We start from the raw sequence: 64,483 nt of genomic DNA, 5'->3' as shown, positions 1-64,483 counted from the left end.
CCCTTCCGTAGGGTTAACTACTGTCTCTTCTTCACTGTGTCACCGCACCCTAATAATAACGAGGGCAGGCCACTTTGTCTCCCAAAGAGGAGTAAGAGAGCAGCGTTAAAGGGATGTGCAGGACAAGGTCGTGCATTTAAGATAATGTCCTGTGCTGTTGGCTTGGTTGCCCCAAAGACCTGAGGGTCATTTCCTCCCCCTTCTGGGTATGATGGAGTCATGGGCTGCCTCATCCATTAGGATGCCATAGTTCGGTTCTCCGCATGTGCCAGGCCCTTCTGTGGCTGCATCTGGAGGATGATCTGGACGGGACTCTGCTTCATCCCCTCTCCTCCTCCATATGTCCTGGCTGCTTACCGGTGGGTGAAGGGGACAGTCCTTGCACACGTACCCCGAGCACGGTGCTTGTTACTGTGTAAAACACGTGAGATCCCTGCAGGCTTCTTTTGGAAGCCCAGCTCGTGACATTCTAAGTCAGTGATTATTGACCCTTTTCAAATCACTTTATGGCCTTCCTTACAGCTGACAACTTCTCCCTGTTTGGTGGTATGGAAGGGGATGGAGGACCAAACCCCAGGCCAGGAATCCCCACTCTCAGTTGCTATCAAAAGCACAAAGGCTATAGGTGAAAGGTGGCCCTTAAAAAATCAACAGCTATGCTAGCAGGTTCTGGTAGAGCTAAGCTGCTTTTCTGTCCTTTTTGCTTTGTATTTCCCATAGTTCTTATAGCAAATATGTTGAATATCAATGGTAGAGCCTTCTACCTACAAATTCTTGGATAAGACTGGACAGTAGTTCTCTCGGTGAAGAGCTCTGAATTCAGGGCCCTTATGAGATGTTGGTAACCACCTCCTGGCAAAGAAAGCTCCCAGCACGGTGCCGCGTTACCCAAGCGGATGGGGTTTTCTAAGAGTTGCAAAAATTGTACGGGCTGACACTGGTTTGCTCAATGAAACTTTCTCATTGCTCCAACTGAACAACTTCCAATAATATAAATAATAGTAATTAAAAAGGGAGTAGAGGAGAGAGAAGATGTCTGGGACAGAGGGGAAAAAAGCATCCCAGCTGCCTCAAGGGAAGTGGGGAGAAATGTAAACCAACCGTGGCCTATATATATCTCCTGGTTGTGACAATTTTTGTAGGGCATTAAAAGAGAAAAGATTCCTGCAATACCATTGCTTTGTTATCAGATACAGAGCTGAGTTACACTATTCAAAGTTTATTTGAAATAATTACTGTAATCATCCATATATTGTCACAGTGTAAGGAACCAGAAAATTGTGTTGCATAATTCCCTTGCAGTTGTCTGAGAAATCTCCCGTCTGCTTTGCTAACACAGCACAGATATTTGATGAAATCCTTGCGTTCATGCAAAGGGGCTGCCGCGCTTTCAAGTTTACGAAGCGCGATAGCTAATATAGTTATATTTTATCTGCTGCGCTTAACAATTGAATGAAAGAAAAGTGTTAGCAGAGGTCAAGCATTGTTTCAGTGTGTTGCAAATGGTTTCCCAGGGAAACAGCAAATCAGTACTCGTAGCCTACTGCAGCATCTCCAGAACAACATCTAGCCACCAGCCATAGCCGAGTGTTTACTATAGTACTCGGGACCAAAAGCGATGCAGACTAAAGACGAAGTGAGCGTGTGAGTAGGAGAGCAATTTCAAAGGATGAAGAAACGGTCGGCAAGAGTGGCACCATTACCGTCTTTCAATGTTTCTGCATTAAATTCGCATGTGCCAGACGGTAAAAGCTTTTTTTTCTGTATATCTAACGCTAGGCAGGAATTTACTTTGCATGCTCCTCCTGCTCTGTTCCATGCAAAGTCACATGAATGTGTGTGTGCGTGCATGCATATGTGCTTTTTAAAGTAAATAGCATTTTTTGCACTTTAATATCATCTAGGATAAGTGCAGTTAAATTTCTATTGCTTGTGTTCAACTGCTGGGTGAATGATTTCTGATGAATAAACTCATGTTGAAATGTGAACAACTGATAAAGTTGTTGTACTTCAATTCTGGCTTTCAAAATGATGTGAAATTAGGACTGTATAATGTTATCAAATTTTCTGTAGTATTTTAATCTTTGCTTTAAAGGCAGAGGCACCAACTTTTTTTGTGCTTGCTGTGTCTCAGCTTGAGATAGCAATAGTTCACCTAAACTGCTTTTTCCCCCCTTATTTTCAGAAGTGTCAGCTCTGAAGCAATTCCTTAATACAAAAACCACAAGATAGAAATTGTGAAATCTGTTGTGTGCTCTCGATCAGACATGACAGCCTCATTCCTTGCAGAGTGCATACCAACTTCTCATCACACTTTTGTGTCAGCTGGAAACGTGGTGCTGTTGTCCAGCATGAGATATGACTGCGCTGATAGTTGCCATGCACCTATAAAGCTCGGCAGGATGAAAATATACAGCGGGTATATGTGCGGTATAAATCAAAGGTTGAAAGCAAAGCTTTTCTAAAAATATTCCTAATGTTCGGGTTCAATTTTTTGTTTTCAATGTCTGTAGAAATCTCAGGCTTTAACTGCACTGTTGCAAGTTTATTATATTCAGTGTCAGGTGTTTTAAAGAGCTGAGTGGTACTTTCTGAAGTCGCTTGCTCTGCCAGAAATGAACTCTTTTTCCCACCAGGTGTGGTATGTTGTTAAGAACACCCGAGCAGTACAATTGCAAGGTGTGTTCTGTCTCTGGTTTGAGCTTTGCTACGCCAGCCAGCAGTGAAAATGTGATGCCTTTTGGCGAGTTAAACTCAGCGCTACAGCCAGGATAAAAACAAAGCAAGAGACACGGTCCAGTGCTTGTCAGCAGAGCGTGACTTCCAGTTGTTCAATCTACCTGGGTCGGACTGGCTTAAATTACACATGGGGCCGGGTTTTGATACAGCAGGCAATAGTTTGTGTCATTTTTCTTGGGAGTGTAGGTGTGATAATGAGTATTCTGCAGGCTTGGTGATTACCTGGTGTTTCTTTCTTGAGGGAAAAATGCCTTAAAGTTGAAAGAGCTGATAGACCTGGCTGCTTGTGTCGGTCCATTGCTGTTGTACAGCACCAGATTTTAGGATGTGTGAAATTGTGTAATTCGTACACCTGCCTACATTTAAAGGAGCCACGTCGCGGCAGGGTGAGCTGGCTTGCGGTGCTGGTTAAGGGGGTGATGTGCTGCTTCTTACTCCCTGAGAGCTCCCAGCACAGACTGGGCTCATGTCATGCCAGGCAGCGAATGCAGAAGATTAATGACTGTCCCGACCCACAAAGGTCTAAGGCGACTGGCAAGCTGTGGTTGCCTCCAACTTAACCAGTCCAACTGCTGTAAGGTCCAGTCTTAACCTTCTCCCCACGTTGAGCTGCAACACCAGGGTCAGATATTGCACTGCCTGTTTCCTCAGGGAGGGAAAATCCAGTCGTCGTAGGAAGAAAGGGCAATAGGCTGGAAGTGACTACATGACAGCATTTGTCAGATCCGACAGGCTGAAAAAGGAAAGGTTCTTGCTGGGGATGAAGCGATGAAGCTGGCCACGCTGAACTAATACGGGACCCATACATTAAATGTGAGCGTGTGCAGCCAGTTTTACAGATCAGCAAAGGTTTTATAAGGGATTCCCAAAGAATCCTAATGGGGTAGGGCAGCCAGCTTCCCAAGAGCACTGTGCCTGTCCCTCCTTTCCTTCCCAGGCATGGGGAGGGCTGGTGGAAGAGATGCCACAGCAACCTGGGCTCTGGACCCGTGTGCTGGGATGGGAGGAGAGCGGGGGAGCAGCAGTAGTTTTCAAGCAGTTGAGGTTTGTGGCTTCCTAGTTATCTTCTGGTAGAACCGCAGAAAGTGCTGACTCCTGGATAGTGGAGTGAAATCCAGGCAAGAAGATTCCCTCAGTAGTGAAGAGGCACCCAGATGTTTGCGGATCACTGGGGAGAAAATGCTGCTCACATGGAAAGAAATGTAGCAGAGACGGCTGCCGAGAAGGGTTGGCACATGGGCTGGGTGGTACTGGAGGATGTGAGGTGTTTATCAAGCTGAGACCCACAAACATGTTTTCTTTCGAGAACATGTCTTTCCTCTCGGTCTGGCCAGCCCTCGCTTCCCAGCACGGCATCCGCTACAGCGAGAGGACTGTATGTACCCAGGCGCCTGAGCCAGGTGGGCTGTAGGGACACTGCGTGGAGGAGACTTATCCCAAATGTGCCTTCATAGAAAGGCAGGGGTGAGACCCGATGGAGGTATAACCCCAAGGGCAGTGGAGAAAACAGTCGGAAGTATCTCTAGGGGTTACAAAATGCAACATGACAGTGATAACTACTCACTTTTGCCCCAGCTGCTTACCTGTAAAGTGTTCTTTTACCCAACCCTTCCTCAAATGTGCTTCATTAGGCTCTAAGGCAAAGAAATTGAAGCGTGGTACCACAGCGTTGCCATGGACTGAGCCCGAGACAGTCAGATTTGGACTCATCCAGATGCATCTAAATGTAAGCCTGGGTAAGTACTAAGAAAGTTGTCAGGGCGTCCTGGAGTCAGCAGGAGAGCCGGACACCTCTGCGAGGTGATTCATCTTCTCAGATTGGTATCAGAGGGAGCTGGAATGAATCACTCTCTGGAGGCACCCATCAAACGGGAGAGGCAACAGTTTGTGTAGGAGATAAATACAAGCAATTTGATATTGAGTCGTGTGTCAGTGTGCCGACGGCTTTTACGCTCGGATCTTAGGAGACCCATGAACCAGCCTGGATTTATTGCAGTGTTTCTTGAAAGTAGAAGCTGTATCGTAATTATTTAATAATGAGATGCATATGAGTGATTTCTGCAGTGTCCTGGGTCTAAAGTCATTTCACGACAACTTTATGTCAAAGCAGCCTCACGGCTTTCATTGAAGCTACTCTTGACTTACTGCAGTGAAAGTAAAAATGAGAGTGTAACTCAGAATGTCTATTTCTTTCTGGAAATGTCACTAAATTTTAGCAGTGACAAGATTCATTTTCAAAATGTTTTTTTATCGATATTCATAACCTTTTATTTTGGAGAAAAGTGTATAAATTGTGAAACTATTGGAGGCACATCTGGTATAATTTATTATAAAGTTTATAGCAGAGGTTTTCTTTGATGGCATGGTGTGCAGCTTTGAATCAAATGATTTGTGTTTATCTGTTGCTCGGTCGCTGCTGAAGTGGTGAAAAGCTGGTCTGCTCCCAGGCCAATGAATCCTGCGATTGGCTTGAGTTGGTGTTGGGTCAAGCGTATCTGGGGAGAAGAACATCACGTAGATCTGTTGCAGTGAAGAATATCCTTCTTTGAATGTATGTTCAAGAGACTCAGTCAGAAGTTACTGTTGAGGTTATCTCATAGGGACTGTTTATGTAAGCAAAACCTTAAAATGAAGTCCTTGCTCTGGAGCCCCAATGAGGGGACGAAGGCTTGTAAGTCCCCTTGGGGTTGCTCCCTCAGACAGGTACGTGTTGGCTTCACCTGAATAAAAACAGCTGATGGTCCAGCTCCCTCCTCCTCCCACAGTAGTCTGGTGTGGAAGTACCCCCGTCGTCCTCCTCGGAGGCTGAGCCAAAGCCCACTAAAATCAGCCGGTCTTCCCAGGAACTGCAGCGGGGATGGGATCAGTCCCCATGATCTGGAGTTGTTTGCTGGCACAGGCGTAGCTTGGCTGGACATGGGGGTGCAGACGTACTTCTAGATGCCTCTACACTGCCGCCTTCTTCCTCTGCAGCACCGGGGCGGCTCGGCTTGGCTTTCCCCTGCAGCACTGAGCCAGAAAGTTGCTCTCTGAGATGTTCACGGTCTGGAGGGGTCTGACAGTCTTTCACGCCACTTCTTTGCAAGTTGCGTAGGTAGTGGAGTGAGAGTATTTGCGTGCCTGCTCCTGCCCTTCTCGGGCTTCTCTCTGGATACGGTGTCCAGATGGGTAAGGAAGGAGCAATAAACAGGGGCTCTTTGCATGGGAAATGTTCTGTGCTGAAGGAGGAGATGTTCGTACCCTTACTGGAGGTCAGTGTTCTCTGGAGTTGTCACAGCTAAGTATGAGATTTTGACACAGCATTTGTTTTTCAAGGTGAATGGCGATGCCAGCAATGTTTATTGACAGCAGAATTCAGTCCAAAGTATTCCACTCCAAATGGAGATTTTAAATCTTTTTTTGTGGATGAACATAGATAATTTTGTATAGAAGTTGTAGAAGTTTTGATTTCAACATATGAAAGTCCTTTTTCATTTAGAGCACTTTCTTCTACACTCCTTCAAACTCTAAATATGTTATATCACACCCAGTGACTTCAAAATTTGCATAACCAGTATGTATCAAAATACATCAACACTCTCCAGCTGCAAGTTCCACTACAGATGTTCTCAATTAAACTTTTTTTCCAAGGTTGGTTCTGACACCCCTACGCTGGTGCTGGTGTATTATTTTTGGTGTGAAATCAATGGGATTCCTTGGCAGTGCTTAAAGAGAGGCAGCGATACTTGTTTGAGTAATATTGAAATGAAAATGGGGAAGAAAGTCTTCTTGGCTTAAAGTGAGTAAGGAGGGAAATAAAACAAGGAAAAATATTTCCATGCTTTAAACTATATTTTCAGTAAAATGTAGAAGGATGAACAAGAGGAACAAAGAGAGATTTGGGGCTTTTTAATAATTGTCTTCTTGTGTTTTGAGGAAGGGTGTCGATTCAGACCAACACAAAGAGGAGCTATTTACTTCAGTAAGAAAGAGGTTGAGAAGTCCTCCAGAGATAGCTGGCCAATTACAGTCATGCATCAGGGCTCCCAAAAAGGAGGTCTGCAGTTTGCTTACAGCCAGCAAAGCCTTTATATGCTTCCTGCAAAGGTTTGGGGGCTTTTTTTCCCTGTTTTTCAATGGTTGCAGCTATTGAACATAACAGATGTTGCAGCCTGGATTCATTTTGTGCTGCAGTCCCCAGCTGGAGTTTTCAGGACACAGCACTGGATGCAGACCATGCATATCATGCTCTCCTGTTTGCCCAGAAAGGATGCAGCTCAGAGCAAGTTCTTCTTGAAAAGAACCCGTGTAGCTGATGTACAGAAAGATGGATGTACAGACTTGCAAGTGTTTTTCAAGTTTGCATGCAGAAGCCGAGGCATCAAGCGTATGGCAATTAATGGGAACCCCAGTCTAAGTGATCAGCGCCAGCTGTGGGGATGTGGGGAGATGAGAAGCAACCACTGCATGAGCAGATGCCTTTGTGCAACTTATTTAGCAACTATTTGCGACTGTCCTTACCTGCAAAATGTGACTAATCATATATACATCTACCCATATGACCTGGCTGTATCGAGCATAAGTGGAAGCTCCTTGACTCTTCAATGTATGCATGTTAAATCTCAGTATCGTTGCTACTGCTTCTAGCAATAATCTGGTTCATTTGCATGTACTTTGTGTACAGATCTCACCATCTTTCCATTCCAAGCACAGCCAGTGTGTGCAAATGCTATACCTTGTCTTGCTGCGGCCTTTCACAGAGCTTGAACTTTAGATGAACAGATGTCGCTGATGATGTGACTGCAGATTTCATCTAACATCATGTCAGGCATGGGGACAATCGCATGATGCTTTGATATGACAGTGCAGTCCAAAACCAGCTTCTGTGGCAACCAAAGAAGCTGGGAGCAAATACATGCTGCAGGTGCCAGGACCAGGTGGAATCCCAGGTTGTTTCATAACTGAGGTGGCCATGTACAGATGGTCCTGCCCGATACCGGTTGTTTTAATTTAATTCTGAATTCCTGAAGTTTCCAGATCTCATAGTGTTAGATGCAGATGTACTCAACTGCTTCTCATTAGCTTTTTATATTTCTTTTGCTCAAAACTGACTTATGGTATTACAGTTGGCAGAGTTGGGCGCATCTTTTCTCTTTGATTTATTGATGCATGCTTAGTCTCTCCAGTTATTTTCAGGTGTTCTTGCCGTTCATATATTAGTTTCGGTTGTTGTACTTCTCTTCCAGATCTTAGTTATAAGTGGAATCAAGGTCCATGGCCTTATTATTCAGCTGTCTGGATCTTAAATCAGAAGTTAGCAGCTTGGGACTAGGTCCCATACCGTGACCATCACAAAGCCAAGGAGATGCAGGGCTGGAAGGTGACTTCAGGAAGTTAATTGTGTCATCTAAGGCAGAGTCAGATACACCTTGACCATCCCCGACCGGTATCTCTGTCATTTGTCTCTGCTCTGAAACCATTTTTCAGGCACTTAATGATAACTGTAGTCAGAGCTTTCCTTCTCCCCGGGTGTGATGTGGGACTTGAGGGTGGCCTTTCCCCAGGCGTTGGATGATGCAACAGGGAGAGACCGTGGCACTGCCATTGCAGTGTTGGTTCCGATCCGGAGCGGAGTGCGTTGGCGGGAGTCAGAGCAGTGGGAGGTGGGAAACTGTGTGGGTGAGATTTGGTACCAAAGCACAAGACATGACTGGTGTGTACAGGGGGAATTTTTTTTGACTGTCTAACCTGGATTTCGTCCCCTGACAATTAGGCTCATCTTGAAGGGTAATTAGGTGCAAGGGTGTAGAGTGACACATCCTTGATCAGGCACTAAGTTAGTTACAGGATGTGAAATTTAAGTTATTTACTCCCTCTGCTGCCTCTTTGTTCACTTTATAGCAAGGATAGGAGGGCACATGGAAGTTGTTGAGATTTCTAATTGCGAGTGAAGTTGCTGTCTGCTGATTTAGAGTGAACGGCTGTGTACAGACACTGAAAGGATAATTGGCAGAAATTGCTGATGGATGTCACTCGTAAACTACAACAAAAATATCTGCTTTTTTGCTTCCTGCTCTTGACACTGGTTAATCATAGTACAAAAGAAATGTTGTACACTATCACTGAGTCATTTGTTTTTCATTAAAATCTGAAAATCTTGTTTTCCTCTAGGACAAAAAGAAAAATTGTTGTAACCTTCTCGTCCCCTTCAAACATAAAAACTTCCAGAACAAGCAAATAGTAAATGAACAAGGCATTACTCTGAACAAAAATACATGTAGAACTCTAATACACAGTGACCACTGCCGTGTCTCAGAAGGTTGTATTTAAATGGAGAACATAATTTCTACACGTTTCACATGGTGAAATGATTTTTCTTCACTGAACAAGAGATGCTTCTCAAACCTGTGGAGTAGACTGTCTGCAAAGACAGCCTCCCCAATGTTTGTTTGCTTGATTTTAGCAAATGTAATTACGGCTTCATGTCCTGAGTCAAACTGCTGGTTCTGAACTCGTTAAAAGTTGGGGAGAGTTTTCCCTTGAATTTTAACTTCCCGGTTTAGCTATTATCTTCAGGTACTTCAGTGTATGCCCAGAACAGCTTTGCTGATTGTACTGAGTTGCTGTGGGTTTACGCCAGCATAAGGAAGGGCAGGATTTGATTTTACAGGCAGTCCCTTTGGCTGAAATGAAATAAGCTATGGACCTAACTTGCCATTGGATTGATGGTGTTGGATAGCCCTGCCCCCAGTTGTGCGCTAACAGTAGCAAACAATCCAATTAAACCCATGGCTAATCCAACCTAATGAGGTTCTGTTGTTGTAAAATGGACAGAATAAGCTCTCTTCACCTCTACCAATAGCAGCGCAACTCAGTCCCCTTTCCTGTAGGGCCACGTGCATCCGATATTTCCCTGGCCGCAAAATTCACATCGACTTCTCCTTACTGCGCAGCATTAAGACCAGGATTTGATTGCAAAAGTCTCCAGCCCTCACGATCGTGAACTGAGTGTTGTCAACGTGAGCGTGTTCACAGGCTGCTGGAAACAATAGGCTTGTGATGTGTGAGCGTGTCCGTCATCGCTGCGGATGCTCACTCTTAACAGGTAACACGGCAGTGTAAAGGAAATGTTGTCAATTCTTTCACTGGGGCCCAATTTAGCAGGAACATTCAATTGACGTACTTTCCACATAACACCAGACTGGCTTCTACCTCCATCCATCTGTCAAAACCCAGCAATTGTTTCGGTGGCAGTGGTATGAAGACATCATTTTGTCAATGCGAAAACAATGACATATTAGGAGCTGAGATTTCGAGGACATGGTAGAACAAGCATATTTTAATACTGAATGAGGAAAAAGTAGATTTTAGATGCCTTGACTGACTTTTTGGAAAAGCTGGTCTCTCTCCTGACTACAGTGGTAGCCGCAGGTGACCACTGCTCTGTGGGGCTTTGGGAACATAATGCGAAGAAACTATCCAGCTCATTTCCATCACCTATTTAGCCATCGATTTAGTTGTGTAATCAAAAAAAGAGGATGTATTTTAGCGCATACCAGCAAGCCAGCTGTTGCTGTCTGTAAATAAACCAACACTTTATGTTGGTAATCCAGTGTCCTCAATGCATGGATGGCTTTCAGAAGGGAATCAAGTTAGCTGTTTGAGACCTTCTAAATTTCCATGAGGGCAGTTGGTTAAAAAAGAAAGGAAAAAGAAAAAATCAATTCTGTGATGACCTGGCTGTAAAAATTACTTCCAGGGCTGCATTTTTATGTTGCATTGCTTATTTTACTGGCAGTCCATTTGATCCGTTTTCAGTAAAAACTTTGGACCAGAAAAGCTGTCTCAGATGAAATGGCATGGGTGGGGTTTTTTTTGTGTTCCAAGCAGTGCTGTCGCATGCTAAGTACATCATCAACATGAAGATAATATGAAAAGAATTGTTCTTGAGCCTCAAAGCATAATCCTTTCTCTCCAAGCCCCCTGCAAAATACCGGGGGGGGGGGGGAGGCATCTTTTCTGACTGTGTCAGCTGCACATGGAAATCTGTATATGAATGAAAAGCCACGAGTCATGTGTCGCATCTTTGCAGGGGTCAAGGGACCTGCACATAGTTTACAGACGGATGGTGAAAAGGTTGTCAGGACAAGGCATGTGCTGCTGGTTCCTGGTTTGAATGGACACAGCAGCAGCAGCAGCGCACGGTGATCACCTGCTCCCGCAGAGAGCACTCAGAACGGTGTTCAAGAACGTGAAAAGGCATGGACTTCAGTGATATTAATCATGTCGTTTAGGGTAGTCACAAGCATAATTACCTTGCTAAATTGAAGTACACTGGGATAAGTATATAATAATTAATGCAAGACAAGGACAGATTTTGTTAGAAGCATGTGGAAAGCCACAGGTTCCCCTTGCTGGTTTCGCGTTGGTCTCCACATGCATAGAAATGGCCTTACTTCTTTACTATAAAGCATCAATATTTGCAGGGCAAGAAAAAAAAATTGCTGAAACACAATAATGGAAAATGGGAAAGAGCATGGGTTTGTTTTTACCCAATAATGAAAAGTTATCCAGATGGATTTGACTCATTAAGATGTGCTTGACGCAATCATGTGCGGACCTTTCCAGTTCTCCCTTTCCTCCTTTGTCAATCCCATGGGTCAAGTGTTGCTTTGACACTTGATTATAACCCTAAGTAATGAAGGAACACTTCTAGTAGCAAGATCTGGCAGTCTGGCAAGGTTTTTCCTATTTGTTAGTTTTTTCTCAGTCTCCTCCGTAGCATTCCCTTAAAATATCAAATGATGCCCAAAACGTAGAGTCATTCTCAGCCTGTGATTCATCTCTGCGAAAGCCACGAACTGCGTTCATGCTCAGAATTGACTGTGTCAGTCTACAGAAACTGGATGAGGCTTCTGTGCCCAGTGAGTTACAGATATCTGTGCAACCTCTTACATCGAGGAGTCAGGTTAAAAGAAGGTCAGGTAAAAAGTCACACCCAGCGTAAACATCTCTGCTCAGGATGGTTGTCCAAGGTCAGTTTGGACGGGGCTCTGAGCAACCTGATTATACAATCATAGAATGGTTTAGGTTTGAAGGGACCTTAAAGATCAACTAGTTCCAACCCCGCTGCCATGGGCAGGGACACCTCCCACTAGACCAGGTTGCTCAAAGCCCCATCCAACCTGGCCTTGAACATTTCCAGGGAATTGTCCTCTGCAGCTTCCCTGGACAACTTGTTCCGGTGCCTCACCACCCTTATAGTGAAAAATTTCTTCCTAATATCTCATCCAAATCTCCCCTCTTCCAGTTTGAAGCCATTCATCCTCATCCTATCACTACATACCCTTGTAAAAAGTCCCTCTCCAACTTTCTTGTAGGCCCCCTTCAGATACTGGAAGGCTGCTATAAGGTCTCCTTGGAGAAGGATCTAGTTGAAGATGTCCCTGCTCATTGCAGGAAGGTTGGACTAGATGACCTTTAAAGATCCCTTCCAACCCAAACCATTCTATGATTGTGTTATTCCATGTATAGTTACAGGGAGATGCAGGTAGTCCCAGGGCACTATTTTTCTCATCCTAAGGTTGACATCTAAAATAAGTCAAATGAATCCCACCCAAGCAGTGTCACTCCTTTGCTCTGAAGGAGGTGTATTATGGTACCTTTTTAGTACATAGTTGCTTCTCCATTTGGATGAGGCAAGTTAGGGCAGCACCCTGCTGTTGTCCTCTCTGGGGAGGACATGGTCTCACTGCCTAAAACTATGAGGCCTCCATAAGCGCGTGGGTTTTATAAATGTATACAGAAGTTCCATGGAAAATGCTGCTCTTGATCCCTCTAAACGGGTCTTAGTGGATCCCTGCTTGATAGCTGATAATTGCTGTGTGAGACTAAGAACCGGAGTTACATGAGTTCTGCCTTCCCTTCCTCTCATCTGGGGTAACTTTGCACCCACGCGAGGTTTCATTGCTGCCCTGTATAACTGGTGATTTGTTGTCCTTGCTGCTGATAGCAGGTTTGGATAAGTTAGCCCAGCATATATCTATTCACCTTCCCTTTCAAAGTATAGCCTTAAAATATGTTCAGATTCAGTAGCATTAGATGGCCCAGGCTTTCTAGCTGTACCAATGAAATACTGATAAATTGCCGTGCTATCCGATCGCTTTCAGGCATAAGGGAAGAGGAATTCAGTAAATCATGCAGTGACTTTCGATTAAATGCAATCTCTTGAATTGCAGTTTTGGTCTCAACTGCCGAGTTTCTCAATGTATGGGAAAAGATTGATGCTGCTTTGTTGTACCAGATATAAATAACTCAGAGCTCTTTTTACGTGTGAGGAAAAATAGGTTCCTTGAAATTTTGGTTGTGGCTCATCTGCTAGACTTCTGCTGAGTGTAATGTGATTCTCGGTCTTGTTCTAAATTATATCTGAATTGAGATGTAGCATGTGTCTTTCAACTTAATGAAATCTCTTTAAATGATGCATATCAAAGCGAGTAGTGATTTGGGTCGAGGCACCTTGGTGGCTGATTCTCTCGGGACAGGCAGTCAGCGAATGCTTTCTGAAAATAAAACTTCTTTAAGTTGGGGACCTGAAAATTCCTAAGTGCCTTTTTGAATATTTAGCCCAAAAAGTACTGATTGTCTTAATGTCGTGAAGGCTGGAACTAACTTTCTGCTGTCAAAGGAGTTATGCTGCTTCTGGTGGGGTGAATGGTCCAGGGCTGCCATTTCTCATGTACTTTTCAACCTCAGAGTGCCTTGCAGGATGTTTACAAAGTAGGTAATATTATCCTTGTTTGTTACAAGTAGGAGGAGTAAGGCTCGGAGTTATAAAAGGAATAGAGGGGGTAGTAGTGTGGCTGTTAGATCATTATTTTCTCCAATGAAAAGAAAATACATGAAGGTGAATAGCTTTTTAAAGGTCTGAAAATATCCAGTAGGTTCTAAAAAGCTCTGCAGAGAGTGATGCTTATAAAAAAATGAAGAGAGATGATACAGTGCTTAGACATCATATAGGTCTTAATCCTTCAAAGTCGACTTTTGTGGGTCTAGTGTCATTGACCGTGGCTTGTATGCAGCATTGGTTGAATTTGTAGAACTATGTGGGAAGGTGGGACCTGGACTTGGGCATCCTCCTTGTGTCAGCGTTCTCTCATACTGAACAGAGGAGAAAGGGAAGAGCATCTTTGAGAAAGGTATCTCTAAGGGGTTAGCTGCCGGTTCGGTCACTTGTCTACATGGTGGGTAAAAACTGACCTTGGAGGCTCTAAAAATGGTGAGAGAGGATTTGTCTGTATAATACCATATTCTATACGTGTCTTCCTTTGCAATCTTTGTAATTAGGCCTGGTGAATCAAACATAGCTCATGGTTCATTGACAGTTATACAAACCCTCTGAACTTCCTCTGGCAAAAGAATGTTGATTTATGCAGTCACTTGAATCTTCAATACAGTCCTTGCTTTAGAGTATGCTTTTATGTTGTTGTTTGGCATGGATTTATTTGCACAAAGCGCACTGGAATGGTACATCTTGCAATGAAGAATGTTGCCCTCTGGGATGTCTGCCACATTGGGCACCTTATACATGGGGTTGGTGTCTATTTTTGTATTCTTTACAATGTGAAATAGGTGTGATTGTCAAATTAAATCCTTCCAAATCATGGCAAGGTCAGTGGCTGCTCTGGGTATGTGCATCTTCTGTAAGATGAGGGAAGATGGTCACCAGTTGAAGTAGCAGCTGCAAAACAAGCAGTGGGTGATCTTGACTGACCGTGAACACATATTTATACTTCCCAAAATGGCCTGTCATCTTGACTTTCTGAGAAGAGGACTCTCTTGTGCTGCTCATGTGTTGACCTCCTACGCAGATACCCTTCAGTAAATTCAGGAGTACACGCAAGATCTCCAGGCTCGCTCTGCCAGATTCCAGCACTGCATTCTTCTGTTTGCTGGTTCTTAATCCATTCCTTCAAGCTCTTACTTGTAAAATGTGGTGTCCTTCTCACTGGCAAACTTTTCATCTGGTACCACTGGTATTTCTGGGACCTGGGTCTTGTCTGCTGCCTTGTGCCTCTATACAGCCTCTGTGTGAAATGCAGCATTTCGGTGTTGCCTGCACCTAGCCGAAGAAGAAAAAGCAACTTCTCTGAAGATGTGGAGATTCTGATTTGGTGCACGTAAAGGCTTAAAACTTGCGTCTTCAATGGCTTAACAGAAGTCTTCATCCAAAAGACCTGTCAGTGGCCGTGGCTTCATCCCATACAAGAGTCTCAAGGATCATTCTGGAGGATGGAAAGGGGGAGCTCTCCTCTGGAGACACTGTCACCACTGACTCCAGGAGGCAGTGGTTCCTCAGCCCTGCTTTCCACCCTAAGGGAGAATGGTGACCTCTCCTTTTACCTGATTCAGTGTCAGTGCTCAGGAAGGGGCCCACGTGAGTACAAATTCCTTTGCCTGTTCAGACCCTATGGATGGAGCCGTGGGGATAAGAATTTACTGCAGCAGAGGGCTCTCGTTTCTTCAGGGGAAAGACTGGTTTTCATACAGCACTTTTTTTTTCTGTAAGGGGGGAGAGAGTTAAGTATTTATTTACTTACTTATTTACTTTATTCTGACCAGAGCTGAAACCTTGATTTTTGCAGTGTGCTTCCTTTCTCCCGCTGAATCGTTTGTATGCATTTCACTGACAGAGTGTTTGAAAGCCCCGCTTTCCTCCAGGGAGTTTACAGCCAAACTGATGCGAACTCTTTCTTCTCAGGTGCCTCACGATCATCTGTCATCCAATGCAAGCCAGGAGGCAACTGCCCCAGCAGACACAGAGGCATGACTAGGCAGCTCTCCCCTCTATCTGTTGCTGAAGATTCTGCTGCTCCCATTCTTGAGCTGCAGAATCGAAGTCCCTCGGGAATCTGTCGGCACAGCAGAGTCGAGAGGCAGAGCAGATCAGGTAGGCATAACAGCCGCATTCCCGGCGTCACAGCATGCCTGCGAGAGGCCTCTTTCGTCTGTCTTTTGAAAGATGGTGCAGAGTCCGAGCATGTTGACGTTGGTTTACGGTGCTGCGAACAGCACAGCCACATGAAAGTCCTTCCTGTGCCTGTGTGCAAACCGGGGTTAGCGGGAAGGAAGCAAGGATGGGAGGAAAAAGCCTGGGCCTCAGTAGGTACGCGTAACATGTTAGATAACTGAGAAACCATAAGGCCAGTAGGCATAGAAGGTCTTGAAAGGATGATTAACTTTAGCACACAAGTTAGTTTTTACAAAGTGGTTATGTTTCCTCAGCTTCAGCCTGGCCAGAGACCAGGACCCTTAAGAGCCAGCCGTGTTCCTTCTCAAAGACAATGTCAATCTCAGCTCATACCATGGATGGTCTGATGAAGAGGAAGAGAAGGAGCAACAGGTGGAAGGATATCTAGGGAAGACCGCCACAGTTCAGATCATCGATCAGCTGCACATCAGGGCCTCTGTCAGGAATGTGTCACCCACTTTACTGCAGAGGTTTAGCTCAAATGAACCTGTAGGTATGGTGAACACAGACTTCTTTACCATGATGTCCATCCGTCACCAGCAGGGATGGGATGGGAGCAATTACAATATGCAGCCACAGGCCTTTGAGTCTGCTGAATTGTACTGTTGAGGAGGAGAAAGCCGTTAAATGACTGAAATAATTTAACTGTCCAAGTTCTTTGGAAGACTGTCTGTGTAGATACTGTGAGCAAAAAGGGAGGAAGAACAGGTTGCATCTCCCTTGCTCACTGGAACTGTGAGAGATGAGCCTTTCTCTTATCGCCTCACCATTGGTGGCAGCAAGAGCCAACCATTTTCTTCTTGTTTTGGAAAACGGAGGGATCTCGTACTCCAGAAGTATTCTCTTGATGGAAACCCTCAGAAAAATATTGTATGCAATTATTGCTGCAAGGAGCGGATGATAAAGCATTTTGCAGTAAAGGTCATACCTAAGATACCAAAAAAACAATGTATTTGCAGTTTTGCAGATATCAGGCTGAAATAACTCTGTGCATGCTGGCACTAGGGTACATTCAAAATCAGAAACCATCTTCTCTAAGAAAGGACTTCAGTCCCCTTGAGAAAAGAGTAGTGCCTTGACATCATACTCTTCTAAACATTCGTTTTGCATTTTTTAATTTCCCCTTTTTATCCTGATCTTCCCTTCCTCATCAGTGAGGTCTAAGTAGGACTGACCTGACAAGTAGGTAAGCAAATATAAAGAATATTATTTTTGAGGTTGTAGTTCCTAAATAGTCAAAAGAGTTCAGGAGAGAAGCGGTAGGTTTTGGTTTTCCTCATCTCACTTGTCTGAAAACATGAAAGCAAAAGGCTTTTCTGTTACCATCTTGTGGCATAGACATCACAAGCGAGAATTATATTATAGACAAAAGGACCGTGTAGGGGTATTTCTGTCAGCTGCCTTTCAACACCGTTTGCCATTGACCAGTGTCATCTTCATGTGTCACCTGCAGTGGCATCTGCATTCTTTCCCTGTCGTTTCATCCTTGTTGAGTTCTCAAATTGTTTCTGTGCTCTTGACAGGGTAAATCTGTTGGGTTGTTTCAGACTGAACTAAATGCAAACACCAAGGATTTCTACTACCTTGCTAGTTGTAAAATGCTATCTACCAACCACTTTGGCTGATCAATTTGTTTTCTCCTCATTAGCATATCATTCAGTATCTGAACACGAGTGCTACATTCTAGCTCAGTCCAGCCCCAGCTTCACGCTTAGAAATCCTGAAACCTATTAAGTATAAATTGTGTGCCTGCTTGCTGTGTGTCGTTGAGTTCAAGCCCTGTAATTCCTTTTAAAGATATTTCTTACCCTTTTGATTCCTTGGCCAAGATTTAGGTGTGCACATCCCATGGATTTTGAAAGCAACTGTCAAGCCACTGTGTCACCTGGGCTGGGGATCCATCTCAATTTCACTTAAATGTAAATATCTAGTCTAGGGAGAGATAAGTGCCTCTGGTGGACTTAGATATATGTGAGGATGAAATCAGCTACCTTCTCACCATGCCTGTCCTTTATCATTAAATACAAAGGGGCCCTAGACAACACGTTTAGCCTGAATACACGATTATTTGCTAACTACATTACATGGGATGAATCCTGCCGATTAAGCACTTACACAAACTCCCCACTGTGCATTTAATCAGGCTAAAACTTACACAGGTCTTTAAATCCAAGGTAGGACTTGCAACAAGTGTGTATTTCTGTGCCTTTCCCTAACAGTCAAACCTGGGACTATAAAAATCCAAGTCAAATGCTAATGGTAGTGTCACGCATAGTAACAGCAATTACGTATTTATTTGGTAATTGAAAGACAGAAAGCATGGATAAAGGTGCTTTAGTCCGCTATCGTCGTGTGATTATTTTAACTGTTAGCTGAAGAAGGTAGCAGGAAAAACTGCAAGTGGATGTTACATAATGTATTCTTTTTAAGCCATTCTAACTTGCAAATTTACCATTTAATAGAAGATGTCAGTCATTATTAACACCATAAAAATACCTATTTTCTCTCAGCAGCCAAAGAGAATGCTAAAATGATGCTTGCATTTGCAGAGCTGTGTCTGATTATCCTCTGCATGTTTTTAATAAAACTGTAATTTTATTTAAATTCTTGATTCGCCACTAAACAATGGAGCCACTGAATACTGAAAAATGGTACAGCATACAATGAAATTACAAAAAGCTCTGTGTCCTGGTTAGGAAAATTCTTGATTGCAAATGTGCTCCCTGCTATGATGAATCGGTTTTTAGGTGTAATGTTGGTCTAACGTAATAACTTGGATCCTGTGTTTGACATTCCCTTATGGCTGTAGCAGAAACAGTAATATAAAAGGAAATTCAAACCTGAGTCTGAAAGGGTATCTTTTTCACATTTAAGTTGAATGTAGGACAGTGTATGCTCTCACTGCAGTGGATCTATACCTCCTCTTAACATCGACAATTATATTGTTTCTTATCGTATATCATGTCATGTGTTGATGTCAGTGATAACTGATAGTAATAGTTAAGAACAGCTGCAGGTCATGATTTTCAGAAGGAACTCCTGTTTCTTCTCTCAAACTGACGTGGTGTGGTCTCATGGGGTAAATGGCTGAAGCTCATTGATGCCACATGAGCTCACGGGGCAACGGTGTTAGTGCTCCTCAGCATCCAACGCAGTTCAAGCCGTTGTTTTCAGCTGGGATCTGTGAAATTAAAATAGGGTTCGTGGGTTGCATCCCTGGAAGCTGTGTCTGGAGAGCAAGTCACCAGTCAGCAAGATTAAATTCTCTACACTTCTGTAAGGAAACCTGCAGTGATCTGCAGATTAGACCTGAAAAGTACGGTACTAAAGTGGGAAATGACTACTTTCTGATTCCTCCTTGTTTATGTGTAGAGGTTTATTTCTAGGCATGCCAAGCTTCAGTTTTGTCCATGTACCTTTTTTAACTTCAAAAATGTAAATCCACTGACTTGACTGAAAAAATCCTTTCTCTGCTTGGGTATATAAAACCACCAACCTATTTCTTTTTCCCCTCCCAGCTTACAAATAAAAGTTATTATTGAGTTAAAATCTTGAATAATAAGAACTTGTTCCTGGCTTCAGATGTACAGGCTCAGATAGCTTTTATGTTGCACACATGCACAGTAATTGACTTTATAATGTAGTTGGTTCCAAGGGATGTAGCTCTATTCTAGAGATTTGGCTGACAGAAGGAAAGAAGGGCTGGTAAAGCAAACAGTGGCAACAGCTTAACTGTAACGCTGTTACCTCAGGCCTGATACTGTGTTTGTATTTTGTACCTATCCCCTTGAAATGACAGAGACGGTATTACTGAAGTATTTCATGCAGGATTTCAAAGTTTGTGGGACATAGAGGAATTATAGGGAGGAGGCAAGGGATGGATTGCGTCTGGATCAGAGGGGGAGATTTTGCCAAGAATTGTTTTGAATGCATTCATTATGTGTGCAACTCTTCTCTTTTTCTATTTTTTTTTTTTCTTTCAGGAGAAGAAGGAACACAAACGCACACAGAGACCAGCAGCCAAGAAGCTGAAGGACAGACACGATGCCAGTCTTGCACATCCACATTTCTCAAACTTATCTGGAGATTTCTGATCATTTTGTCCGTCTTTTCCTCCTGGGTTGGGACCACACAGTTTGTCAAAATCACGTATGAGACCTTTGACTGTCCTTTTTTCATGACTTGGTTCTCAACAAACTGGAACATTATGGTTTTTCCCATTTATTATTCTGGGCACCTTGCAACTGCGCAGGAAAAGCAGTCTCCAATCAAAAAATTCAGGTAGGCTTTGTTGTGGCAATATCCCTTTAAACATCCTGATTTCTGTGGACTGAGATCACTGCTCTTCTCGGTTTGACCCATGGTGTCAGAAGGCAGAGTAAAGGTCATGCTGCAGAAAATCTCATTCATAAATAGCTTACAGAAGGCTAACAGATGAGTGATATGTGCTTGAATAAATGGATAATTGATTGTAAGAGCGTTTTTTTACTGAGTTGCAAAGGTCAGTCATTTGCTTATAATCTTGCTATTATGTTATCTAATATCTCTATCTTTTGTGTTCTTGTCTGGATTGGGCCATTAATTAATCCATTCTGGTCCATTTATGATAGAACAGTAGTGTAAAGTGCAACCAAAACAACTCATAGTTGAGAATAAAGATGCTCAAAGCTGAGGAGGTGGTTTCCACGGGGAAGACCATGGCTTGCTCTCTGTGCTCAGTACGTATAGCAGGAGAAAAACTGCCCTTTCCTCCTCCTGCTGGATCATAGCATGGAGGAAGAGCATCCTATTACTCTCCTTTTATGTGTGGTAGGAATTTAAGCAGGTTGCAGACTCGTGGCTCTCCTCCCCCTGTAACTCTGAGGGGTAAGTTGGCATAGCTGAGTGGCTGTCATCCTGAGGAAATGATGGGAAGGCTTCCTTCCATCTTCCGTCAGGCTCCACATGGAAATACCTCTTCCTCTGTGTTGTGAGAGCCGGTGGAAGACATCCCTCTGACTCCCGCCTTTCCTTAAGCCACGTGGCTGTGTGTTGTAATTGAACTGTCAAGCTCAAGTGCAAAGTAGTCCATAATACTAACTGTAGCATTAGTCTGCAGGGGTGAAAATTTACAAATCCCTCTTCAGTAGCCACTGTGACATCATACAAATACAAGGTTAGAGGGGAACCCAGTGAGATCATCCAGACCAACCACCAGCACTGCAGCAGGACCAAGCTGGCTTAGCTTCACCCTAGCCTGTTGTTAAGAAAGCCGTATGTAACCTGTCCTCAGGGCTTGGAAGTGCCACCACGTTCTGGGACAATTAATTTCACGGTTCCTCCTCCACTTCTATTATTCTACCGATCAAACAGTGACACAGAAGCTGCTTGAAAGGACAGAACTAAATTCAGCTTGCCGAGAGGTAACACACCTTGCCCGTGGAGGGAAGAAATTCACGGGATAATTTGGAGCTGGGAACCAATTCGGTTACTCCAGTGCGGACTTGCTTTGAAAACAATCTTATTGACTTCAGCAGATTTGTCTGTTCTGCACGATATTAACCAGCGTGTGGCCTCTACCTTGTTCGCGCTGACAGAGGGTTCGGCACAGCTGTCATTGAGCACACAGGGAATTCAATTTGTGACTGTCAGGCTGGAGCGTAGCAGGGCCAAATTCTTCCCTCGGCTGCTTTTGCCAGGATCTGCAATTTGGCCCTAAATTATCATTTCTGTCAGATCAGCGTGACTGAAATTGAACAGTTGCACTTAATTAACTGCTTCTCTGAAAACCCTAGTGCTTTGTACATTAACGATGCCTTCATTCAGATTCTTGCTGGAGTATTTGTAAGAACGTTAACGGTGTCAGCTTGGCTTCTGGGTATGGGATAAAGCAATAACAAATGCACAGCAGATAAGGAAGAAGGAGAATAAATATCCCTGCAGATAGATCCTCTGCAGTTAGTTGGTTGATTATATATCGTCTGAGCAAAATTTTGGGCAATGCATAATATCAGTATGCTTAAATAATTGATACATTTCCCCAGCTGTTAGGAGTTCAGCTTTTAAAGCTGCGGACCCATGCTTACATGCCCAGAGGAATATCTGCACACACAGAGATGTGAAGTAGGTTTGTGAATGTGTGGAAACAGGAGACCAGTGTTAGAGCTGATGGGCATCTTCCCCGAGTATTTCCTATTCCAGATACGTCGGGAACTCACATCCCAGGGAGGAGGTAACTGCTGGCAAGTACGGACTTCATCATGGGGACCGACTACTTTGGTCTGTGCCGTGTTACGATTTGAGAAGCCAAACTCTTCCAGTTTGAGTATGGGAATGGGCATCTCTTCAGGATGAGCGCTTGATTTTCTGATGACTTAAAAATTGCAAAGCATCATTGATAGTTTTTAACAGAGTTATAGACAGATTCAGTTTGGAAAGGATCTTAGGAGGTCGTTTAACCCAGCCTCCTACCCAGAACAGGGCTATTTTCAAAGCTAAATAAATCGGCTGTGTTCTTGGTATTTTTCCTGTTACAGGGCTTTTTATTACATTCTGTAAAATTTCTTGTTGCTTCTTTGGCTGGTTTTATTTCTATGGAGTAGCTAATTCTTGTCAATAAAGCCCATCCTGTAGCGATTCCAGACCTACTTCAGAGTCCAGAGGTGATTTGTCGTTGTGTTTCAAGAGAATGTAGTTACTCACTAGGCGCTTTAAAGACATATGACATTTTGTCCAGCAGATATTCCCAGTTGATGAGAACAAACAGTGTCTGTGATACCTTGGCAGATATCAGCAATCATGAGAGTGACTTGCAGAGTGCTGCCCCAGGCTGGCAAAGTTGTACAGAGCCACTGTTACTTTAATAAATCCCACCATAGGAGTCTCAGTCTTTAACTTTAGATTGGCTTTCTGAAAGTTTTATAATCTTTGAGATTGTAAATTGTGTATTTTTTACCTTTCACGCTTTACCTTAGAGATTAAATTTTGTGGTCTTAGAAATGAACTCAAGGTTATTACGTCCCTGCTGCATTTCAGCAAAGTTGTCTTGGGGAAGAATACACAGCTTTTGGTATCCCCTCGGTATTGTAGATAAAGAGTCCCACACAAAAAGCTTGAAAACTCCTTGCATTAGCGGTGAATAAAATAACCAGTATCATCAGATCATCATCAATGATCATCATCAGATCAGGTGAATAAAATGAGCTCAGTAAGCTCAGCGATAGGAAATCTAACCCTGCTGGTATTTACCACAGCAGAAGACGCTCCACAGAGTTGGCATAGGATCCTAACAGAGTTATAATTTGGAATAGGTGGATAATACATTCAATGTCAATAAATTTTGCCTCCCCATCCATTCTCTTGGCTTCTCAAGGACAAGACTGTGACGTGCAGCAGCTTTCTGCCAGAATACATCCACGATGTAATAGCTGCAGTTGGTCCTGCAGGCACTGTGCAGCCTTGAGGCACTGGCTAGGAAAAGTGTAGGTAGGTGCAGATTTAATGAAAGATGAACATGGTGGGAAGGGTTGGTTTTCTAGCACGAAGGATAACAAGATGTGAGCATCACTTGAAGTAAAAACAGAGTCATAAGTAGCTGGTACTCGCTGTCATCTGTCATCTGCAAGTTTGTCACCTACAAATCTCTCCATCGGTGTTGCAGCAGTAGCTCAGCCCAGTGTCCCCGGCCACTTCTGGAACAACACTGCAGATCTAGATCTTCGCTGCAAGGGTCTTTTCAGAGGAGAGATGAGGATCTCTGTTGCCTGAAGCTGCTCCTACCCCAGATGGCTCTGTGGTAGGGAGGGAGACCAGCAGCACAAAACAGGGCTTCCCTTGGGCCATTCCTTGGGGGGGCGACAGCATTCCCATGGTGCTGTCCCCCGAGCCAGCCACTGCCTGCGTGAAGGCTTCACGCACAATTCGCTTTTCTTTTGCTCCAGCTCTTGAGCAGACAAATGCAGCCGGACAGGCTCCTTCTTAATGTTCAGACAAGAAGCAAATTGCGAACTTGATCAGTCTTGGAAAACAATTCACCGGTTGCTTAACCACCATTACTCTGTTTGGTGTCCGTCTCCTGAAACGGAGCTGGAAGATATTTTATTGCAGCAGATGCTATCATTTGGATAGAAGGACCAAATGACATAGTAACAACTTGTGCTCACCAAAGGTCCCGCGGCGCTTCTCGCTACCGTAATGTCACTGGTGGCCTGGCCAAGTTTTAATCCGGGTGATGTAATTACATTCGCCGTATTCACATTACCCCAGGTAGCGTCTGTTAGCTCTGTTTTTTTCTGCAAGCTGTTTTAAAACCAGCTGCTGCATTACACTCCAGAGGCTGCTGTGCGTCAGGGGTGAATAAACCCATTCTTCTGCAGGGGCTGGCATCAGAATACCTAAGAGGCGACGCAGGCTATTTAGTGGGTGCCAGAGGCAAAGCTACATGACTGCCTGAGGTGCTGTAATTCCTGAGAGCGTGGCACGCCGCCCAGAGCTGGTGGCTGAGGGCTACCTGCAAATAAAAAGAGCTATTTATGTTAGAGGGCAGGTTTTAAATAGACTTCTTGTGCATTTGGAAATAATTTGTGTCATAGTTTCAGGGTCAGCTGCCCATAGATATGTCTCTGCCTTTAAGTCAACAGCCTACAGATATTAGCTGTATGGGGAGGGATCCATGGAGCCATCTCTCCCGAGCCCAGGGTTTTAATCACTGTCATGTCGTGATGACTCCTGCAAGTTTAATTTTAGTTGCATGCCAAAGAGGCTGAGTTTAACCACTGAGCAACCAGCCCTCACAAAGCCTGAGGCAATCTACTGTAGCCATGACTGGGAAAATAAAGTATTCTTCCTATCTCCTCACTCGCTGAGCATTATTTGTGGAATTCTCCCAGGCACAGAGGCGAATTCATCAGGTCTCTGTCTCGCTCAGCACAACCCTGTCACAAGTCTTTGCTGTTTATTTTTAATTGAGAGGTGAGGAACCGCTGGCCCCTGTTTTGTCCGGTCATTGTATGCTGCTGTGTGTGATGGAGGCTCTTCCATCTGCTTGAGCAGTCCATTGCCTGGGGCCTGTGAAGTGTTTCCAGATTTCTTTTCCGAGCTGTGAATCTGTGCTCATCCCTCCCACTGCTTCTGGGAACTCAGAGATAAGTGACATTTGCAGCATTGCCGCAACTGCCTCTCCCAAATAGTTGACCAGCCCACAGAGTCCAACTCAGAATAATGTAATAATCACTGAGGCTTCCTCCTTCCCAGGATTTACAGTCAGCGCGATTCAGAGTCCATCCTCCTGACTGCTCTGAGTTTGTCTGTGTGCAGACATCCTAGAGATCTGCAGGACAACAAAACCTGACCCATTCTGGCATCCCCCGCCCTCCCACCTTTTTGGCTTTGGAAGCCACCCACCCTCCCCGGGGATGGAGCAGCAGAAGCGCCGGGCTTATTCCCAGCGTCTCTCTGGCAGCGGGGGGCCACGATGGATGACAGGGGTATAATTTCTTCACATTTGTAGAAGAGCTTTTCCTGCTGCCTTGCAGGCTCCAGCAGAGTGATGTGCCTGGATGGTTTTGCCGTTGCTTTTGCACACTATCGACACAGCGCTGGGGTACTTAACCTTAACTGTACTGTAAGCAGCCCAAGCACCTTCCTCTCTTGTTTTAACACAGCACAAGCTTGTTTCCTCTATGACAGATCCTGACAGCTTCTGAGAGAGGTTGGATTTACAACCACGTAACGATCCAATCGTGCCTCAAAATTGCTGGCTGAATTTCTGCTGGTTTGGAGAGACCAGGCTTGGTACAGGTCTGTAGTTCATAATGCAGATCTGTTCTTGCCAGGAGACGGGACATCCTGACTCTGGTGTCATGCAACGGTGACACAGCCACGGTGTGTCCAGGTCAGAGGACAGCTGTCTTGAAGTGAGATGTAGTCTGAGCTCAGAATCACCCTCTGCATCCACCTCGCTCTCAAGGGGAGAAAAACATCTTTTAAACGTAAACTGCTACACCTGTGTGTCAACAAACATTTGAGTGTGTGCTACCAGTGAGTCCATTCTCACACAAAGAAACTCATCACCTTTAACTCCTGTTGAAATTGGTGATGCAAAAGCCTACTGTCAAACTTAAGTATTAATTTATTTGCTTCACTGGGTATTTTGCTTTGCATCTCAGATAAATGATACACACCACTGGCTATTCTCTTTCTGTGTGTAACGTTTCTGTTCTGATCTTTGGAGAACTGGCTGACTGCTAAGAACATTGAGGTCAACCAGAGTGAAGGAGATAATTAGCAGATCCGCCTGTCTGAGTGTTTACTTGTTGAACACACTGGCACAGAGTTTGAGAAATGAATTTATTATTACCAGAAGTGACTGCTTTGTACCCCACGTCATTTTAGTGGCAGCAGGGAACGAATGGTTATTAAGTAGAATCACAGAATCATTTAGGGTAAGACGTAGCTGATCTCATGTATTACATAGATGTTATCATTCTACTTTCCTCAAAAGGAGAGTGATGGTTTCCATTCTTAATAGTAAAAAACTGCAATATTTTCAGCAGCAGAATTCCCCAAAATTACTAAAAATGGTTTAGGAGACCTGAAAACGATTCTGTCTTTAAAGGCAAAGCCAAATCAGGATAATTATTACACCGCCGCCGCCATCCCCCGAATAACAAATGTTTTTGACTTCACATTGCAGTGCAATCTTTGAAGTTACTAATTAGTTCTACATGATTAGTGCTTTAGCAATCTTGAAAACACAGCCATATTTGACTGAATACTTTGGGGCCCCGAGGCCTCATGGCATTTACATTCGTCCCTTAATGTTGCCTCCTGAGGATGAGTTGGAGATTGATGGTACCTTGGTTCACTCCATTGGTGTTTCAGTGTTACGAAGCATTCACTTGCGGGACCTCTCCTGTTTTAAATAGACGTGTCATAGGGCCTGCCACGTCAAGAAATGAATCGTACCGGGAATATTTTGAGGAATACCTTTAAGCAAGAATGCAGACGATGGAGTTGCTAAACAACATTCTTGCCAATTTGGGAAAGGTAGAGATGTTTCAGGAGGGGTGCGGTGATGTGCCTTTAATCAAGCTGGATGCCTGAGTACCCGATCTCCCCTTAGCCCACGCAGGTACCGCCTTGCACAGGGGTGCTGTCCCCAAAAGCAGTGTCTTCTGAGCTGACCCTTCCCTTCCATGAAATCCTAAAAAGCAAACAGCTCACTTAAGTTGTGTGTGACACAGCGTTTGGGAAGCTAGAGATTTTGTTTGCAATTTAATCCACAAGGAAATGTCTCTAAGTGAACACAACTTTTCACTGTATAATAAAATAAAGCCGTTAAATACCTTTCCCTCCCCTTTCCTCCCTTTTCTTACACTCTTGTTTGACTGGCTCAGTCCCACTGGCTGGTGCCTCACTTTCCCACCATGGTGATGTGTCTGTGATTTTTGAGTATCTTTAGGCAATTCTTAAAGCGTACTTGGCCATGTTTGAGAGTATATTGCAATAAGAATAAAAACAGGTTTTGGAGCAAAGCAAGAAAAAATTGTCAAGCTACAGAGAAAAAAATGGCAGTTATAATCCCCCTGTTCCTGGCCTCAAAGGCAGAGTCTGAGAACTGTCGATGCACAACAGATAACCTTCCTTTCTGTCTGTGAGCCCCTGGGATTATTGTTGCGTAGAGCGCGATTATTCCAGGTAAGTTACTTCCTTTCTGTTTGCCAAATTGCTGTTTTAAGAAGATTGTAGGTTATTTTCTCTATGTGAATTAAACAATAGATTCTTATGGGTGTGTGGAGTATTTAGGAAAAGCACCTAATTGAATGTGATAAAAGTCTAATGAATGTTTGTTGTGCTGGAGTGAATGCTAAGGAAAATCCTAGCTGAGTTCTAAACTCTTTTCTTTTCGTAGGGAATGCAGTCGGATTTTTGGTGAAGATGGTCTGACGCTGAAACTCTTTCTTAAAAGGACTGCTCCCTTTTCTATTCTGTGGACTTTGACTAACTACCTGTATTTACTGGCTTTAAAGAAGCTGACAGCCACAGACGTCTCTGCCCTATTCTGTTGTAACAAAGCTTTTGTCTTCTTGCTTTCTTGGATTGTGCTGAAAGACAGGTTCATGGGAGCAAGGGTAATGACATGCCTGATTTTCAACTCTCTCTTCTTTTCATAATTGCCCTTAAATCCATAAGCTATTGAGCTGCCATAGTACTGCTGCATTATGGTATGTATATACCGTGAAACCATTTCTCATTTCATTTTGTGATGCAAACCTAAGCCTGAAGATCACTTGGAGATCTCAGACTCCAGAGGTAATAGGATGTGGGAATTTCAAGAAGCTATTACAGCTAAGTGTAATTTGATGAATTAGCATAGGAGGACTTCCAGTTCATAGAAACCTATTCTGTCTTGGTTTACAGTGCTGAGGTACAGTCAATTAATTTTATTTTAAACATAATGATGAGTGCTTGCATTCTAACGAAAGCAATTTTCGTCCTTGTTTGGGTAGATAGCTGTTTTCAATATGAAATTTATCTTTCTTATGCCATCCTATTTTACATACACATAAATGCATACATATGTGCATGTGCCCAGTATAGATTAAAAGGGGCAGCAACTGTTTTGCACAAAGGTGTATTTTGCACTAAAGTGTTATAGAACTCACTGGCAGTGATATGGACCCTAAAAAAAAAAAGAACTCGAGCAACATGATGTGCACCTGGATTTGGGGGAAAGCAAGCATGTTTGTTGTAATTTCACATACACAAGTCTCCTAATATGCAGCAATTTGAACTGTTGGCGTTATACCTTGGCTAAGGAGTAGGTAGGCCTTCTGCCAGTTCTGCTGATGCAGATTCCCCTGCTCAGGGCCTAATGGTCGTGGTGGGTACAATCCTGGTTGAACTATCAAGAGCCTTGGACTTCATTAAGAACTGGTTGGAGCCAGGTATGATGCCCATGACGAGGAGGGGCCACCAGCAATTGGATCTGAGTTCCACAGAAAGCGTGGTGGATCAAGACACTCACTTGAGTGGGTTTGGTTTTTTAAAAAAATGAGGGCAGCAGCTTTTTTTTGATTAATAACGTGATAGAAGGGTTCAGAAACGGAAAGACAAGGCATCTTGTTTCACAGGCATCTGACCCAGCTCTTGGAGCAGAGAGCAGCACACTGAAGAGAGCACTGCGCTTGGGAATGGAAGAGGAAATTGGTTAAAGTAAAACAGTTCCCCTAATTTCCTGGTGAGACGGGGCTGGCTGGGCAATTAGTAATGGCACAAGGCCTGAGCACCTCAAGACTAGCGTGCCATCACACAAGTGACCTCTTGGGTAGGGATCTGCCAAGAAGATTTTCTTGGACTGGCTCAATCCAGACCAGGCAAAGTCGGGGAGGTGGGCCAGTGTGTCACAGACCTCAGCCACAGTGCCCTTGACGGTGAGGACGTGGATCTTTCATCTTGCAGTGCTAAAGCCCGACACCTGTGTATCTATTTCATATACAACTTAAAATAGAGAGGCATCAGGTGAATGTGACCCGCCCTCCGCCTGCTGGTGTCTCACTCAAAGAATAAGCAGTGTTTGAAATCCTCAGTTCTCCTCTACACAAATTAACAGGAACGGTAACTTCCCTCCTCTGCTCCTTGATCATCTCAGGTTCCAGCGGAAAAAACAGGAAATTTTGTACCCTTTCAGCTAATGTTTGTCTCAAAGCAGCCTCTTTCGAGCAGAGCAAGCATAGCTCTTCTATTTTCCTAGCCTGCTCTCAAAGGAACCTAGATGAGAAATACTAAAGCTATTTTCTGTTATTAGTTATTTTTCACTGACTAAAAGAAAAACGCATTGCTATAAATATGCATTAGTATTAATGCTGTAAACACTGTGAGGTTTGCACAAGAAAAACCTGGCAGAAGAAGTGAACAGCAAATCCTGCACGTAAAAGAAAACTGTTCTTGCTGCTAACCGGCAGATTCTGGATGCCCAGTGCTGGAAAGGTAATTAGCAGCATTTTCCAGCAGCCCTCCTGCCAGAGTAACACTTAATCATGTTAATAACCACGCAGGAGAGTGTTTGAGAACTAAAATACGCCAAAGCAGCGCGGACCCGGCCTTTTGTGCTTTGAATGCCTCTGCTGTCGTGTCCCCTGTCGTCGTCGTTTCCCCCCCCACCCCAGCCTCTCAGGGAGCACTTGTAATTAGGTTATTTGGACAGTAAGGGCATGAAAAGAAATAAGAGTTTAATCATATCCTCTGAGCCAGTGTTTTTGCGAAAGCACTCAGCGCCCAGGAGCACAGCCGGTTTTTCCAAGGAGCTCAGCTCCTAGCAGCTCTTTCAGAGCTTCAGAGCCGTCGGGCACGCGACGCAGCCGACTCCGACGTACCTGAGACAGCTTTCATCCGCCTGGGCTTGAGAACCAGCAGCCGTCAAGGCTCAGCGGCTCTGCAGCAGATTTCCAGCATCGCCGGCTCCCTGCCTGCCTGGAGTTGCTGCAGGTGGTCTCCAAACTCTCTCTGGTCCCCCACTGCTCCCGCACACCCCGGAAAGCAGCCGCCGGCCGGGCTTGGGGCAGCTGGATTTTCAGATGGGCTGTGTAAAGACAAACCTGTCTTGATGGCCACCTTATGGTATGGCGTAGTCTTGCCAGTGGAAGCGATGACTGGCTGTAGAAGTGCTGCCGGGGGTGCTCCACGCAGAGACCTGGCTGCGCTGGCTGCATTGGAGCTACCCGGTGTGTGTCTTCTGCAGTGAGAGCCATGTGCCTTCAGCAGTGATGCTACACCGTGGGAAGGAGCTTGCACCCAACCTGAGAGAGAAAACCACCAGCTGGAGAAAGAGTATTCATACAAGAAGTGCATATACAGCAATAACTATATAGCTATTTACCTATAAAAGTAGTTCAGGTAGACCTTAGGTACCTTGAAGTACCTACTGCCCTGCACAAGCAACCGTAGCACAGTCCCTGTCTGCACCGTGATCTTTGCTTGGACATTTCTGAATTTCTCACAAATTAATAATGTATCCATGTTACACTGGGACTTCTGGAATTCCGGACAGCTTTGGCTCAGAGCAAGCACAAACATTTAAAAGACTTCACCTATTTCAGTAGTGTTTTTGGTTTGTGTTGCTTAGGTTTAGCCATGTGCTTAATTGTTTGCCTGTTTGAGCCCTTGGTTGTATTTCATCTGTTGAATTAATGCTTATCAGGTAGGTATGGAGTCGTGTGGGGGACTTTTTCCCCCCCCAAAAAAGGTTGACTCTAGCCTGGAGACAGGTTGCTTTACTATAGCACCCTATTTTCTGCTGTGCTCCACATGGGAAAAAATGTTCCTGAGTAAAATGTTGGTTGGCCTTGCTCTCTTCTGGGGGGGTAGGGAAGAGGCAGGTTAATTTCATTCCTTACCTAGGAGGCTCCAAAAGAAAGTTACTACCCTCTCCCATTAATTAAAAGCCTTGTTTAATGAGCTGTCAGCTACAACAACCAGCTTCGCTTCACTGTGACCTTGCCGCCTCTTGTCAGCTTACAGAAGCCCACAGGACGCGCTCTCAGGTTTCTAAAGCAAACACCGCAATCGCTAGGCAGAGGGCAACTGTGCTAGTGCCCGGGTGTATCATTTGCAGGAAGAGCTTTGATCATGAAAGTTAAATAATGTTCTTGCTGTTTTCCAGTGTCAGGTCTTATTTATCTAACGTCTCGTGAGATGGTGCTCCATATGTGTCCATCATTTTAGTTGTTTCAGGAAAAAACAGTGCTTGGCTTTCTAAATATTTGATTAAATTAGAAAACTGGCGCTCTAAATTTGGTGTAGTCGGACTGGGAGGTGTTTTTCCCAATAGGAAGACTCTCCTATTGGGGATGATGGATCTACTCACTCCCACTAATACAAGGAAAGGACTCGCTGGATCTGAGCGATGAGGGTGCACTAAGAGTTAAATCGCGATCCTTTCCCTTGGAAGGAGGTGATAACTGCATTGGACTTTTCTGTTTTGCCTTGTGGGAGACATCGCTTGAAATATTACAGCCGAAAGATTCCAGCTGACAGCTGAAATGCTACATCTGAATTTATGTGCAAGGCAAGACGCGTAGTGCAGCCTGAGATGAAACCATCCGGGTGGTGGAGCAGGGCAAGGGGGGTCTGGAAACTAATAGGAGGGGCCGTGCTGATGGCTGAGAGGTCCTGGGTGTAACCCTGTGTTGCTTCACGGCTGGACTTTTGTGGTATTTGAGTCTTAGGAGAAGCTGTAAGGAGAACAGCAGTATTACACAATTATATTACTAACAAACTAGTCACTAAACCAAAGGTAGGAGGGGGAAGCTCTGTAGGGACCATTCCCGCTGAGCAGGACTGAAACTCATCCTTCTAAGAGAATTTACCCGTGTTTTGCTCACAGGTCCTTGAGGAGATGTAAGCTCAGGGGTCAAAATAAGCATTGCTGCATCTTGGGGGGATGGTATGTGCGTCCTGCACCAGGTGTACCCTGACTCTCCAGCACCCCAGCTCTCTTAAGGAGTGAAGGCCAGATTCCCATTGAGGCACTGGAAAATGCAGCGTGCTCCCCTGTCCTACTCAGCATCTCGCCCTTGAGAGCCCTAAGTCCAGAGATGACAGTCTTGGATCCATGTCCTTCCTCTGGATGAAGGAACTCAAGCCCTCCTCCCGGGATGGCCTGACTGCTGGGATGTGTTATTCTGGGAAGGAAGGGAGGGAAGCCGTCTGGTCCCCTTTTCCTAAAGCCCTTGCAGGTCTCACCAAACCTTGCATTACCCCCGAGAGACTGGGAGTACGTATGTGACTCCAACCCTAGACGTTAAGTTGGGGGATCTGGATTTCATGGTGAATTTGGAGGTATCAACGGTATCGTCAGGTTTAGGTGACAGCTAGGCAGCTTTGTTGAACTGTATCTTGGAGGTTGGATGTTGTCAATAGGAGTGAGGTGGGATATAGACACGCACTGTGGTTTGTGACTCTGCCTTCGGCACTGCGACTGCAATGCGAGGGGGTACCCGTGTGCCTCAGTAACTGGTAAAATAGGGGTAATGGTGAGAGGGGAGTACTTAAAGCTGCTCCCACAAGATGAGTTCCTCGGTGAAGATGTTGGCCTAGATATCTATGGGATTTAGGAGCACCAAAATTTTTCCCTGGAGTCTCAGAGATTGGCTCCGCCCTGGGAGCTGATTCATGGTTCCCCATTGTCCCCCATGTGTGGACGCCTTTACCTGAGCCGGGTATGCATCCCTGTCCCATGTGTCCCTTGAGACATGGGTTTGCTCTACTGACTGGCTCTGTTGAAAATTGTTTTGTGGGATTTTTGTGCTTATTGCCTCAGTCTGGCTTACATCTGCTTGGTATGAGTATCAGTGGGTTTTCTGGGAGTCTTGGTAAAACTGTGCCCTCTGAAAGTCAGGCTTCTCTGCAAAAGGGCACGTGATGTGATCAAGATGCCTTTAAAGTCTGTGGTTTGAAGCATGTGAAGCTTAGGTTTGTCTAGTAGTACATATTTCTTAAATGAAGTTTAATGAGGTTTTCCAGGAAGCAAATGTCCATCTCACGTTGGTGTTGGCTCAGGTGTTGCGCCAGAGCTGCAGGAGCAAGAAGGTTAAAAAGCCCTGCCTGGCTCGACGGCTGAGTTCGGGAGCCGGTCGGTGTGGCAGTGTTTGCGGAGGTCAGCACTCGTCTAGGTGAACCATAGTAGTTTCTTCCTTTGTATGATTGGGGAGAGCCTGCTTTACCTATCCGCTGGGAGCTGTGTGATTTAATGGATATCTGGGACCAGAAGACAGGGTCTGAACCTTAAATGTTGCTGCTGATTCTGTAATAGCCAGCTTTGGGTATCTGCATTTGTGCATCTGCTGCTCTACACCCAGCTCTAGTACACGAACAGCCTTTTTATAGTGATAAAATGTTTAATGTAATACTAATTATTTTTTTTAAAAAAAATCTCGGTTAAAAAAACCTATCTTTCAGAAATGGGGCTGTGATTTTCCACAGGTGTGAGGAAACACATTTTCCTCTGCAATCCATGGAAACTAGGTATGCAGTGTCTTTGAAATTCAGGCTCCATATTTACCTGCTGAGGGCAACAAGGTAGAGAGGGGAAGTTTTTCAAAGAATAAAACATTTTGGGGTCCCTACCACTTCTTTAAGGTCCTTGGAGTCCAGGCACAGGATTTCAGTTATGGTGTACTTAATTATTTCTCTTCTTTCTCTTTGAAGCTCCTTAGAAGCTCTGTCTGGGATTTTCAAATTGGGCCAAAAATCTAGGCACAAAGGTACAGGCTTCATAAAGGAATTGGATCACGTCTGTCCAAGAAAGCTGGCAGGGCTGTTAGGAAATACCGTGCACAGCTGGGGCAGCCTGGAAGAGCTCCCGGTGGTACACTGGTATTCCACGATACAGGGGTCATTCTCTTGGAGTGGTGTCCAGGGAGGTTGGCCATCTAGATGTTTGCATTTCAAGTCAAATTGATTGGCTTTGCTAAATATTTGTCTTGTATAGTAGGGCATAACATCTTAAGATTTCTTGATTTTGGAGTTACATCTCCACAGTGGATGTTTAGAGTATAAAAGACCTAATGATGGATGTTCTGTCAGTAGGTCCCAGGAGAATTTGCAATGCTATAGATCCATATCGCCATCAGTGTGTACACTTTCATTATGTTTTACATCTCTCCCAACCATACATATTTTTCCCTATTTAAGGGAAAGCAAGAAAGCTTCGAAGTCAGAGAAAGTAGCTAGTGGCACTCATTAAAACCCCACACAGTGATAATCTCTTTCCGTGTAATGAAATTGCGCTGAGCTTTACATTGCTTTGCTTTGTCTGTGCAGATAGTTGCAGCAATAATGGCAATCACAGGAATCGTAATGATGGCATATGCAGATGGTTTCCAGGGTGATTCAATTATCGGGGTAGCGTATGCTGTTGGATCAGCCTCTACGTCTGCATTGTATAAGGTAGGTCATAACTGTTTATTAGTACTCTTCTTTCTTTAACACTGGGTGTTAAAAATGCACGAGGACAAAGTGAATCACTATACAATAAATGTTTTATTTTATTCATCCCTCCTGCATCATTCATATTGTGACCAGGCAATGTCACAGTGTCGGGAAAATCTACTAGGAGGGTAATTAGTTGTTAGCTGCCAAATATTCAGAATGGCTTTGCTTTATGAGCCTTTAATGAAAGCTCCATTGCTATGCTGCAAGGAGTTTAGGATCGTGTTTTAATCATTTCCTGCCACCGCAGTTTATCGACACTATTTCAAAGAAGGGCTTTGCCGTGTGTGGCAGGGAGGAGAGCCCGAATGTGAGTAGTGCCGCTTTTTCCCTGAGCGGGGTTGGACGGCTCAGCCCTGGTCTGCACTGCAGCTCTCTTGCGTATCCTGCGCTCGTGCTGGGCTTGGAGCCCCTGCCTGCGCCTGCTGCAGCCGCTGTGTTCGAGACACGCAGGGCTTTGCCCCCTGCTTGAAAGTAGTGGCTGCTCTTGAAGGTGAGGGATGCAGAAGGCAGGGGCGGGTCTGAGTTAGGAACAGGTTGGGCTAAAGGTGGCTGGATTTATAGTCAGCTCAGGGAGGGTGAAGTGTGTGTCATGAGGAGGAGAAGTTTGGATTAAGTTGTAGTGGGATGAGAAGTTGCCTCCCAGCTTTAGACTTCGGTTGTCTCGCTGATGAATGTGTCGCTGGAATTGCATTCATTCAGGCTCGTGCAGGACAAACCCTCCACGAGGCTTGGGCTACCTGTGGAGCTGAAGCGAGTCCCCCCGGGCTAGGCTTGTCCCTCCCAGCAGGTATATGCAGTGGAAGCCACTGGGCTCCTAACAGTGCCAAGCACAGCCCAAATCCCATAACTTTCACTGCATGAACAGTGTTGTCTTCGGGTTCTTAGTTACACTCGCTCCTCGTGGTGCTGTGTTGTACGGACGCAGCCATCTGCACTGTCATAACGTGGTATCCCCCTCTGGGCTAAAATGCAGGAAAGGGCAGAAATCAGACCAAAGTTCCCCTTGCAGAAGTTGCAGGGGGACTTGGCTTCCCGTGACAGGCATGAAGTCTAAAACGCTCTTCTCTTCTCTCCTCTCCTTTGCAGGTTTTGTTCAAAATGTTTCTTGGAAGCGCAAACTTCGGGGAAGCGGCTCATTTTGTTTCTACCCTGGGCTTCTTCAATTTAATTTTCATCTCTGTTACCCCCATCATACTGTATTTTACAAAAGTGGAGTACTGGTCCCCCTTCTCCGCTGTGCCGTGGGGTTACCTGTGTGGAGTAGCTGGCCTCTGGTTAGGTATGTATGTGATAAAAAAATTTACTCATTTTTCTAGCAGTTTTCCCTCCCTGCCCACCCCAATACAAAATTAGCCCAGGCACAAACGATCCCCCCACCACCATAAGCAGCAGAGCTCGCTCCCAGATTAAATCTGATCCCAGGGCAAAGAGGTACTCCTGGAGAAATGATTCATACTTTTCATAAGAGGCCTTAATACTACTCTTAATAGCAGAGGACATACATGAAGCAGTCGTACTAATTGTCCACTCTCCATCTTTACATTCCTACAGCAGTTCCATAGGTATTTCCCTCTCTCTCTGGCGCAGCTCGGTTGCTGTACATCCAGTTTCAAAGGGCTGTGTGTACCCAGGCGGTTCCTGGCATGCTTTGGAGTGGGGGGGGGGCGCATGTGTGCACTGACACGGGGACCCACAGCACGGGGGCACCTTTCTGTGGGTGCTGCAGGGCTCAGGGCAGAGCTCGCGCCGCTTTGCCTTAGCCTGTGAAGGCTGGTGGCATTCCATGGCCTGTGGTCTTCACCTCCCCGCCGCCCTTCCACGACCCTCCCTCTTCCAGAGCCGCAGTCGCTAGCCTTTAGCCAGGCAGAGTATCTGTTGGATTCAGCCCAGCGGCGTTTTAATTTCCAGATAGAACAACATCCTTTCCTGTAGTAAAGTCTCCATTATTTCATAATTGAAGCGGGTTTTTGTCTCCACTGCAAGTATATTAAATGGAAACAAAGAGGATGTCGTTGCCCATCCACGCAGCCATCCTGAGACACGGTTGGGCTGAGAGCTGAGGGGCTGTGACCACCCTGAAACTGCTCTAACCGGAATGGCAGCTGCTCTGAGAGCACCTAGGGGACAAAAAGTAGGGATAGTTTATCACCCACGCATATAATCCCAACCATGAGGAAACAGTCTTGCGGAGCAAACTTGCTCTTTTTACTTAGGGGGCTCAGCAGCAGGACTGGGTGGTGGGTGATGAGGGGGACTTGGGGTCCTGCCACAGTGCACAGCACCAGCCCCTGGCTGCTAGAGCTGGAAGAGTACCCTTAGGGGCTGGTATGAAAGGGAAGGTTTTGCAGTTTGCTTGTGATCTTTCAAGGAAATCGGAGCTGGCTGGGAATGCTGTCATGTTAAAAAAAAAAAAAACCAATAAAACCCAACCCATAAATTAAAGGTGTTGACCATTTGTACTTCTCTTGACTTTCATTTTGCCTTCAACGTGGCAGCAAGACCATGGCCTCGCTCCAGTCTGCTTAGTTAACGTCATCAGCTAATTGCATTTAGTGTCCTTTAGAGTATGAGTTCCTGCTGCTATCACCTTTGGTGTGGTGTGGTCCAGCTGGAGGGGTGTGGGGCCTTTCATCAGCAAAATGTCCTACTGAGACAAGGCCAACACAACCTCAGCCCAGAGGGGAACCTGGGATCACCGCCCTTCTGGTGGGAGGAGAAATGATGGTTTATGGCAGCAAAACTAGGTTGTTGGTTTCTGATGAACGCTTGGACAAAGCTGTGACATCTGAGTGCGATAACCTTGGTGTCACAGGTTGGGAAAGGACATACAGCCCTTCCTCTTCCCCCATGCAGAACCTCCCCTCATTTCACACTCATATATAAAAACATAAAAGTCAGTCACTTTGCGACAACTACATCATTGTGCTGTGCGTACTGAGCATATACCGTACTTGTAGGGTCAAGGTGGAGGGGAAAAGGCTCACTCTAGTGTTTTTCCCCCATAATCATGTATTATTTTCTCTGTTTTTCCCTAGCTTTCAATATTCTGGTTAATGTTGGCGTCGTGCTTACATACCCCATTCTGATCTCTATCGGGACAGTGCTCAGCGTCCCTGTTAATGCAGGTACGAGTACCGTGGTTGTTGGTGGAAGAATAAAGACACGGGCACGCAGACAGCAGAAACAGTTTATTGTCTAAATAGTCAAAATCTATTGTCACATATTTCAAAAGTGGTTCAGTTTCCTTGATATTCCTGGTGACGATGAGTGCTTAAGTTGGTGAAAGTCTTTTTTTTTGGTCTCGCCTGCTTTCTCTGGGAGTGACGGGATGCGGCCGTACCACGGCAGAGGAGAGGGCGGGCTGATGCCCAGCCAGCAGCCCTAAGCTGCTGGTTGCTGCCGAGCCACGGCGGGGTCAGCGTGCTGCTGCTGCGGCTCAGCGCTGTGCTGGTGACCTGCCGTGCAGCAGCAGGGCCGGGCGTACACGGGGGACATTTACTCCAGAGTCCTGTCTCCTTGAATAGCCTCTGTCTCTGCTCGTCCCAGCTCCTCCTCCACCCTCTTAGCCTCACCACTCCACGTATCTGAGCATGTTTTCAAAGAAACATCTATTTTTAGGGGAAGGCAGGTCGGAGCTGCGAAACAGTTAGTACCTGTAAGAGGCTGCTTACAGGGGGCTCAGATGTGCGTTTGTTGCTGGTTGTGGAGTTGGGAGCCTGGACCTGGAGGTCTCCACTCCAGCTCTCTGACCTGCATGCCCCGTTGCTGGTCCACGTAGCCCAAGGATGGTTGGTGGTTGCTGATGCAACCTGCTGTAGGTAAAGAGTTACCATAAAGTACCTTCCCTCTCAGAGCAGAAGTGGAAACCTTGAGGCTGAGACTGGCCCTACAAGGCTTCCTCAGAGCCTGCATGAAGGCAGTGAGGAGATGTGGCACCTCCAGTACCACACTCTCAGGTCAAAGCTGTTCTCTGGACTCGAGGAGCTGGTCACTCTAGAGGACTGAGAGCAACGTGGCCAGTGTCACAGCCAGAGGGCAACACAGAGGTTACAGAGATGTGCCAGGCTGCTCTGATGCTGTACATTATCCCGCTGCAGTTTTGATGGCGTTGTTGTTTCTTCTTCACAGCTGTGGATCTGTTGAAGCACAAAATGATCTTCAGCGTAGTGAGGTTGGGAGCCACCATCATCATTTGCATTGGGTTTCTGCTGATGCTGCTCCCTGAGGAATGGGATGAAATAACCCTGAGGTTCATCAACAGCTTGAAAGAGAAGAAAAGTGAGGATCATGCCGATGACATCACAGACTCCAGCGTACACACGAGAAGCAGAAGTAGAGCTAATGGGACAGTGTCTATACCACTAGCTTAGGGCTGGTGAACTTCAACTGCACGCAGATGTATATTCTGTGAATATAGCTTACATTTCCTCACTACTTGTATGCTTAAAAATGACATTTACTCTGAACTGGGGTTGGACTGTAAGATAAGAGAAATACATCTATAATAAATGTTTACATTTATACACTTATCAAGGAACGGGTGTAAATAACTACAATAAAATGTTTTGTAATAAAAACCATTTAAGCTTGTGTCTTACTGCACTGGTGGGTTTAAAATATGGATGAGGTCTACATCGTTTGTCTCCTGCTGGCAAAAGCAGAGCCATTCTCAAGGACACAAATCTTGGATATTTCCAGCTAAATCTCAAAATTGGACATGTTGACTTACTTTCAATAAAGTGACCTTTCAGTGAGGTAGCAGTTTTGGAAAGCCATTTCAAACCTCTCCTGGCATTTTTGAGAACTCGTTTCTGAACGGAGCCGATGTTCACGTTGCTATTAGGAATTATTATCAGAATAAATATTCTGTGATGTGCAAAACATTAATTTTTCATTAAGTTATGTTATTGTGAAATATGTCATGAAAGCTGCTTTGCGCATAACCTGGAGGTGCTGCAGTGCTGTTAGCCGAGAAGCACGGTGCCGCAAGCTTGTCTTCTCTCCGTTGAATATCCATGGCTGAGTCTGGATGTCCTAACCCGCGCGACACCCAGGACGTCAGTGGGGACGATGGTATGGGCAGGCACTGCTGAGACACGTTCCCCCCGAATCCGGTTGGAAGAGAGAAGTCCATTGCTGAACGTAGGAGAGCGGTATCTTTTAAGTGAGCTGTTGCCAGTTAAAACGGTTCACGCTAATTTCTCTAGTTTGTAGTTTTGTAGGATTTCTACCTGCCCTGGTCACCCAGGCGGAGTAACTGAGCTGATGTTGAGCGTGCCCTCGCCTCCAGGACTGCTGCTACACCCTCAGCTGCCTGCACACCCTGTCCCAGCCTTTGCTAAAGAACCGACCCCGCTCGTGACACCCATGGTTTGCTCCAGCCTGTGGTGGCATAGCTACAAATGTCCTACAAACCTGAAACCACCCGTAGCTTTGCCCCCCCGCAAGGCACCGGGCCCCAGTGGTAGCCCCGCATCCCTCCCAGAGCCACGCTGAGCCGGGCCTCTTTCCAACACCAACTTTCTATCGGCAGCCCTGGATTTTAGGTTCCTTTAGTAAAGCCATAAATAGCATTATTTCTCTCCCTTTTTTTTTTTTTTTCCTCCCAGAAAAGCTGCAATCCCAGCTGAACAACAAGCTTCTCAGGAGAGACTGAACACCCCGGGTTGCCAGCATCACTGGGAAATGTCAGTTCCTATTTTCTAGAGCTTTGGCCCAAACAAATATTTTTCCTAACCTCCACCATGGAAAAGCCTTTCAAAAGCCAAACCAAACCAACCACCCTACCCAGTTCCTTCCGTAAGCCTGGCCCCGTGTCATTTAGGCTGGCTTTTTTCTCTTACAACGCTCCTAGGATCGGACACGCAAAAAGATTACTTTTATTTGAAAGCACCTGATTTGCAGACAAACATTCCCCCCCCCCCCCCTTTGTTTTTTTTTTTTTTTTAAGGAACAATAAAAACTGGGAAGCATCACAGATGGCTGAGCTCTACTGGCCTGCCCACTGTTTGGGAGTTTGATCAGCAGGTAGTAGGGGGGTTTTTGATAGTATTTCTGCCATGAAAAAAAAAGTATTCACAAAAGGAAGTTTTTGTTATTAATAACACCAGTTATATGATAGCAACAACTGCGTTTGTGATGGAAATAACAGCAAGAGCGCAGCCAGCACGGAGCTGTGATTTATATGGGGGCTGATTGCAAGCTCACCTCTCCCCAAGCGCGTCCTGGCTCGCAAGTCCTAACGAACCCCTCGTACCGCGCTGCTGCCGGGGGTGGTCCCGTGGGAGCCTCATGGCTTGGAGGTGTCCTGGGGCACCGCTGGCCCCAGGAGCAGAGGTGGCAGCAGGAGGGTGGCGGGCAGGCAGTGTGTCCCCATGGCCATTAGGGCTTCATACTGCTGCAAACAAAGCAATTAATGTGAATAATAACAGAAGCACCTTTTTATTTGACTCTCTTCTCTCTAATATTTAACATTCATGTCTGAACTCTTCCTTGCAACCAGCAGAACTAACAAAATACTTGTGTATATTTAAAAAAAAAAAAAAAAAAAAAACAAACCACAAACAAACTTGGGCTCTTTCATCATATGGCTGCAGAATTAGGGTTGGAGAAACCAACGCAAACATCCATCCCCTTTGCACCAAACCCAGAGGTGTAAGGTTTGGGTACACACACAGTCTTTTAAAGGCCTCTTCTAGCATTTGAGGAGATGGGCTCAACTCCTAGTCTGCTGCTTTTGAAAGGAGCTAGACGTTAAAAATAATAGTCTAAAAAAGTGAATTACATCAAACAGGAGCTACTGATGGGATGATACGGCTGAGAGCAAATAGCACACGGCAGCTTGGGCACCACCCCAACTCGATTTTGGAGTTGATATAGTCATTTATATTACTAGAGAGTTTGAGAGATGTGTTTTGCTGAAATTTTAGCTCCTGCCAAACTGAACACATGGGAAAAACAAACGTTTCCTTTTAGTACATTTCCTTTCCTGTACATTGATGAGTACATTTTGGCAAGCAGCCTCATGGCAGCATCTTCAGGCCCGAGACTGGATCCTTCAAGGAACCCCATTGAGTATTCAGCAGGGAAAATCATGTGAAATCCCCGTGTTTCAGTCAGTTTTCACCTGCTCGCACTGTGTCATGGCCGGAGGCACAGCGTGTTACCGTGCCAGCCTGTCACTCTCTATGAGCAGCCCCTCTGCATGTCCCCATCCCCGGGGACCAGCGGTCACCCTGGTATTCCCACAGGGAGAAAAGACGCGTAGCTCTGAGCCCAGCAGCCACCTTCCACCTCACGTCAGCCTTAACGGCCACCGTCTAACCCAACCCAAGCTTTCTGCTCGGAAGGAGCAGCCCCCACGTTGCTGCCTGTACAGCTGAGGGTTGAACCGGGGCTGCAGAAGACTGTCCCCTCTCTGCCACCACTTCTTTCCCCCCAGCCCCTGCTGGCGGCGCGGGGGGGCGGGCAGGAGGGATTTGCTCCTTCATCTTTCCCACCATCAGCTCCAAGCAACGTCCACCGCTGTAGCCACAAGTGCCCCAGATGCCTGGAGGTGAGCAGGTACCTAACCCCTTGGTTGCATCAGATGTTTTGCAGGGGTGCTCATCCTGCTCAGCCATTCCTGAAGGCCCTCTCCTTCACCCGCTGCCCAACTTGCAGTTTATCATCTTCCTTATTAAGCGAGGAAGGTAATTGTTTTCCCTGGAGCGCAGCTCAGCCTTTCAGCCAGAGAAAACCCATTAAACCCACGAAATCGGACAATTAATGGAGGCTATTTTGCAGGACCGCATCAATGATCCATCAGAGGAATGCAAACCAATAATCCCACCCGTCAAGCCACCGATCAGATGTGGTCACTTCTGCCACCGTGGGCGTCTCTGATGAGCCCTTCTACCGTCTCCGGCAATATTTTCCAGACTTGAGAACAAGGGTCCATCAGAGGAATGCAAACCAATAATCCCACCCGTCAAGCCACCGATCAGATGTGGTCACTTCTGCCACCGTGGGCGTCTCTGATGAGCCCTTCTACCGTCTCCGGCAACGTGAGGCTTTCATTTCAGTGGTTCAGTCTCGTTCGCACCCCAAGGAAAATGCCAGTTTTGATCCGGCAGCTGCGTTATCAGATTCTCCTTCACGCCAGGGCCCGGTTCTCTGGAAGAAAAACAAAATGTGCTGTGAATAACCCGCCCCGAGCATCGCTGCCTGCGCACCCTCTCCGGAGGGCTCAGCCACCGCCGACGTTATCTCAGCGCCACCGGTGCCCTCAGCCTTGGCTGGGATAAGATGAACATCCCCCATTAGTACAAGTGACAAGCAGCAGAGGGAGGAACGAGCCGTATTTCTTGACTTTACAGATGCAGAATAACAGGATCTATTAGTCGCACCGGTGTGTATCCCAGCCAGTGAAATGGTGCTGGATTATTTTCCTCTCTTCACTGCACCGGTTTTGTTTACGCTATCGCTAGCTAAACGCGCTGCAAGCGTAATGACAAGTCTATTCACATCGTTACGGTTCTTTCTGCTTTACTCACCAGAGATTTGCATAAAGTCCAGGCATTATTTTGGCAAAAATCCGTGCCACCCACTTTCCATCTCCTCTTGTGCCCATGTTTTTTGTACTTTAAAACTCATTTTTAAGGAGAAGTGTTAAGGCAGAGGCAATCCGCTGTTGCAGCTGGATGTTAGACTGGTGCCCTGTGCTGAATCCTCCTCTTGGTTCACCTTTATTCCATGTGCAGGTGAGTAACAGACTCTGCTCCTCCGTGGGAGAATGCCCTGTCCCAAGTCATGGCACTGCCTTTCCCAGCATCTTCCTTAAAACAGGGGCATCAGAGTGCTTAGGGGTCGGTGATTTCATTTTGCCTACAATAAATTTGCTGGAAAATCAAATTCTGGCAAGATCGGTATCACTTGCGGGTTCCAGCTGAATTTGGTGGAGGGTTTCAGGCAATAAATGAAATGGGAAAAAAGATATAAAGAGCATCCAGCTGTGCTGGGATGGACGATGTGCTCTCCCTAACAGCAATGTACGGGACCAAAGCTCCTTCCAGCCCCATGTCACTGCAGTACAGGGCTTGGGAACCAAACTGAACCTTAAATACAGATAAAAGGCTGCATTAAATAACCCCCCGGTTAAAGAAAGGGATGAGCTTCACATGGCCAGGAGGGCAGTGGTGAAGCCAGTCTGAAGCTCAGGCTTCACCCCACCCTTCCCCTCTTCAAATGCCATCGGCTGGTGTTAAAGGCGGGTTTAAGCAAAGGGGTTAACACGTGATTACTTGTGCTGTAGCAGTGGCTGTCACTGCTCACTCTCAAGCTGACCAGGTTGATATGATGCCGATAGCCACCATCTCCACCACCACACGCCATCTCCACCACCGCACGTGCAGATCTCACCCAGCAAACCCCCCAGCACCCACATACCACCCTGTGCAGCTGCCATCCAGGGAGCCCAGGGAAAGGTGTGAAGGGGTAATTCTGGCAGAGCAGTTGCAAGTGACAATATTTGGAAGCCTCCTCCAGCACAACTAGGCCCTTCTGGGGCCCAGTTCAACCCCAAACTTGCCCCTTCTTTGCCCCAGCAATCTGCAGGAGGGCATCGTTCAACAGCCTGCCTTCCTCCCCCCACCCCAAACCCACACCGCTGCTCTCAGCCCTCTTTGCTTTACAAAGTAAAGGCGTGCGGAGATCAAAACACAGCTCCAGAGTACACAGATGTTAGGTTTTTTAGGTATTTGCTGGGAGATATTGGTCATTAACTGGTGCAGCATCAAGGTGCTGGGCAGCACCATCAGGTTAACATCCTTGGGCATGTGTACCGCAGGGCTGTACCGCAGCAAGGGAGGTTGGACCTGGTGCTCATGAACCAGGCAGGAGGATGCTGAAGAGAAGGCTCTGGGGAGATCTTATTGTGGCCTTCCAGTCCCTAAAGGGGCTACAGGGCTGGGGAAGGACTTTTTACTGGGGCATGGAGTGATAGGATGAGGGGGAACGGCTATAAACTGGAAGAGGGCAGGTTTAGATTAAACATTAGGAAGAAGTTTTTCACTTTAAGGCTGGTGAGGCACTGGCACAGGTTGCCCAGAGAGGTTGTTGAGGCCCCATCCCTGGAGGTGTTCAAGGCCAGGCTGGACGTGGCCTTGGGCAACCTGGTCTGGTGGGAGGTGTCCCTGCCCATGGCAGGGGGGCTGGAACTCGATGATCTTCAAGGTCCTTTCCAACCTAAACCATTCTATGATTCTATAATCACCTTTAAATGCAAAGAGGAGCATCACTTCACTCAGATGAATTGCTTGGAGCAATACCAGCCTCGGGTATGTCCGTCCCTTTGCAATCCCCTTCCCTAAATCACTGTACGACAGGCCGTGGTGCTATCCTGCACGGCAGGTGGGGAAAGCCATAAAGCTTGGAAAGAAACCTGGCTGAGAGAGAGGGTTTGGTGGCACGTAGAGCAGGGGGACCCTGTGAGGACATCAACAGGGCCAGGGCTGCAGCATCACACCTAGGTGAAGCACCCAGATACAGCACAATGGGCACTGGCTTTATCATCCACATGGATTTTCCACTGCTCCAACACATCCGTCATTGCATTTAATTCCGTTTTCCCAAGCTGCTCAACAGGAGTGACCTGTTCTCAGCAGGAGAGGGGGAAAGGAAAAAAAATGGAAAGCCAGACGTTAAGCATTGAGAAACTCAGGAGGGAAGCAGGGAGCTGATTTTATATTTTCATTTGAAAAGGAGGAGGAAAAAATAATTCAGACTAAGCTACTCTGCTCCCTCATGCCCCGTGCAACCTGTTGTAAAGCAAAGTCACGAGTGATGTTCGTGCTTTGCGGCTGAAAACATGAACCAGTTGGGTTGTTCCGGGGATGAATAATTTCTTCTGGGAGGTGCCACCCTTGGCCAGTGGCATTTTGCAGCTGAAAACCTCCCCATTTCCACCAAGGGGGAGCTGAATGGTTTATCCATGGATCTACTCTCCATGAGTGCTGGATTCTTGCCCCTGCCGTGGCCCTCATTACCCCATGCAACACTCCTCCCGGCACTCCTCTCCCAAGAGAAAAGCCAAAAAAAGCCCCAGTCACTCCAAACCTATACAGGCTCACTCCAGCAATCCCAGTGGGATGAGCTACTGCTGAATGAACCCCAGCTCTGATGCCATTTTGTGCTCTCCCTCCCACTCTTGGTGTTTGCCAATTTCCACATGTTTTGCAGTGGAGCCCACAGATGCTCTGACCTCCTCTTGCAACCCTATTGCTGCCACAAAACCCACCCTGCAATATTAATCTTGTTGCATAAATAATCCTCCCTACGTATTTTTCAAACACTCCACCTTGGACATGAACGGTTCCCTACAGCTCTGAGGAAACTGTGTCCTCTAAAACCCCTCATACATCTTGGGAGTGGATGGAGAAATGCAGATCCTTCCCTTATGCACTGATCCTGCTGCGTTTGGCCCGAAACCTGCAGCAGTTCCAAACCTGCAAAATATGACCCACTTTGGTCGACATTTTCAGGTGGGTTTGTGCTAAAGCTGCATTTTTTCCATCAGTGCCACCAGCTGGCAGGAACAAGGATGGAGGATGCTCCTTGGCCAGCCCCTGTCCCCAGGCTGCTTCTCCCAAGCAAGGTAGGAGACACTTAAACCCTTCTGGTGCTCTGAGGATTGACTTCCCTCCCAAAAAACTGAAGATTTAGCAAAAAAGCTACTTGTAGAAACACCTCCAGGTCACGCAATAGCCAGCTGAGGTGGTGCTCCTGGTTGAAAATCCCTTGTAGGTAAAAAACAAAGCTTCCCCGGGGCTTGGCACTGGCTCCCTGAGCTGCTTTCCACTTCATCATCATCAGCCACCACCTCTTGTCCCTGCGGGGGAATAGCCGAGGACGGGTCAATGTTTAACCAAGCCGGGAAGGACGTGTGGGCATATCCGTGGGAGCCAGCACCAACCTTGGCAGCCGGCAGGGAGCTCCCCAGGCCCCGCAGTCGCTCACAAAGATCCCTCCATGGAGGAGGATGGTGCATGAAGGGTTTTTTTCCTTCTCCTTTCAAAGCCACCTCTGTGCAAAATGGGCCTGAGTTCTTCCAAGGCGCACCCCAAGGTGACCAAGGTGGCACCGATGCGTGCTGGGGAGGACCTACCCGCTCTTGCCACCCCATACCGGCTCCTTGGTGTGCCAGGACAGCCCAGCCTGCACCCACCCCAGTGGGGAAACCCTACCTTACACCGGCAACTTCCACCTCTCCGGGAGACCTGGTACGGGAGAGCCTCTGCAGGTAAGTGGGTCATCACCAAATTATGGCAAAGCGCAGGGCAGAGAGCCAGGGGGCATCAACTGGGGCTGGGGGTTTGCTCGACACAGTGAGGGGTAGGTGTAGGTGGGTGCACATACCATTCCGCACCAGTAGATTTTTGCCATTTCCAGGACATTTTAGCTTTGGGAAAACTCATTTTCCCCACCCCCTGTTCAGAAAGCGTCTCGGCCAGCAGAGCCCAGACTCCTTACTCCCACCACTCGCCCCCCCCCGGAACGGCCCCACTCCCCTGCATCGGCCTGGCAGGCAATGACACCAGCCGGTGCCCGAGCGAGCCCTCGTACAGCCGCCCCGTAACTCCCAGTCACAGCATCCCGCTCACCTGCAGCCACTGGGTGATATTATTGGCTTAATTAGCATTAGATTCTGGGTAATGTGCTCAGCAGGTAAAACTCAGCATTAAAATAAGTTATAGCCATGTCTTGCACAGGGCTAATTTCATAAGCCAAGAGGTAGAGGAAGGCAAATAGTGTAGCTGTGCGTGTTTTCCTACAAGCGGCATCGTGCATCCTCTCCCAGCAGGGTTTGAACTCCATCCGTACCCAAACCCTTCCCGGAGGGGAGGAAGGAGGTTTGCACCCATCTGAAAGTGGATGTGTAGCTCTGTACAATGAGCTGGGTGGTGACGAAGAGCTTCCCAGGGCCACCTTAGGTGAGCGCAGGGAGAAACCCCCATGAACGCCAATGCGGTTTGAGAAAGGGCGATGCAGAGGAAGCAGGATCTGCAGCCCCAGCACCCTCCTCCCTTCTTTGCCGTTTCCAAAAATGGATTTCTGACACATGCCGAGCAGCATTGAACACTGCTGCTTCACCAAGGGCTGGATATTGCCTTCAGGATCTCCTCCTAATGCCTCTTGGTGGATGAAGGTGAAAGCAAATGTACGTCTGGCACGATAGCAGTGACATTCCCAGAGCCAGAGGTCCTGGGGCGAATACAGATCAGGTCTGGCTGTACAACAGAGGGTTACAAGTACTTCATGACAGCAAGAACAACCAAATAGTCCTGTTCTGGAAAACCATCATCACAAGTGCTTGTAAAACACGTGTACTTTTATGAAAAAAAAAAAACAAACCCACAAAAAAAACCAACTCTGAAACCCCCTCAATAAATGTCATTTTCTATTACTTTTCATTTTCAGAAATAAAAAGAGTATGCTCAAGAGTACTTGAGCGATGTATTAGCTCGAGTGTCTGTCTAAATAAGCAAAGCCTCCAAGAGAATAGGTTTTATTTGGTTTATGAGGGTTCATCTTGGCTTGTGTTAAATCCTGCTTCCTCCAGCACGGAGAATCTCTGCTACTGAAGTGCAAGGGGGAAAAAATAATGTAAATCATGAGAGTGACTCCAGCTTGGGCCTGGAGCTCCCTCGGTGGTGACTGTGCCGTGAGACAATGTCCCTCTCCACCAGGATCACGCACGTGTGCCAGGGACCATCCCTGCCCCTGGACTGAGCGGGTTTGGGGACAGCGAGCACTTGGCTCCTGGTTCTGTATCTGTAGAGGGTAAGGGCGAACCTCTTACAAGACACACGCGTGGGTGGAGTGAGAGGGAATAATTTAAATATATATTTTTTTAAAAGTATAAATCTCATAAGGGAGAAATAACTTCCCCAAAGCCATACACCTTGCCAGAACAAGCTTCTTCAAGTTCCTTGCCTGTTCTGGGTCACCCATTCCCAGCACCGTGAGCCACCTCCTTACTTTTTACCTCCCCCTTAGGAAGTCTTTACAGACTAATTTGCTGTGCAGATATGAAAGGCAAAAACTTAATAACCCTCCTTTTGCTTTCACAAGCTGCTATTTCAGTGCTTGAAGTCTGTCTCCGGAGGAGCCACCTGCACTGGAAATTTTCAACTTTAGGCATCCCTTCCTGCATGTTCTCAGCGGTTAATCATTGTTGGTGCTCAGCAGAGCCCAGCAATCATTTATCCCATGGAGCCACCATCTCCTCCCATACCCCAACACCCTCCACCACCTTCTCCCTCTCTTCTCCAAGAGCCCTGCAATCTCCCATGGTGCCCATTTAAAGGGACCACTGAAGTCCCCCATAAGGTGACCTCCAAGTTATATTAAAAGAAAAAATAGTAATTATTAAATTTGACATCAACAATAGTGTAATCCCTGCACTGTAACCCTGTAATTCTTTAACTCTCCTCCCCTGCGTCCACCTCAGGGCTCCCACCATGTGGGAACAGGAGCTGCTCAGCAATGCTTCACTCAGCTCCACATTTATAATGGCATTTGAATGCACCAAGACACTTTTTGGGGAGAATAGGTGGGATAGAGAAACTCTTTTGTAAAACAAATACTCACTGCTCGTGCAAGTATTTATTTGTCTAAGAAGAAAAAAAAAAAAAAAGGCAGTGGTGTCCACCCGAGAGCACCAGTGCAGAACAGCCCCAAGCCCAGATCATGTTCAGGCCTCAGTGAAAGCACTGCTTTAATAACTAACAGGTTGCTGGTGTGTAGCACATTATTTTGGGCTGATTTCCAAAGGTGATGAGAGTCTGTGATCGTACCGCTTGCCTGTCCGTAACCCACTAACTTCTGAACCCGCTGACTGGCTGTAGCTCAGCTCTGCTGTGGTCAGTAAAAGCATCAGAGATATTTCTCAATTCCACCGGAAAATAAGAATAATAAAGTCTTAGGGACTGAGCAGCAAGAAGAGGTCCAAACTGCTGCCCGTTCCCCATTTTGAAAGCTTGGGGAGGCCACCGGAGACACAGAGGGTGGTTATTGTCACATATAGGATGCGCGAGAGGGAAGCAGGAGAGGTACACGCAGACATTTGTTAGAAATCACAAGCACATCCTCACTTTGTTGCTGCAGCTAAGGCCATGTGTTACTGGGGTACACCAAGAGAGACACGAGTAGGACATGCCAACCAAAAAACAAGGGCAGAAAGCTCTCACTGAGTACAGACTAGCAGTTGATCGCCACCCAAAAATAACTTCAGTCATTTCTTCTCTAATCTTTAAGGGCCCCTTTCTTTCAACACTGTGCCAGAAAAGGGAGAAACCAGCATCATTAAACAGCACCCGCCTCGAAGACCTCAAGTAAGATGAGTTTGAAAAGCTCCCTATGAGTTGCTCTGATTGACCCCTTGACGTGAGCTTTCTTGGGGACACGGGCACGTGTCACAGCACCGTGGTGGGGGAAACAAATATCCTACAACGATGCAAGTAGGAGGTCCCATCTCTAGATGACCATCCCGAGATGAGCTTTACCACCAGCCCAAGTTTGATATCTGGGGCAGAGCAGGTATGTTGACCGCAGAGAGGTTATTTTTGGTCCGTTAGCCCAAAGGGGAGGACTTCACCTTCTAAGAAGAGCCAAAGAGGGGCCAACGCAGTGAGGCCCTGCCTTTGCCCTCCTGCCTGACCCCACAGGTCCTGCCTCGCTGGCAAGCCCTCGTGGGCTATGGAGACATGCAACGAAGACATACATCCCAGCACTGGCCATGAGGCCATCTCTCCCACAATGACCTGCTTTCCTTTGTGGTGTCCGGGTACCTGCAGCCAAATCTTAGTGCTCCCATGGGGCTAATGTGGCCAAGACAGAGCTCTTTGCAGAAGGGATGCAATATGCATCACGTGAGGCTGGTTTTGGCTCTGCAGGCCAAATATGCCACCAAGGTCTGGCGTCAGATCAGGGGCAGAAAGACAGGTAAAGCAGACGGATGTGCTTTGCAGCAGGGGCCCGTGAAAGTACAGAGCAATTATGGTAGTTTTCAGGAATTGCTGTGCCTGCTGCGTACCTACACGTACCTTCACCTTCTCCCCTCAATAGCACCGCACATACGTGTGCACACACACATCCGTATATCTAGATATATAAAAAAAAACCAAACCTCCCCAAACAGACATAAAACACTCTTGTTCACTCCTCCATGACCTTCCTTCCCCCTTTCTGCACTTCCCAGATCCCGTCCCTTCCAAGCCCTGAAACCCATGACTCTGCCTGACCCAGCGATCAGGTTTTTTCCCCACACACGAGTTACCACAACATAACAAAAGCTCCAAAAATATAATTATAGTCATATAATTCACTGCAAAGAAGGAAAGAAAACACCGCTAGCATACCATACCGCACAAGGGCTACAGCTGCTATTTCATTTAAAAAAAAAAAGAAAAAAAAAAAGAAAAAGCATCAAGAAGCATTTTTTGTGCTGATATTTTTATGCACCAATGCTTTTATACAATACAAAACCTGGGTGAGGCTCAGGCCGTCACGTGCTCACAGGGCTAAGCTGGAGCTGCATTACCAGGGCTGTACAATTCTTGCCGTGAATCAGCTTATTTAAAACCAAAACCCAACCCCAGAGAAGCACACTGCTTTCCATGCTCCACCTGCACTTCCATTGCTTCTCCACACCCTCCCAAGCCAGGTTACAATACCTTCCACCTTCCCCTCTCTTACCTGCTTGCTATTTAAGATGCAAAGCTGTCAGCGTTGGGCTGAGATGGAATTCTCCCTCCTTCCCTACATGTCCACAGATGGTCAGGGATGCTGGGAAACACCAGGCTCAGCCCCACTCCTGATGACCCAGAGCTGCAGCTCCCCCACTTTGCTCCTCAGACCTTTCTTCTTCCGAGCCCAAGCCTGAGGCTTTCAGCTGTGTTTCTTCTCTACCGCTTGGCCCACGTCTGAGGGCTCCAAAACAGAGCCAACAGGGCTCAGAGGAATAAAATCAGACAGGGAAAGGGGACAACTTGAGCAGACCCCTCCAAGCATGGGTGCAGCAGGGTGTCCTGCTCAAGGAAGCACTCAGCTGCTGGAAATACATACCTCTCCCCCATGCTCTCATTTAGGCAGGACTTCTAATTAGCAATTAAGGGCCAATGTTGTACCTGCTGCTAAGACCCTTCTAAGAGAGCCCAGCTGCATGGGGCACATCAGCAACCTAATTAGGTGGCTGGAAGGAGTCCCCAGCGGTTGGTGGCTGGGGATAAACAGAGGCAAACACATCTCATGGCTGTTTAACCCATTGTATCTGCCCCGGCTGGCCATGTGCTTCTCTGAAGCACTCCTGGAGGTGCTGGGTTGTCCCACCACCAGGTGCAGTTTGGACTAGCTACCACTGGTGACCTTTCTTCCCAGCCACCTATATAACCCCTTGCAATTAAAACCCTTGGGTGAACATCTCGCCTGCCTGGGCTGCTCTGAGACCTCCCCCTGTTCCTCCCTTAGAACATCTCCACTCTCCCAAAACTTCTTGACAAACCCTCTGCACATGTCCCACAACAGCAAACCTGCTGAAGCAGGGGTGCTTTGCTCAAGCCTTCCTTGCTGTCATTAAGGTCTTTTTACTATAATAAAGAGCAGAAGAGCCAGGAGATAGGGTCAGCTGAAACCTGGGCTGTGGCTCTGGCCAAGACTGGTGGCTTCAGCGAGCACAGGTGGCCACCAACTATTGAATAACGTGCCCCTGGATTTGGTGGGAGGATGAGGCGGCAGCACCTGGAATGAGCCCAGCTACGGCTGGTGAACTGTCACGTGGAATCGCAGGCTCATTTAAAAAACCTCCTACCAGCATGTAATTTTTAGTCATTGATCTTATTTCCAACACAGCTGTATTTATGTATTATTAATACACCGATAATACTCGTTGCAGGACAACACCACTGTTAATCCCATCCTGTGCTTCTGCCGTTGCTGTTCGGGAGTGTAAACAGCACTGGCAAAAGCCCTTTTCCCTGCGGGAATATTTTCAAAGACAGCAGAGCAGGATGATGTGGCCTTCTCAAGGACTTTTAGAGGATTTTAGTCAGGGAGTATTTCCAGCAGAAAATCCATGAGGTTTACCGAGAAGAAAGAAAAAAGTCAATTTTCCAGCCTGTGACACAACTTTAGCCAAAAGCCTAAAACTTGGCTTCCCTGCTGGGTGCAGCGAGATGAGCCGATAGATGCCGGAGTTTATCTGCCTTCAGCCACCCCGCGCTGGCTGCCTTGGTGGCATCTAGGAGTGATGCACAGCCCGGACCACAGTTTGTGGTGTCACATGCTGCCATCTAGTGCCATTTTTTAAGCTTCATACTCAGCTTTGTGGTGTTTTTTTGATGCTTGAAAGACACGGGAACTTGGTGTTTGGGGCTGACGGGGGATACCTTCCTTACGTGATGCTGCTGAATTTTTCTCCTGCGTTATTGCATTGACTTACAGGATGCTGCAAAATTACAGCTCAGGCTTTGACAGCAGTTCAGTGCAGACAGCCAGAGGCACGTCACCATTTAGAGGACACTCTGGGTCAAATGCAAGAGGTTAATGCTCTCTCACCTAAAGTTTAAGTCAGGTCTTACTGATGAAGTCCTTGATGATGCTCCCCTTAATTTTTATGGAAGCCATACTGAGCTCCCACGCTAGAAGGGGACACCAGCGATATCAAGCCATGAAATGACCCAGTCTCATCTAGTAGTTTGGCATGATTTAAGGAGGCAACTTAGCTCCGTAAGATAAAAATCTACGCTCAGAGCAGTCTGTAAAGCAAGTCTCTGCCCACTTCCATTAGCCACCAGGAAAGGCACTTTGCACCATGCGCAGCTCTGCAGAGAAAGGTCTTGCTTAGGCCAGCGTAAAAGAGGTTGGTTGGACAGAGGGAACCATGCTGGGGGTCTCAGGTAACTGGGATCTGCCATCAGATGACCTGCTAGGAGACTTCATATTAAACTATGATACATCCCTATGATTCAGCTTTGACATGCAGCAATCTGGGCTGGGGGTTGTCTTCACTCTGGTCTTGGCTGGAGCCTCGGGCACTGTTGAAGCTACAGGGATGAAACCAATTTTTCTAACTGGGGTTTTGCCACTTTGACTCCCATGCAGGAGATCCCCCCAGTTTTGTCCACTGCCAAAGGACCACAAGAAACGTCCATCTCCCTGAGCATCTGCTAGAGATGCCAATCTCCTTCCCGTATCCCAATCAGCCAGGCCAGAACTGGAGCTGGAAAAAAGTCAGGGTAGTTTTATATCAAGTTTTACGATTGTGTGGAATAAGGAAAGCTGAATATTATAAATATTGGACTTGCAGAGGCTTGAACCTGCTGGCCCTCCACAAGCAATCACTCCTGGAAAGCCCTGGAGTCAGCAAGAAGCGGCTGCAAGCCCAAAACCGAAGGTAAGTGCATGGGTCGAGCCCCGTGCAGGGGAGCTGCAGGCTCCTTCCTCTCACAGTTCGGGCACCTCGAAGAGTAGATGTTGGTGTTTTATCACCGACTGCGCTCCCATCCCTGGCTAAGCCCAGAAAGCAGCTGAAACACTGGTGCGTGGGTGAAAGGATATAAAATAAGAGGAAAGGTTTTGAATCTCCAGTGTGACGGTTCCCTGGATGAGATAGACCTGCTGAGCCAGGACCTTAAATATTGTTGAGGCTAAAGGTTTGAGGACCACTTTTTTAAATGGCTGAGCAACTTGAACACCCATTACCTAAACACCCTCTGCAACCCCAAACCTGCAAAAGTGGTTCCTCCCTTCGGATCACGAGATTATTTTGGACAGCTGACTCAAAGCGGTAACAGCTCAGGGGGGAGCGGGAACATGTATACATTGTTTTAATCAAGATTTTTTTTTCCATCGTGCCCCAGGGCTGTGAGATAAACTGCAAGCGCAGTAGAAATCTGTGATAAATTTGTGCAATTTGGCTACGCAGGGAGACGCTCGCTGCCTTTATCTGGGGAGCGCCCGCGGGGCCGAGCGTGGGTTTGCGAGCTGGTGCCTTTTTCCTTCTCTTTCAGAAAGTGCAGGTGTATTTATTTATGTTTTTAAACACCTTGTAGGCTCTGGAGAAGAGGGGGCAAAGCCTGAGACACCTCCCTGGCAGGCGGCAGCACTTGCATAAGCTGCAGATGCTGGACTTGACCCGCAGGCGCCAAGAGGTAACGCTGAGATGCATTTGGGGAGAGGTTGGGGCTTCCCCTCTCGGACGGGGGTCTGCCCATCCCCAGGGTCTCTCCCATGGACTAGAAACCTTAAAGCCTCTTGCTGGGAAGGTCAAATGAAGCTTTCCCAGTGGTTTAGATCAAGGCGAGGTGGGGAACGTCCCTGGGGACCCCATGATCAGTAATTACTTCTGATTTTTCCAAGGCTTTGCCCTCATTTGGCCGTGGCTCATGGAGAAACTAAAATTCTCTGTCATGTTCTGTCACGTACCCAGTTTGGCAAATACTATTTGCCCAGGTTAAACTACTTGACTGCGTAATTATTTTCAGCGCCAACCCCCTAATGATATGCCGCGTCGAGCTATTAAAATGAGTTTGCTCTTCTGCTGCTTGTGTTGACGACTTGTTTGCAAACCCAGGCAGAGCTGAAGAGAAATCTCCACAGGGAGGCAAAAATCAATAAACAAAAAATCAAGGAATTCAGCCCAAAGAAAGTCCTTGACACTCTCCAGAGAGGCGACAGCGCCGAAAGCCGAGACCTCATCCCTGCTGAGCACAATCAGCGTTTTCATGGAGACGACTGTGGTAAGTAGAATAATTTTCCAAGGAGATGTAAAACTCACCAGCATCTTAAGTGGCACCAGAGAAGTTTCCCTATGGAAGCTGCTTCCACTGCTCCATCTCCTGCTGTGACACCATGCAAGTTCAGAGCCTGTGGGGGGAAAGCAGCGAGATGTGGTCGAAAGGCAAAGCATTGGGATTCTTTGGGTCTCTGCGCTGCTTCTCTGATAGCATCCAAACAGACCTGCGTAGATGTGATTTAAGAGCCATAGAATAACCTCAGGACATAAAACTAAAGTTCTCAGGTCCAGGCCCCTACAGGAGCAAGTTCCCACTGGCAGAAAAGTCTCAGCTTGTCCCACATGTCCCCTGCATGGCAAACTGAGTGCGAGGATGGAGGGTGTCCCCAGGGTCCCACATTCTTGGAGAGGCAGGGAGTCCATTGGGCAAAAGTGCCTCTGAAGGTAAGCAGAGAGACCATTGCACAGGTGAACATACATGGGCTGGGGCCAATCTCTGAACCTCCTCCAAGAGGACGACCAAAGGGGTGAAATAGAAAAAATTGGCAAACAACTGCCTGAAGGTCAACCCTAACACCAGGTTTTGCCCCCTGCCCTCTGCCCCAGCACTGAGCCTGGGTGTGCTCGGGTGCACGTGCATGAAGGGTTGAAGGAGGGTACCCACATACATTTTGGGGTGTTGAATCTTGCAGGAAGTCTTCTCTGGCAGAGCAGCCATAGGCACATTGGTTAGCTGGAACTGGGCTCAACAGGAGATGCCGCTGAACAGCTTGAAGGGTAACTCCTTGCTGGGGAGGCCCAGGCAGGAGATGGAGAATGGGCTGCTTGAGCAACAGCTGCGGGAGATTTGCTCCCAGCTTCATCCTTGCATGGTCCACCACAATGTTGCATTCATATGCACAGTGTATCCTGTGCACTCCGGCCCATCCTTAAATGACCGTGGGGTAAACATTACAGTCACCGAGGTCACTCATTTTTTAGGCTGAGTTTTATATAGAAACCACTTCCCACTGCCCAGAGCCAGGCAATTTCCATCGCACATTTGCATCTCTCTGGGTGATGAGTAATTAAGGTGAGATGTTCCCGATTAGATGGTTTCCAGCCACAGCTCCATGTTACTTTCAACGTCTGACGCGAAAATGCATCAGGTGAAATTCGTTTAACGGCAACAGATCTCAGCCGCCCTTGGGCACGTCCTGCTGCAGCCTACGCTGTAGCGTGGGAGGGAGGACATCACGGTCTGTGTGACAGCAACGCCAGCAAACACTGAGCGGGGGCTTTTCATTTTAAAAGACGTGTAGATGTGGCACGTAGGGACATGGTTTCACGGTAGACTTGGCAGTGTTAGGTTGACAGTTGGACTGGATGATCTTAAAGGTCTTTTCCAACCTAAACGATTCTGTGATTCTATTCTGTGATTCCCCCACACACCTCGAGAACGGGTGAGCAGCAGGAGCAGACGTAGCATAAACCTCAAGGACTGACCTGTGGTGCTTTGGATTAGGCCGTGACTCTCATCAAAGGTTCGGGGCACTGATGCAGGCTGGGGGAGCAGCTGGGGGGCTTGGAGATGCCAGGGCAGACGAGGTCACCTTACTGTCCCCAACTAAGGGGAAAATCAAAGCGAATCTCAGCTACCACTTCGTACTGACATCCCTGAGGCACGCGCCCTGTTCTGCTTTGCTTAAATGGGACAACCGTTGGCACAGGCTGGAAATGTACCACCGAAGGTAAAAATGCTTAAATCGGTGAAAAACTCGTCTGCCAGTGACCTCAAATCAGGAGAAAGGGGAACCAACTTGGCTGCTCCTGTTCCCTTGTGTTTCTTTGCCTCAGCTCTCTTCTGCTTAGGGATAAAACCATACTGCCTCTTGCCAGACTCCGTAATTTCACCAAATATAATCCTGAATGTATAATACCTGGCCCTGCCCAGCCCCAAGCATGGGGTCTGGTCTTGCAGGGATTTCTCAGGATCTTCTTTACATGCCTCCATCTGCCCATAGCCATTTCCAGCTAAACCCTAGGAGACTGGGCATGCAGCTCCGCAAAATTGTGATTATTTTTTCTTTTTTTCCTCTTCCCAAGGAAACACATGGGGTGGAGGACTCTCCGGGCAGCTTGATGGGGCTGAACTCTCTCCTGGCAAGAGTGGGAAGGTTGACTTGTGGTTCTGCAGGGAGCCACGGACAAGGGATCTGTTCTGGGACACCTCCAGCACAGGCTCCGAGGACTGGGAAAGGGAAGAGAAGACTTACCGCAAACCCACGCTTGTGAGAACCAAGACGGAGCGAGTTTCTCTCTTTGATGACTTCTTTGATAAGGATTTCTAGTGGCATGGCTTGGGGTGAGAGGGACGTGCTGAAGAAATGAGACACAGCTCTGGTGGGGCTGAAGGTCCCCAGGATGGATGGCCTGAAGGTGGAGACACGATGTTTGCAGTAAGTGGCTTTTCTGGGAGTACGGGCCAGTCGAAAGGACAGCTGGAAATGAGGAGATCACTGATGTGGAGTGAATAATGACTGTCTGGGTTATGTGGCTGAACCAAAATATCTAGGGAAAAAATGGCTTGTACTCAGCAACAATGAGGTGGGGTAGAGGGACGAGGAGGCTGGCAAAATAAACCCAAGCAGAAGCTGGAAAATATTCTGAGTTAACCCCAAATATTACATTCCAACTGAAATGAAATGTTTTGCTTGCCTTGGGGTTACTCAACCTTTCTGTTTCACTTGTTTTTAGCCTTATATCCTTTTCTAAACCACAAAAAACCAGTTCAAAATGCAAGGTAAAATGATTCATTTAGGAATTCTTTAAAATAAATATTCTGGCATTTCTAAAATTCCTTTTTGACCTTTTTTTTTGAATTGCCTCTCCTTCCCTGCCCCAGACACAGTAGTACATATACTTTCTTTAGTACTAACCTCCGGTTTTACAGATAATCTTCTGAAAAAGCTGGCTTTCGTTCGCTTGTGTTCTCTGTTCAGGGGTCAGTGCTGCACAGTGAGTGGTGGAAACCGAGGGATCTCCAACACCTCCTGCAGACATACCACAGCAGTGCTGGTCAAGGCTGCTGCATACACCAAGAATTTGAACAAGCTGCCCTGTTGCAACCTGACATTTCTGAGTATATTGAAAAAGATTGTTATATGAAGCATACCAGATCTATCAAAGAGATCCTTGCAGTTTCCATCTCTCTTAAACTGTATTTTTTTTTTCATAAAATTATCTGCTTTTCCTTAGAAAATTATTTGTTAGTCAAGAGAGAATTTCACCCAGCTCTCCTGCCTCCTATCTGGTTGTCTCTGTAGATCCATAAAGGCCACTGCAGTAAAGGTCCATCATCTTTGTGGAACACAGTAAATCATTCAAGCACATGTATAAAATGATCCCCTGGGATTTCAGTTATGCATCTGATTGATAGTTATTTTATTGTGACAAACTGGACATGTGTTTGACCAGTGCTACACAACGGAAGGAGAGAGCCCACCAGCAGCTCCGGCTCTGGGAAAAAGACCTGCCTGCTTCCCAGTGTCAATTTTACCTCCGTTTGAAGTTCCAGAGCTGATGAAGGGCATTAACTCTTCCTCGTACCTCCTGCTGGTGTCCCTGGGTTGCTTTCCACTTGGCCTCTCCAAACCCTACCAGAGGGTAATATGTCTCAAACTCAGCTCATTGGCACAGGACAGGGACTCCAGGAGTAACAAACATGATTATCATCACAGCAACTTTCATTTCCTTCAGCTGGAAATCTTAACGTCTTATTTTTCAAGGCAGGATGTCCAGAACAACTAGATCTCGAGTCAGTTCTCAATTTTCCAGGACAGTGGAGGGTTTGGGTAGCTCAGGACAGATGAGGCACGTCCTGCATCGCTATCTTGAACCTGCACTACCTCCCACAAAGCTGTTCTGCATTCTCAACTTCCTGGATTACACAGCCAGAAAAAGAGCAGAAGACACATTTTGACATGTATTTAGGGGAATTACAAACCCATGGCTGACTCAGTTTCAATGGTCTTCAGCTATTTGTCTCTCTCTCAGGCTTTATTGAAGATCCCAGACAGCACAGGAGCTGGAAATCACAGCCAAAGCCCCAAATCAAAGCTAGAGCTTCCAGCACAGCTGCCCAGCACTCAGCTTCTCTCCTGATTTCACCTCTCTCTCTTTTTGACATTCCTAAATGTATAGCCCATTACAGCACGTCTACATGCTTCCTGGACAAAACTGCTCCTTGGAGAAAGCCCACATGCCGTGTGGGATTTCACTGAAATGCCAAGAAACCAAACCCCAACACAGAGAAGGAGGAAGAAGAGAACTGATTTTAATGAGAAAGGAGAACGGCTCGTGGCTAATGAGTCCATGTCTGGAGTCTGCGTGTTTTAAAAACGCCCCTGAGAACTTTGCTCATAAACACGGTCATCGTGTGTGAGCTGGAAATATCGAGAGAGCTTTGAATTCGACGTTGAGGGTATGCTGAAAAGGTCAATGATTTAATGCGCTGGAACAATTAATCTGGCACTTGTCTATACACCTGTCCTCTTAATGATGTGACACATCTCCCTTCTGTGTTCCCATCTGTCAACAATTAAGCTATAATTGGTGGAAATGCAATTTATCTCAGATAGAGCTGATTAGTTTTCCAATAATCATGTTGCCAGCACTGGGGAAGAGAGCTGCCCACGGAGAAGAGTGTGGGGATCAGTCGATCCATATCACCGACTGTGCAGAGAAGAGACTCTGAGCACTAATTTATCATTTTACAGTGTACAAAATTTGCTCTTATGGAGGCGATAAAACCAGCAAACCCACTTTCTACTTCTCATGCTCAAAATTGTTTGACTGTGCAGCTCAATATTGTATTAATTCATCATAACCTGTAGAGAGGCAGATGGCAACTCATCCTCTTCTCATGTTTTCTAACATCCTTCCAGAGGCTGGAAATGAAAATGTTTTCTCTATTACTGAAGGTGAAACTTGGACTTTTTTTATGTATTACAGAAGATGGAAAAAAAACCCACAACGTGTGTGGTGCAGGTCAGCAAGGAAGATTTCGCAGAGCTGTTTTGCTCTGAATAGCTCCCGATTCTAAACGCTCCATATTAGCTCATTGTTTGAAGGCTGAATCATTACAGTCAACTATGGAGAGGGTGAACCTCACCACTCGACATAGCTGAGCACACACAGCTTCAATCCACCCCAGAAAACAGCCTCCCCTCGCCTTGACCCCAGTGTGCCTCCCCCGGGAGGAGAGGCTGGACCACTGCCGCATCCCAGCTGCCAGGCACGGATGCGGGATGAGTTTTAAAGGATAACGATGAGGAAACCTGTGCAGGGTTTGATTTTGGTGGCGTGGAGCAATGCAAGGTCCAGAGGAGGAAGAGTGAAGAGGGGAGATTTCAGAGCAGGGAAGTAGAGTGGGATTTGTCTGACCTAATCCTGGCTGTCTACGGGCTGTGAAGCTGATATAAAACAGTCACCTACTCTGCTTATAGCTGAGAGCATGAGAGGAGGAGTCAGGGGTATCTCCAGCAGGTTGACGTTTCCCCCTGTCTATCCTGGGATGGGGTGAGTTACCTGCTGGCTAAAAAGGTGTTTCTGTATCTTACACCAGCCACCCAGCTTTGAGGCAAGGCTGGACCCATCCTATGGGTTAAACATGCCTCCTCACAGGAGCTGTGCTGAGGCAGAGGGTGCTCAGCCCAGATGCAGCACCGTCAGAGAATTCACGCTGTCAGTTTTCACCAAAAAAAGACAAAGAATGGACATTTTACGCAGTCAATGACGTGGCTATGGGTATCAGCAAATGGCACAGTGCCCAAGAAAGGGGAGATGCAGGTCAGATAGATCCCTGCCCCAAAGCACGAGGACATTTGATCTTCCTGGTGGAATGGTTATAGGATGGTTTTGTTCATGGTATGAACATGGGCAGAGCAACCCAAGTTCCTCCAGCGCAGCATTAGCTGAACCGGTTTTGCCGAAATGTTAAAACAAAATGATAATGTTCAGCCTGAAGCAGATAACCGAGCTGGGGGAAGTCAGCACCACTAGTTAATGTCTGGCAAAATCATTAGCAATTAAACATACAACTTATAGGAGGAAATGTCGATGAATCTTACCTCTATATTTAAAAAAAAGCAGAAAGGCATTTCAGCGCCCTCGCAGACAGGGTTGCTCTGATTTCTCTGTTATTGTTCCTGACCGCAAAAATGCTTTACTTACACTTAGTGAAGAGAGGTGTTCAGTAAATAAAGTTGAACAAAGCTGTAACTGGATCTCTGGATTAATGTGATTTGCTGACCTTCTTGGGCTCTGTCCCACCTGGTGCTCAGAGTATTTGACCTCCTCAGGAATGCACGTTTTCAGCATCATACAGCATCCTCCTTTCCCCAACACATGCACACATTCAAAAGCAGACAAAATCCCACGATCAAAGGCACTAGGATATATCCACTAACCTTATTAAACCCTTTATCTGCCGTGCCTCACTGGAAGGTGCGTGACAGGCAACTGGGATTGCTTCAATCTGCTTAGGCAAAGCCGCAAGAGAAAAGCACCCAAGAACATCGACTTGAGCAGCTCCATTTCAGGCTGTACATGAAGATTAAAGTGTTATCATCAGCTTGAAAAATATCAGCCGTGGCACATTTGGGTTTGTCCAACCAGGTATCCTCAACTTGTGCTGCGATAGCACAGCCCCAAACCTGTTGTTCTCCAATGCTGGAAACAGCGATTAAGCCCTTACGGTGTCCACCTTTCTTTAAATAATTCCTGAGCAAGGTCAAGAGCTGGCACAAGGGTCCCCTGATGAATTAAAAGGAGAGAGGCACCTCCTGTTTCTCTTCTGAGCCTCTTTACCTGCTCCCTGTATGAGATGTTGCCCTTTCTGGGATGTCCCCTCCCTCCCAGTAGTGCTGGTGCAGGGATCTCTGGCCCAGGGAGAACACGATCCATCTCCACCGATGGGACAGAGCTGCCCACAGATACCTCCTGTGCTTGCAGAAGTGGGAAAAATATTTATTTCTTGCTTAGCACAAGGGTTGTAGCTTTTTGCCACCTACTGACATGTTGTGGGAATGGCTCATCCTGTGAATTCCTGCAGAAAGGCTGAATCATGCTCCGGCTCTGGCTGATAGTGCGCCCAGCAGCGGCTGAGCGGTCCACACGAAAATGAAAGCGAGAATAAATATGGCACTTGGCACACAGACAGGAGAGCAACACATATTTCATGTGTTGCTCCTTGCTATAATTCCCTCCTTGCCCTATCCGTTGAGCACTCCTTGCTTCACCCTTCCAGAGAGCAGGAACATGGGAGAAATGAGGCATCTCACAGTAAAACAAAGCCTTGGCTTCTTCCCCTTCTATCTTTCCCCCAGTTCATCTAATTTTTTTCCTTTCATCTCCCCCTAAAGTCTCTGCCTGACTTTGGCCCTTCTTCGGGGGACCTTTCTTCTTCCTTAGCTCTGCTGAGGACTTCTGACTGGAAGACAGAAGGTCTCTGCAGGACCCGGTGCATTGCTTAAGCTTCATTCAAATTCTGTTGTGATGGCTTAAGCAATGCACAAAGCTGAGAGTGCTAACTCACTGCTCAGCGTGGACTTCAGCTCTCCGTGAGGGAGCCGAGCGCACGTGTTGGTGTCTCCGGCCAGAGATGGTGAAGGAGCTGTCGTCTCTGCAGCGGCAGTTTTGATGTGGCTCTCGTCCCCTCGTGGGGTTTCAGTGAAGCTCAGCTGGGGAGTCCTTCATCTGCTCAGAGCTTCTCCCATCTGGGTCCAGGCGGCTTTCCTTCTCCTTCCCTCCCATCAGCAGCACGCTTTGCTAACGCACACCTTCAGCGATGTGGTGGAGCAAAACCCCGTTGTGTTGCTGATCCAGCCTCCAGTTTCCCTGTTCCTCCTCCGTCACCCTAAGACACAGCAGATACCCATGCTGGCATCAGCTGGTGGTGCATGCAGACTGCAAACGACCTGTTTAATTGCACCAGGTTTTATGCAGCGTATGATTTAACATCCAAAATCACTTTATTAACTCGGTACTCAATTAAAATTCTAGATAAGAACCGTTCCAGGAGAAAAGAGGAGCAAGAAAGCCCCGGTTTTGCAGTCACCCCGTGCAGAAACACACCTTTCATTAAACGGTGAGGACCAAGCCCTCGCATCGCGCTGGTATCCACTCGATCCTGGTTACAAACACCACCCGAAAGCAGTCAGCGTGGCTCACGACTTATGTCTGCACCGCAAAAAAAAAAAGGCTGAGCTTAAAAGGCAGGCGGCCCATCTATTTAACACACAAATCACCTCCTTCAGTTTAGCCGAGCTGACCTAAAAATACAGCTTTTTGCCACACAAAGCCTCCCTTGTGAGACTTGCTGGAGCTGATTTTTCTTACAGTGCTCCTCTGTCTTGAAAAAAAAAAAAAAAAAAGCTACTGAAGCTTCATTTCACTACTGTACGAGGACCGTGAGCCCATTACTGCTTCAGTGTAATTGGGATCGATAAAATAACATGCTTAAAGCTTTTTTTAAGGTCAGATGGAGAATTAGCATACGGTGCTGACATGGTTCTGGATGATTTTCCAAACTTGATACTTAAAGAAAGAGATAGTATTTCGAGCAAACCCAATTTTGTTCAAAATGTGTCTGTAGGTCTTTACAAAATAGATTTTAAAAACTGCACTTTTCCCTAAGAATTGGCCACTCAAAACAAACAAACAAACAAAACAAACAAGCTAAAGAGCAGGGGTTTGGTTTGAGGTTTTTCTCTGGTTTTGATTTATTGAAATCTCAATTTTCAGCCACAACAAGCTATTGTCACTGTTTTTGCAAAGCTAATTTGTAACTCTGATCTAGCTAGATACTAAAGTAATCACAAAAACGTGGAAGAAAGTATTGTGCTCAAGCTAGAGCAGAAAAAACAGGATCTTCAATCTTTAAAACCAATTTTTGCAGTAAGCCTTGCTTTCAACCTTTATTTTGAATTTCCTCATTCCCAAGGCTCTCCAGG

At 46.5% G+C, this 64,483-nt stretch overlaps 2 protein-coding genes across 2 annotated transcripts; both read left to right on the top strand.

Annotated features, from left to right (window-relative positions):
• Positions 1-4,048: 4,048 nt before the first annotated feature.
• SLC35F4 (solute carrier family 35, member F4) lies at positions 4,049-39,297 on the top strand. Its single transcript, XM_009893962.1, has 9 exons — positions 4,049-4,139; positions 4,371-4,475; positions 15,479-15,667; positions 19,732-20,029; positions 27,639-27,858; positions 34,550-34,675; positions 35,807-35,999; positions 37,756-37,845; positions 38,849-39,297. The coding sequence occupies exons 1-9, from the start codon at positions 4,049-4,051 to the stop codon at positions 39,088-39,090; spliced, it is 1,554 nt and encodes a 517-aa protein (XP_009892264.1). The 3' UTR covers positions 39,091-39,297.
• Positions 39,298-46,789: 7,492 nt separating this feature from the next.
• On the top strand, positions 46,790-57,820 carry LOC104294323 (chromosome unknown open reading frame, human C14orf105). Its single transcript, XM_009893917.1, has 6 exons — positions 46,790-46,997; positions 50,015-50,091; positions 54,063-54,149; positions 54,808-54,906; positions 55,329-55,494; positions 57,576-57,820. Exons 1-6 carry the CDS (start codon positions 46,790-46,792, stop codon positions 57,818-57,820), a joined length of 882 nt encoding a protein of 293 aa, XP_009892219.1.
• The last annotated feature ends 6,663 nt before the right edge of the window (positions 57,821-64,483 follow it).

This window comes from Charadrius vociferus, unplaced genomic scaffold (assembly GCF_000708025.1).
Source record: "Charadrius vociferus isolate BGI_N301 unplaced genomic scaffold, ASM70802v2 scaffold49, whole genome shotgun sequence".
Lineage (NCBI taxonomy): Eukaryota > Metazoa > Chordata > Aves > Charadriiformes > Charadriidae > Charadrius > Charadrius vociferus.
Note: the sequence above shows the minus strand (reverse complement) of the source record. Positions and strands in the feature narration are given on the sequence as shown.

Excerpts from the sequence above, each read along its gene's own strand:
- SLC35F4 (XM_009893962.1), top strand. The coding sequence starts at position 4,049 with ATGTCTTTCCTCTCGGTCTGGCCAGCCCTCGCTTCCCAGCACGGCATC. Across the intron at positions 20,030-27,638 it reads TCTCCAATCAAAAAATTCAG|GGAATGCAGTCGGATTTTTG; the intron begins GTAGGCTTTGTT and ends TTCTTTTCGTAG. Across the intron at positions 37,846-38,848 it reads CAGCGTCCCTGTTAATGCAG|CTGTGGATCTGTTGAAGCAC; the intron begins GTACGAGTACCG and ends TCTTCTTCACAG.
- LOC104294323 (XM_009893917.1), top strand. The coding sequence starts at position 46,790 with ATGGGCCTGAGTTCTTCCAAGGCGCACCCCAAGGTGACCAAGGTGGCA. Across the intron at positions 50,092-54,062 it reads ACCCGCCTCGAAGACCTCAA|AGGCTTGAACCTGCTGGCCC; the intron begins GTAAGATGAGTT and ends TTGGACTTGCAG. Across the intron at positions 55,495-57,575 it reads TTTTCATGGAGACGACTGTG|GAAACACATGGGGTGGAGGA; the intron begins GTAAGTAGAATA and ends CCTCTTCCCAAG.